At 31.5% G+C, this 68,837-nt stretch overlaps 5 protein-coding genes across 7 annotated transcripts; 1 reads left to right on the top strand and 4 right to left on the bottom strand.

The window, feature by feature from the left end:
* Nucleotides 1-1,148: 1,148 nt before the first annotated feature.
* On the bottom strand, nucleotides 1,149-5,109 carry LOC106767083. Its single transcript, XM_014651905.2, has 5 exons — nucleotides 5,028-5,109; nucleotides 3,658-3,798; nucleotides 3,023-3,107; nucleotides 2,788-2,868; nucleotides 1,149-1,720 (listed from the first exon to the last, which is right to left on the bottom strand). Exons 2-5 carry the CDS (start codon nucleotides 3,787-3,789, stop codon nucleotides 1,365-1,367), a joined length of 654 nt encoding a protein of 217 aa, XP_014507391.1. The 5' UTR covers nucleotides 3,790-3,798; nucleotides 5,028-5,109; the 3' UTR covers nucleotides 1,149-1,364.
* Nucleotides 5,110-12,240: 7,131 nt separating this feature from the next.
* LOC106768555 (polyubiquitin) lies at nucleotides 12,241-14,349 on the bottom strand. Its single transcript, XM_014653774.2, has 2 exons — nucleotides 14,224-14,349; nucleotides 12,241-13,620 (listed from the first exon to the last, which is right to left on the bottom strand). The coding sequence occupies exon 2, from the start codon at nucleotides 13,618-13,620 to the stop codon at nucleotides 12,475-12,477; it is 1,146 nt and encodes a 381-aa protein (XP_014509260.1). The 5' UTR covers nucleotides 14,224-14,349; the 3' UTR covers nucleotides 12,241-12,474.
* A 7,032-nt stretch (nucleotides 14,350-21,381) lies between these two features.
* On the bottom strand, nucleotides 21,382-27,069 carry LOC106769584 (MACPF domain-containing protein NSL1). Its single transcript, XM_014655258.2, has 7 exons — nucleotides 26,527-27,069; nucleotides 25,502-25,740; nucleotides 24,805-25,009; nucleotides 24,059-24,133; nucleotides 23,761-23,944; nucleotides 22,997-23,169; nucleotides 21,382-22,582 (listed from the first exon to the last, which is right to left on the bottom strand). Exons 1-7 carry the CDS (start codon nucleotides 26,791-26,793, stop codon nucleotides 21,896-21,898), a joined length of 1,830 nt encoding a protein of 609 aa, XP_014510744.1. The 5' UTR covers nucleotides 26,794-27,069; the 3' UTR covers nucleotides 21,382-21,895.
* Nucleotides 27,070-53,301: 26,232 nt separating this feature from the next.
* Nucleotides 53,302-57,460, top strand: LOC106766941 (protein yippee-like At5g53940). Its single transcript, XM_014651735.2, has 5 exons — nucleotides 53,302-53,397; nucleotides 55,887-55,930; nucleotides 56,240-56,348; nucleotides 56,960-57,015; nucleotides 57,098-57,460. The coding sequence occupies exons 1-5, from the start codon at nucleotides 53,302-53,304 to the stop codon at nucleotides 57,225-57,227; spliced, it is 435 nt and encodes a 144-aa protein (XP_014507221.1). The 3' UTR covers nucleotides 57,228-57,460.
* Nucleotides 57,461-58,819: 1,359 nt separating this feature from the next.
* Nucleotides 58,820-65,179, bottom strand: LOC106769419 (putative leucine-rich repeat receptor-like serine/threonine-protein kinase At2g14440). 3 transcript variants are annotated; one of them, XM_014655031.2, is made up of 9 exons: nucleotides 64,886-65,171; nucleotides 63,018-64,082; nucleotides 62,320-62,467; nucleotides 61,359-61,430; nucleotides 60,659-60,730; nucleotides 60,447-60,518; nucleotides 60,291-60,368; nucleotides 59,983-60,164; nucleotides 58,820-59,309 (listed from the first exon to the last, which is right to left on the bottom strand). In XM_014655031.2, exons 1-9 carry the CDS (start codon nucleotides 65,025-65,027, stop codon nucleotides 59,185-59,187), a joined length of 1,956 nt encoding a protein of 651 aa, XP_014510517.1. In that variant the 5' UTR covers nucleotides 65,028-65,171; the 3' UTR covers nucleotides 58,820-59,184. The 3 variants fall into 3 exon arrangements, 1 of the variants encoding a protein (XP_014510517.1); XR_002668688.1 differs by lacking the exon at nucleotides 58,820-59,309 and having other exon boundaries at nucleotides 60,125-60,164; nucleotides 60,654-60,730; nucleotides 64,886-65,178; XR_002668687.1 differs by lacking the exon at nucleotides 58,820-59,309 and having other exon boundaries at nucleotides 60,119-60,164; nucleotides 60,291-60,518; nucleotides 60,654-60,730; nucleotides 64,886-65,179.
* Between the last annotated feature and the right edge of the window lie 3,658 nt (nucleotides 65,180-68,837).

Raw genomic sequence — 68,837 nt, 5'->3', positions numbered from 1 at the left:
ACTTTGGTTCATAAGATTGCATAAGCATTCATAAGTTTCAGATATTCAAAAGCAATTCCGTGTTCGTTGGGAGACGACTTAGGGTTACTTTAGCCCTATCTACTTTCTTAAATACTACTAGGCAATACTGAAGTTGCCTTGAAAAGTAGTATTAATTTGATAGCTTCAACGACAGCTTATCAGGGGCTAATAGAATATAATTCTGATTTGAATACCACGTAATCAATATAACAGAATGGTAGCATAGAGGAATCTTTTTCTGTTTTAGTGGACATTCTAGAACAACAATGAATTGTCAATAGGGTAATCCAAAATATGTTTTTAGGTCACATCCATTCCTTTTGCACAGAGTATATATATATATGATGTATTCATTTTGTGAATGAAATTGACAGAGTGAATTTTATGCAGATTATCTTTTTTCTATTTACTGTATGGTTTTGTTATTTATCAGTACTCATTCTCCACCCACAAGCATCTCATGCCATGTATCTTTCGTCTTCTCAATCTTCCTCTCATGTTTTTCTTTAATAAACCTTGTCATATTTTAACATGTGTGATTTATACTATTGAATAAATATAAATATACTACTTATTCAAATTATCTTACATTTTCCGTTTTATATTCTTTAAAAATAATTAATTAATATTTTATTAAAAATTGAAAATAGTAACTAATTTTTTATAAGCTTAATATACACTTATTTTTGTAAAGAAAGCCCAGCAGAATTCTGCAATGCCTAAGTTTAACTTCAGCTTCATGAATTCAACCAATTCGACTACCCCAGTTATTATTATCACTTTTGTTCCCTGTTGATATTCTTTCCTTTATTCTTATTTTAATTTATGAAATTAGTTCCTGAAGCGTAATTTCTAATATATATTATATATCTACCTTCATTATGCCTTAACCTTATGAAACTAAGTTTAAATACGCTATCTTGGTTATTCTTAAATCCTAATTTGGCAATTTTACCTTCATTATTCCTTAGCCCCTTCACATCTATTTTCTCTCCTATTTTTTCTTTTGTAAAAAAACAATTATTTCATCAAAAATTCATTCTCAGTCCAGTTTTGAGAACAAAGGCCCTAACGATGTGGTGGCAGCAGGGTTTCAAAGACATTATTAGGATTAAAACAATCCAACATTAGGAAGAACACAACTGAATTAATATAGCGCTTTCAGTACACAAAAAGAGGCCAAAAGAAAGGGTCTTTAAATCAGTGAACATTATGCAACCGAAGCAAATGACAATTTGAAAAATACAAAAATTTATCATCCTTTTGCAACATAAAAGTGTTGCCCGGGAGAATGTTAATTTTAAAAATTACACTATTAAAGGCCATGGCGGGTATAGGAAACATTATTCCGTAAGTTTTCTTCTCTTTGGTTTTCCTTCATGAGAATTGTCTACGGACATAGAGGAAATGCCAGTGCTGTGACCATGTGAGGACTCGGACAAGTTGAATTTAGATTTAGACTCGTGTCCTTTTTTTGAAATACTTGATGGCTCAGTAACTCCAGACAAGGAGCTTCTCTGTCTGCTACCTTTTGATGAAGCTGCACGTCCACCACTCTGCATAGGAAAGTACCGAGATGAAGTTGTCCCCGTGATTCCAGAAGAATTTCGATGTGCATGTCTTGTGTTGATTGAATTGAGGTTCTCAAGTTCTTTAGGATCAGGGTAATGGACGGTTGAAACTCGCATTGAAATCTTTGCTGCAGTAAAGCAAAAGAAATAACTTAATGCTTGATTTCAAAGGCTACAAATTAGAAATCTATAAAAAATTAAAAGTGCTATTAGACACTCGCAAGAACCAGATTCTAGCAAGACAAAGTGACAAGTAGTCAAATACAGCAAGGTAAAATCCAATCCAATATAAAGAGGGCGGGGGAAAGGGAAATAGGAACAGAATCGGGAGTGAGATCCACGTGAATTCACAGTTTCTGAAAAACATAGCTAATGAGAAAGCTGCTGGTCAAGTTCAAAATCAAAAGTGAATCATTTGGTACTGTACTCACAATATAACTTCCTGTTACATGAACATTGGACTTATATTCACATGCTTTTTTTTTTTAAAGAAAAACATCAATTGAACAAAACAATCAAACCTCATATTAGAGGTTTCATGGTTCACCAAATAGATAGAAACCAGACTTGAAACTCATGAAAATTACTAGCAAATGTTGAGATAAAGAAACGGGCTGGCTGGCCAGTTTGGCAAAACTGATAAGGGTTGAATCTAGAAGTTTTTCAAAAGAAAGTTACTCAAAGCAGCTTGTAAAAAATAATGAGAATTTTCATGTTTTATTATTTTAGAAGGTTAAACAGATACACCAAAATTGTTTAGAAGTAATTTTTAAAAGAAAAAGTGTGAAGCAAATGAACTCTTACTATCATAACTCATTAGATATACATTGAGGTACTAACTCATGGATGTTGCACCAAGTACATTCAACACCTTTGTAAAAGTTATTTACTCAAACAACACTTGATGCAAAACCAGGCACTACTCTTCTTATGGCTTGAGATTTTACCTCAAATTATAGTAACTAACAATAAAGCTCTGTCGGAAAGCTGGGATAGTTCTCAAATAATTCACATTAAAATGACCAAAGAACAGCCAAAGTCCCATCTTACATGTTCTAATAACTTGAGAGTCAAAACCTCAAATAATAAATAACAAAAAAGCTCTTACTCTCTGTGAGCTAGAACAATTCTCAAAATTATTGTTGATATCCTTCATATGACATTAAACAAAAAAACAAAATATATGGATGCTTACCAATTTTTGGTTCTGTAGAGGAAACAAAAACTGTTTCATCTGGCTTCTGAGCAAAAAAGTTTACAAAATCATATGCCTTACCTGCCAGCATAATATGAAAATTAAGGCCCTTGCAGAAAGCAATCATATTCATTTCCCCACACACAAAAAGAAAACACGATTTAGAGATCAATTATGCAAAACTTGAAGTTGAGAACACAGATTGATGGTGTCACAGATGATTAATTTTATATACCTGATGAACCCTCAAAGCTGGCTAGCTTACCACCATTATTAAGTGTGAGAAACAATTTCTGTCCATTTATGTCAGATAAAAAATCCTGGACAAAAGCATCATACACACATCAAGCAAGACAACAATGGAAATAATTAACACATCATCTAACTGCTAGATGAAAGAAAACACCATCAATACAAACACCAGTTCATTTGAATAAAATGCAACCTTAAAAATTTATAAAAATTGATCAGTCTCCTATAATAAAGTAAGGGGTAAATGTCAGCAAATGAATAGAGGTAATACACAGAAATTTATTTTTTCACACTCTTTAATGAGATCTAGCACAACAAAAATTAACATGAAACATGTACTGCAATTTTTAATCCCCAAACAGAATATAACACAATAAAAACTAGGCTTAGTAGAGAGGCTTGATAAAAAAAAGAAACCTAATTGTTTGGAAACTAAAGCCAATACACTAATTTTTACTTTTAATTTTACTTGATACTACACTTGATCATTCACTTTTGCAATAACAATGATATCAATCCTTAAGGATTTTTCTTTTTCATTTAGTTGGCATCAACATTTAAGATTCAGTTAAAAAAAAAAAAAAAAAAACAAACCAAAGGCATAAAGGACAAACTTACATTGGAAGAAGGCAGCTTAAGAAACAAAAGTTCAGTTGAGTCAGTCAAGTCAACGAGAGCTTCATTACTGTCTTCCACATATTCTGCAGAAGGCCTGTAACCTTCTACGCCCTCCAAATCAGCCATTGACATTAGCAGAGCCTAAAATAAACCCCACCCGTATTTAAAGGAAACATAGAAGAAAGGAAGATAGAAAATCAAACACCGAAAACAGAAAATAATTCTTCAGTTCAAATGCAGATAAAAATAGTCTGATGCCAAACTGCATGGGATTATGGACACATGTTGAGTCCATCAATGGTGAAAATTTAATTCTACTACTTCCCTAACACATCCACTCAAATGGTTAGCCAGGTCAATTCAGACCGTCCCGAAAACGATAAAGTTGAATGGCTAGTAGTCAGAAAATTTATCTACGGATAAAATATTTTATGCTATACAAGCATAAATGCTCAAAACTAAATTAATGACATAATAATTAACAAAAGGTGGCCAAAAAAACACTGATCATGACCATAAACAAAAATGCAGTGTGGTATATGAGATGACAGAAGCTAAGATCCCAGTGCCCAGGAAGGTTGCAATGACTGTGAAACTGCCAGAGAAAAGAAGGTATTCAGAGATGGATGGTCGGTGGGCGTACTTCAAAGTACAGAGAGGGTGGTTGTGCTTCAAAACAGAGATTGCTCAATGCTGGAAAACTGAATATAGCAGTAGAAGGGTAGCAAAAGAGAGTTTTTCGCCAAACCATTATAATGTTTTATTTGACATTAAAAGAAACACGGTAATCATTACTAATAACACATCCACAATCTTATGAAGTTCGTTTCACAAAACTTAACACCGTGTTTATCAGTATCGCCTAGCATTCAAATATAGCTGTCAAGAGCAACAACACTTTATCAATTGTCACCAGATCACACAATCGCGAATTCAGTGCTATATACTCACTCTACAATTAAAACTGTTTGATAAATAACTGATTTTGAGAAATAAACGTTTTTATATCTCAAAAACTCTATCAGCAAAACAAGCCATTATATCTCTAAACTAAGCTGAATCAAAGACACAACAACGTTCACAAGACAAAATAAATAAAACAAGCACTCTGAACCCTAGAGAGACAGCATCACTCAATGCAAAAACAATAAAAACCACATAAACACAGTTCAATTTGATTTAATTTGGCGAATCTGATGCAAAATTTTGTAATGAGTAACGTAGTATACAAATACTTGGCGAAGCGGGTAATTGTATTTAGTTTTCAACAACATTGTGTTAACAAATTAAACTCAATATGCAGCGGAAGGCAAAGGGAGAAAAACACGTTGCTGGACGAAATATGAAGAATAGAGAGTAGAGCGAGTTACCGGAACGGCGCAGTTGCAGGATTCGTCGTCAAACAAAGATGGATAAAGCACCAAACAATGAAAGAGGCTGCTTCAACATATATTCACAAATTAAATAATTATTTTTAAGTTAATGAGATATACCTTTATTATCAGATCAAGATTCAGCATTTAAGTATTTTATTATATAATACAATTATTTTAATTTAATAAAAAATATTTTTATTAAAAAATAATACCAAAAAACTGTATGAAAAAAGAAATTGTTTAATAATGATAAAATAAACTTACCAAAGAAATACATGGACTTATGACAAATCTTATCTTCGTTTAAAATTATCAAATTAACAAGTCATGACAAAGTTAGAAAATAACACTTTAAAATTCATATTAGTTTAAAAATAAAATAACGAGATATTATAATATTAAAAAGTTTTAATATAATTAGTTTTATTATTTTAAAACATATTATCTTTTTATAAAATTTATTTTTTTAAGAATTTTTCATTTTTATTTATAATTAGACTAGAATTGTTTTTTTGGCGAGTTTTTTAATTTGGATTGATAAGTTTCTTTATTCATGTAAGTTGAGTTTTAATTCTTTCTCTTGATTTTTTTGTTATTTGATGCATGTGAGTTTTTTTTTACTTGCATTCGTTTTTTTAGTCATTTATATGTCTCTACTGATCATGATCATAACCGTATCTCTTGATCATTGTTGTGATGTTTCTATATGTAAATAAAGCATATGCAACTTGGGAAGAGTTTCGATGGTTAAGGTCTTATGAGTTGTTAGCCAAATAAGGAAAGCTGATTGCATTATTTTTAAGATATAAATAACTTGAAAAGTCTAATTTTATGATTGTATGGTGAATTGAGTGAATGATTGATCTTTGTGATGAGTGAGATATCTTGAATTATGGTTAAATTCTTAAATTGTATGAATTGATTATATGATGAAATTCGGGAATGTTGTATGATTAGTATTGTAGATAAGATTTGGTATGTTTTGACATTTATGTTTGTTGTTGGACTAAATTTGCAAGGCTAGAAGGACAAAAATTTGTAGAATTATGTTATGCAGAATTATACAAACTCCTTGGGCGAAGCCAAGTGGTCGTTGAATGAGAATATACTCGTCGGATGAAGCTAAAGTCATGAAACTCATTGACTTAACAATAGTTAGGCAAGACAAGTCACATTTTTAATTGTTATTGAACTAAATTTGCAAGGCTAGAAGGACAAAAATTTGTAGAATTATGTTATGTAGAATTATACAGACTCCTTGGGTGAAGCCAAGTGGTTGTTGAATGAGAATATATTCGTCGGATGAAGCTAAAGTATGAAACTCATTGACTTAACAATAGCTAGGCGAGACAAGTCACATTTTTAATTGATGTTGGGCTTTGTATCAACATTAGATCCATACAATCCCCCATTAAGTGTATGAGTCCCTCTATTTATAAACTAGTCATTTTACTCATTTTTAGATGATGTGGCACTTTAAACTCACATTTAATAAAACTAATATCTTCCTAAAATAGGTATATGGGTCTTTTTACTTATACATAAACCTTAACCCTAAACCCTAACCCCTAATCCTAGATGTTATCCCTAGATTATATCCCTAGTCCTTAACCCTAAATCTTAACTTAGTTTCTTACTTTTAATTGATGTGGAGCTTTGTACCAACTTTAGATCCTATAATCCCCCAATTAAGTGTATGAGTCTCTCTATTTATATATTAGTCATTTTACTCCTTTTTAACCAATGTGGGGTTTTGTACCAACGTTAGATTCCTACAATCCCCCAATTAATTATATGAGTCCCTCTACTTATATACTAGTCATTTTACTCATTTTTAACTGATGTAGGACTTCAAACTTACATTTAATTAAACCAATCTCTTCCAAAATAAGTTTATGGGTCCTTATAGTCATTAGTAAACCCTAAACACCTAGACCCTACTTCCTAAACCTTAAAGCTTAAACCATATTCCATAAACCTTAAACCATAAACTCTAACCAATAAACCTTAAACCATATGCCCTAAACCTAACCTTATCTCTAAACCCTAAACATAAACCTTAAACATAAACCTTAAACATAACCCCAACCTTAATCCTACGCTTACCCCTACCCCTAACCCTAATCCTAATCGTAACTCTACCCCTAGCCTTAGCCTTAAACACAAACCATAAACCCTAACCCTAATTGTAAACCCTAACCATAAACACTAACCCTAAGACTAGCTCTTAACCTTGACCATAAACCCAAACCATAACACTAGCCCTAAACTCACATTTAACCAAGCTAATCTCTTCCTAAATAGTTCTATGAGTCTTTCTAGATACTCATTAGTAAACCCTAAACCTTAAACATAACATTAAACCTAAACCCTACCCCTACCCTTAACCTAACCTCTAACCCTAACCCTAACCCTACCACTAATTGTAACCCTACCCTTACACCTAACCCTAAACCCTAACCCTAACACTAAACTTGAATTTTGAACTCACATTTAATCAAACCATTCTTTTCCTAAGTAGGTCTATTGGTCTTTCTACTTACTCATTAGTAAACCATATACCATAACCTTATCCCTAACCTTACCCCTACCCCTAACAGTAACCTTACCCATAAACCCTAACTATAACTCTAAACCCTAACTCCAAGCCTAACCCCGATCTCTAATTTTTAATTGATGTGGGCTTCGTACTAATGTTAGATCCCTACAATCTAACTCGAGTTTCTAATTTTAAGTTGATATCGGGCTTTGTACTAATGTTAAATCCCTACCATTCTCCCACTAAATGTATAAGTCCATATATTTATATATTAATCCTTTTACTCATTTTTAGACGATGTGGGACTTCAAACTCACATTTAATAAAACTAATCCCTTCCTAAAATAGGTCTATGGGTCATTTTACTTACACATTAGTAAACCCTAACTTTATACCTTCACCATAAACTCTACTCCTAAACCCTAACCCAGTTTCTCATTTTTAATTAATATAAGGCTTCGTACTAACGTTAGATCCTACAATCCCCCAAATAGGTGTACGAGTCCCTCTATGTATATACTAGTTATTTTTATCATTTTTATTCGATGTGGTGATTCATACCAACTTTAGATCCTTACAATCCCCTTATTAATTGTATGAGTCCATATACTTATATACTAGTCATTTAACTCATTTTTAGTCATGTGAAACTTCAAACTCACATTTAATCAAACCAATCTCTTCCTAAATAGATTTATGAGTCTTTCTACACACTCATTAGTAAACCTTAAACCCTAAACCATAAATCATACCCCTAAACCTAATCTTAACCTTACCATTAACTCTAACATTTTCCTTTATCGTGACCTTATCCCTAATCATAATCCTACCCTCTAACCTTAACCCTAAACTCACAATTAATCAAACTAATCTTTTCTTAAATAGGTTTATATATCTTTCTACATACTCATTAATAAATCATAAACCATAAACTTTAAATCCTAAATCATAAACCATAATCTTAAACTCTAAACCTCCTACTACTACCCCTAACCTTAAATCATAAACCATAACCATAATCCTGCCATAACCATATCTCTAACTTTAACTTTAACTTTAACTTTAAAACATAAAATCAAAATCAATTTAACTATTAATTTTTATTTTACTTTTAATCTTCTTCAAATTATATTATTAGCTACATTTGTTACGAAATAACCAATTTCCATTCTCATTTTTGTATAAATACTTCATGTAGACACATGGTTGGATTTGAGTCAAATATATTAGATTGGAACGAAATTGAAAACTTTATCTTTAGACTGTATGTGATTATGAAGTTTCTTCAATTTAATTGGTTTCAGGCTTGCTGAATAGCATTTGAGTTACGTGGTTTAAGACATGGAAAATGCACAAATAACAATTTTCTTCTACAAGAGATTTATCGCTAACACAAGTTGAAAGAGTTAAACATGAAAACATGATGATATTATCATTAAATGCTATTTAAAAAATAAAAAGTGAAATATTTTTTTAAAAAAATAAGTGAGGTTATCGTTATTAATGTATAAAAGTTTAATTATTGATGTAATGCTTTTATCAATATTTAATTTTTTATTTTTTAAAGTATAGCTGGTCAAAATAGCATTCGGGAAGTAGTTGTAAAGTTAAAATTTATATAGAGAAAGCTTTTCACACCTTTTAATTGTAAGGATAAGACTGGTTTCATTTCTTAATTCTCTTGTTCCATAAAATATAATAATTTAAACTGAAGTTTGTATTGCATCAAAATATAAAATCAAATAAAATTCAATCTTCTATTAAATTCCAGAATTAATATAATAAAATAGTAGTTACATAATTATTATTTAATCTATTCTATTACTTTATTAATATTCTATTACTTTATTAATTATATATGTAAAGACTGAAATTTGGTCCGCTAATGGGAAGGGGACACTTATCTTCATAATAAAATTAATTAGAAAACTCAAAACAAGATTACAAAGGTTTTCATAAAAGTCTGGATTTTTTTTTTTACTTACCACTTTCTAAAACAGCCAACCTTCTTCTCACGTTTCTTCCTCCTTTCTTTGCAAACTTTTCCAAATTCCTCCACTGACCCACTTACTTTTCCATTATGTAGTAGCCTAGGTTGTTTAGGAGCAAGGATTCCAGAGTTGTGTCAATTCACACTGATTCTGGAAAGAGGTAAGTCATTCTCCTCTTTTCTTCAATAGCTCAAGTTTAGGAGCATGCAAATTACCGATTGCATGTATCCTTTACAGTTTTCTCTTCAATTTCTAACTAAATTCCAACTTTCAAAACTGTTTTGATTACCAATTTGTGATCTTTAGGGTTGGGGGCAAAATTCTGCAAAGTTGAGAAACCTGAGTAGCAAGCTTGAAACTGTTCTGTACAAAATCCAAGTAAGGGAAGCTAGGTCCTAAATTCTTGTTTGAACAATATTTGCATCCTTGTTTGATCTTTAGGTAGAATTATTACAATTTGATGCATGTATAAATTGGGTGAAGAATTGCTTTACTTTTAAACTCAATGTAAAAGAACATGTGCTGAAATTGATGTTTTATGGCTTGTGTTTGATATGAACTGATAAATGAGCAATTGTGAATTGTATGACTATGTATATGATGTGAATTTTATTGTTTAAGAGTGAGGATTCAGTTTTCTGCAGATTGTGAGTAAATGGCTAAGTCAATTTCAACGTTTGAGTCAAATTAGGGAACTTAAGTAGTGAATTTAAGAATTATAGGTTAGACTTAGGTTTAGGCTTTTGCAGTCACTTAGGTAAGTCATATGTGACTTGTAGGAAGTGATAAAATGGTTCAAAACAACTTCTAATTGGTAAATTCAGATTTAGCACCCTAAGTTCATCAAATGAAAGTCTTAGAAGGGAAATTGATGCATAAACACTAAATTATAGGATTAAGAATGCTTAGAACCAGTTAGGCAAGTCTAATTAATCACATAGATCAAGTTGGGAGTGTTAGAAACTCATTAAAGTGTCTTAGATGCACCTAAAACCAGAAAAATCAGGTTGTTGTCAAATACTGATAAGAATAATTGATTATCTCACTTGATAATCGATTATTCTAGTCAGAACATCATATTTTCTTCAAAGTTCACTTACATAATCGATTATCATATGTAATAATTGATTATTGTTGTCAGGAAATAATCCAGGACAGTTTTGAGTGGTTTTAGGGGTTACGAGTATCATTTCTAGACGTTTTTTAGGTCGTTCTGGGAATTTTTGACCCTTCCGGAACTGTTGGTGATGGTTTCAAAGTCATTTTCCTTGTCTAAGTATGAGTTCATTAGGCTTTGGGTTGTTCGTGGTCTTTTGAAGTGTAAATAGTGTTATATATATAATTGTATGCAAAGTAAAGTTGAAGAGTTACATGTACATGGTTTTATATGGATTCAATGTGATAATATCATGGTAATTGGTGGTTCATGTCTTGAGATAAGTTTCAAAGTGAAAAGTATGGTTATTGGACGTAATTCCATGATCCTCAAGGGAGGTTACATGGTGGTGCCCTATAGTTTGTCGTGATTGATCGTATGAATGGCCGGAGTTCAGGATGGGGTTTACCTGGACATTCTAACGACCGTCCATGCTCAAGTAGAGAGTGATGAGTCATGTGGTGAGAATAGCAGAAGGTCCTAGGATAGGCGCTTTCACTGTAGGCCTATACCGCGGTAACGGACTTACACTTGTGTGTGGTCGGGTGAAACCCCTTGGCAATGGCTTTGCAAAGCAGTAGGACCACCACAAGTGCACAAACCCCTGGAGCTCGACATTTTATACTAGTCCGGATGGTCAAATCACGTGGTCGGTCATTAGTATCAACAAAATGCATTCGGTCTTAGTCTGTTTTGTGTTATAGCCCTTGCATTGTGTGTGATTGTATAACATGATAGTTAGTTCCATTTAATGTATAATCTGATAGAATGTTTACTTGATTGCTTGTGTGCATGCTGTTATATATATGTTAGTTTAAATTTAGACTCAACCTAACTTACCCTTGCTGCTTTGTTGTTTGTTATGTGTTTGTTTTTCTTTTGCAATGATCATCCAAATTAGATGTGAGTAGAGGTAGGAGAGGTGCCACTAGAGCAGGTTTTGGATGAAGCCGATATTCCAGATACTGCAGAGTAATATAGGCCAGATATGATCATACATGTATATAACTTAGTTCTTTTGTATTTCGCTTGCTTATATTTTGAGTTAAAATTATTGCAAGCAAGGTTTTAATTCCTCCTCTCTTTTGGATGACTGTATTATAATATACTTCATCTGACTCTACTCTTGAGTGCTTTACTTTACTCTTGAGTGCTTTACTTTATTAAATATGATGCATCCCACTCAATATGATTTATACATATATTTTTGAGATGTTACAATATATCTCCAAAATTTAAATAGATTCGAAAAACAATATTATTACTAATAGTAGTAATATAAATATCATTTAATCTAATAATTAAACAATTTTAAAATATTAAATTACTCGGTCCTTTAAATCCTGTTTACTTCGAAAAAAAGTTCTTCAATCCATCGAATAAAGAATTAAATTGAGCTAAATCAATCAGAAAAGTGAAAACCATGATAAACCTCAGATATTATTATTATTAGATTAAAGGATGAATTTATCTAAACATAACTAAAAGTGAATTTTGCTTAGAAAGAAAATAAAACATGGATTTTAGTAGCACGGTAATGATAACGTATGCAGAACTAAAACAACCAATTAGAACAAGGTACTGAAAATATAACAGGATAGCAAATTGTACAGATTCAAAGGCAGCTATGACCCGAGTCGGCACAATTTCGGATAGTTCAGGAACATAAAAAACCGAAAGAGAAAAAAAAAAAGAGCAGCTACACTTGCACATAATTCACCAAATCAACAAGGGACCTTGAGAAGATAATCAGACTTAAAACCCACCACGAAGACGCAATACCAGGTGAAGGGTGGACTCTTTCTGAATGTTGTAATCAGCAAGAGTCCTGCCATCCTCCAATTGCTTCCCTGCGAAGATCAACCTCTGCTGATCTGGTGGGATTCCTTCCTTGTCCTGGATTTTTGCCTTGACGTTATCAATTGTATCTGAGCTTTCAACTTCCAAAGTGATAGTCTTCCCTGTTAAAGTTTTCACGAAGATCTGCATGCCTCCCCTCAGACGAAGTACAAGATGAAGAGTGGACTCCTTCTGAATGTTGTAATCAGCCAGAGTACGTCCATCCTCAAGCTGCTTTCCAGCAAAAATCAACCTTTGCTGGTCTGGAGGAATGCCCTCCTTGTCCTGTATCTTGGCCTTGACATTGTCAATCGTGTCTGAACTCTCCACCTCCAAAGTAATTGTTTTTCCAGTAAGGGTCTTGACGAAAATCTGCATACCACCACGGAGTCGCAAGACAAGATGGAGAGTTGACTCTTTCTGAATGTTATAATCTGCCAAGGTTCGGCCATCTTCTAGTTGCTTTCCGGCAAATATGAGCCTCTGCTGGTCTGGTGGGATACCCTCCTTGTCTTGAATCTTGGCCTTGACATTGTCTATAGTGTCAGAGCTTTCCACCTCAAGGGTGATGGTCTTTCCGGTGAGGGTCTTGACAAAGATTTGCATACCACCGCGAAGACGCAGCACCAAGTGTAGGGTAGACTCCTTTTGGATATTGTAATCAGCCAAGGTTCGGCCGTCTTCAAGTTGCTTTCCAGCAAAGATGAGCCTCTGTTGGTCTGGTGGAATACCCTCTTTGTCTTGAATCTTGGCCTTGACGTTGTCAATGGTGTCGGAGCTTTCTACCTCAAGGGTGATTGTCTTTCCCGTCAACGTCTTCACAAAGATTTGCATTCCACCACGGAGACGGAGCACCAGGTGGAGAGTGGATTCCTTTTGGATGTTGTAATCAGCAAGGGTACGACCATCCTCAAGCTGTTTGCCAGCAAAAATGAGACGTTGCTGGTCCGGTGGGATTCCTTCCTTGTCTTGAATCTTGGCTTTCACATTATCAATGGTATCTGAGCTCTCTACTTCGAGAGTGATGGTCTTACCGGTGAGAGTCTTAACGAAGATTTGCATCTAGACGAGGCAATACGATCGAGATAATAAAATAATCAGCCAGCAATTTCTTAACAACAAGAATTACAATGTGTAAAAACAAAACAATAAAAGGACAGCATAAAGCAAAAGACCAAACGTGAAATTATACACTTTTAACATATAAGAAAACTGAAAAAATAGTTCAAGAAACCCTCTTAAGCAATCAATAAACCCTAGTAACAAAAAACACATGTATCTGTCTACAACAACATACACAGAATTAAAGCGAGCACAAAAAAGGTAAAGAATGAAAACACGAGACCCAGATAACTCTATTTCAATCATAAATTACCGAAACGGACGAAAAAACACCTTTGAACAAATAAAAATAACAAGAAACTTCTCAGGATTATACAGTACAGAATACTTGTGGCAGATCTGACAAATTAAATATGTAATTTCATGAAATCACCTCCCGATCGCTTCAACGAACCAATAATTTTAAACAAATCGAAGTAATAGTAAAGAAATTATTCAAAGAACAAAAACCCAGATCAAAATCAAAGGGCAATCCTTTATAAGAAAGAATAAAAACCCTACAACCCGAAATTTATTCGAAAATAAAAGAGGTGGAAAAGGTACCTTGAAACGGTGAGCTAGGGTTTTCTTTCTTCTTCTGCTACAATTCTATTATGTTGGGAATAGGATAACACAAGCGTGGTGTGGGCTTGGCTTATATAGCAAAACGACCCGATGTTTCGTCACCGCAACGGTACCTTGTTCAATCGCGTTGTGACACGTGGACGAGTTGTGACCGCGAATCGAAGCAAAAAATGTTGACACGTCAACGTTTGGCATGGGTCTTCTTCGGCAACTAATGAGATTCCCAACAACTTCCAAAAATCTGTTGGCTATCACCGCCTCCGATTTTAAAAAAAGTATATTGAATTTATTCTAAAAATAAAATAAAAACCACATAATATTTTTCATCAAATATCTCACGATTTGTTTTTATATTGATATTTAAATTGTAATTTTATATATCACATTAGATGTATATATGAACTTTTTATTTTAAAGAATGAGAGGCGATAGATTAAACACCATAAATATTGACTATATAATTAATTTATTTTCTCTCTTGGTTCGCCATTTTGCAAGTGCATGTTTAAAGATAAAATAAATTATATTTTAAGAAAAGAAGTTAAAATATTTTTAATATTAGTTTAAATGTCCAGTAATATAATCCTTTTACATTATTATCAAATAACATGTCACACTTCTTAACACTATCCATATGACCAAATTTAGCAGTCAAATATATATTTTGTTCAAACCTAGATAATTGCTAGGTAAACGCTGAATTGAATTAGAAAGGAAATATATTTTTATTTACTCTTTTTTTTAATTCATAATAGACGTAGTTAACAACTTTGAAATTTTAGATAAATGTCGAAGTACATCTATTATTTGTTATTAGTATGAACATTTTTTTGTATGACCCCCCTTTCACTAGGTTTCTTTTTCTCTCGTTTGAAGAAAAGGGCTTGTAACTATTATTATTACAACTAGAGGACTTTGACATCAAGAATAAAATAAAGTAAACAATATCCATTCTAATAAAAAAAGACCTTCACACGGAAATTGCTTCTAAAACAATAATACACTTTCACTTTTTTTTTTCCTACTGGAACATCATACTTTGCAAAATAATTATTCAAATAATACAGTTTATTATAGGTATTCAGGATTTAGTTTCTCAATAATTAAATTTTAAACATGATTAACGTAATTTTGAAAAAAAAAAAACTAGAAAAACTGAATTTTGAAATTGATTTTAATTTTTTATTTAAAAATGAAAGATAAAGAGTTTTAAAATATATATATATATATATATATATATATATATATATATATATATATATATATATATATACACACACATATATTATTTGAAAAAATAAAATTGTAACAAAATACATATTTTAAAGAAATATAAATTTTAGAAATATAAATGTACTGAGAAATAATATTTTAGAAATATAAATATATTAAAAAATAATGATTGATAAAACTAATTATTTAAGAAATAGTTATCTAAAATATATTATAATTTAAAAAATAACTATTTAGATAACTAATTATTCGAAGAAGTAATTAATTGAAAAATTAAAAATGTGATTATTTAATTTTATGTTGAATTAAAAAATATAATATTAATACCTATTTATTCATAAATAAAATATAGTTATAACATTCCATTTTAGTGCATCAAACTAATAAAATAAAATATTTATTAATAATACCCGGAAAAAAAATCTACATTATAAAAAACTATTATCATAGTTATCCTAATAAGGTATAACCATATATATATATATATATATATATATATATATATATATATATATATATATATATATATATATATATATATATAAAAAGAAACTATAATACAACAAAAGAAAAAACAACATAATAAAAAACATAATAATGAAATGACATTAACACATATTCCATGTAAGATAAATTAACTCTTATTTCCTTATATGTTCACACCAATAAAGGTGATCATTGTAAGAGAAAGAAAACAATAAAAATAAACCAACATAGAAGAAATGATAAACTAATATGCAAAAGAGTTTTCATAAATAAAAATAAAAATAATCTTCGTAGATCACTCATTCATAAAACAAACCTATCACATATAATGATTTATTCTAGACCAAATTATCCGAATAAAGTATTGATGTTAAATTTTGAGGAGTCGTGCACTTGTGGTGGCCCCTATTACTTTGTAGAGCCATTGTCGATGAGTTTCACCCTATCACACACAAGATTAATTTGTTAATATCTTCAACCAAGGTAAGGTCTCTAAGATTAGAGGACCTCATACACCTCCCACCACATATCTCATTCTACTCTACCTAAACTTGAACGATTATTAAAGCGACATGATAACCTCAAATGTTTGCACTCCTACATCAGTGTGTACACTAATGAAATGTCATCATAGAATCTTTCCAAGAGAACCATGGAATTACACCAACACATATACCATACTCATCATCATCACAATATCATACATAAATACACATCATAAACTCTTACACATGCATAAAATACATTGCAAAATATATATCAAACAACCATGGAATAAAAGATTTCGCACATGCACAGTGGTGCTCAGAAGTGTCGCCTAACGCTAGGCTTCACGTAAAAGGCGGCGCTTAGTACCAAACCTTTCACAAAAGGTGGCGCTCAACGGTAAACGCCAAAACATTCACATTTTTACGGCACTTAATGGTACAAAATTGACGCTCAGCACCAACCTGCCACCATCAGTGTTGCATAAAAGAAATAGATAAAAACTCTATGATTTAGGAAATTGGAACCTGCTTAAATGATCAAATTGGTATTCCCTTCTTAGTACTTTGATAAAAAAAACAACTTTTAATGTTAGCGCACATGCCAACTAGCTCAATTAACCAGATCCTAAGTTTCTTAATCAGCACAACTCAACCAAGACAATTCAATAATACAAACATCCAATATACCAAATTCAATAGATCAATTTCATCATACCATTCAATCATGAAATTAAAGATTTCAAGATATTTATAACATAAAAACAATGCAATTAACTTCCCTTACCTCAAAGACAAAAAAACGTGCTCAAAAGAAACTCAAACCCCTTTCAAGCTCACAAGATGTCTTATTTACACCTAGCATTACAAGAAAAATCGCAATTATCTACAGCCGAAATCCGTATATAAGGCCAAAAATCCGTATATAAAATTTGGTTATATACGGATTACATACGGACAAAAATCCGTATATAATACCCTCGTAGCTAAATTTATATACGGAAATATCCGTTTACATACGGAAAAATCCATAGGAATAACACAAACACGATCAAGACACACCATTAGAACCACTAATTAGCATAAACTCATATTGATGACTAAAAAGATACATGCAAGCAAAAAAAGGCTCACTTGTAACAAATACCAGAAAAAGGCTAAGAAAAGAGCTAAAACTCAACTTATGCAAACTAAGGATAATATGTTCAAGTCTCTCAATTAGTAATACATCCTTGATCTTGACAACAAAGGAGGTTCTTACTTTGCTAGTTCTCATGATTTTACCTTTGTTATTGTCACCATATGTGACATGTCCACCGTTCTATAAGATATCTTGCTGAAGTTTCTTACATCTAGTTATGTGTCTTGAGCACCACTTTCTAGATACTACATTAATTGTTTGCCTCAAGACTTAATTGCAAAAACATATTAAAGAGAGGAAGTTAATACCTAGTTAAATTTGAGCCCTTTTATGTTGGAGGATTGTAATGCTCCTTTAGGTACTTATTTAAACTTTCCCTTGGAAACCCATATTTTTTAATATAGTAAGAATTTGATACATGACCAAGTTCACAACAGTAGAAGCAAGTAATAATGAATGTTTGCTTATGTCAAGAAACTTACTAGATTTTAATCGATTAATCCCACCAGTATAGCCTATGTCTTCTATATTAAGTACACTTCTTTGAGAGGTAAGGATGACATTAAGATTAGAGCTGCACAAAGTAAAATTAGAAAGAGTCTTCATCAAATAATTTCTTTCTATATGTTTTGGGGAATTCTCACAACTAGGTATACTTTTCTTGCAATCACATACAGGTTTTTATGAGCATTTTCAATAGTTTTTAAGTTAGTTTTCAAATTTTCATTTTTATCCTTTAGCTGTTTTAATCTATCTTCCAACCACATGTTTTTCCCTCTATACCTATTGTTTGAATATTGCAATTTTTTAGCTTTCTCATGCAACTCATGAAATGCATTAAGCAATTGATAGCATTTATTTTCATCATCATTAGAGTCAAAGCTAGTTACACTATTTTTGTAGGATCCTAAACCAGCCATTAAGCATAAATATGTTTTCTTCCTCAAGGCTCTAGCTGGATTTGCTAAATGTACGGGAGGCATTGTCTTCCCATGCAATGTATGCCTCATTTTTCTTTTTATACTTATTGCTTTCATTCTTCTCTTTCAGTTTTTGCTTTAGCTTGAATACAGGACAATCAAGCTTGATGTGGCCAGTTTTACCACATTTAAAGCATGTTGGAGCAGTGGATTGTTCTTGCTTTTTGAAGGATCTCTTATTTCTTGTAGAATTATTATTTAGATTTATTTTTGTATTTCATAAAATTTGAAAAGCTTTTTACCGTAAGATTCAATGCTTCATTGTCTGAGTTCCCATTGTTTGGATCATCTATAGATTCAACCTTTCTTACTGCAGATTTTACAGTAGCTTTGACATTAGTTTTCAAGGTTATAGTATGCCTTTTCTCTCCTTCCTCTTTCTCTTTTAGTCTTCCCGGTTCTAATTCATGTTCTCTTAATTTCACAAAAAGGGTGACCATATTCAGAGTTGTAAGTCTTTTTATTCAAATATTGTTGTAACTTTGGGTTGCCATGTTCTATTTGGACTTTTTAAGATCTTGATGTTGAGTTTTTCCTTATCAAAAGTTTTGCCAAGTGCCAAGAGGTGATTTACTATGTGAGTAAACATTTTCTAAACATCATAGACGTTTTATCTAGCCTTCATTCTAAACATTTTGTTTTTTGGAAAGGGTATTCTTTCTTGAGCTCTTGACTTGACATGTACCTTCATGTGTCATCTCCAAGACATCACACATTTCTTTGATTGATTCACAAATAAAGATCTTGTAAAATTCATCCAAAGTTAGTGTAAAGGATATGATATTCTTGGCTTTAACATCATAATGTTCTTTTTTGTTTTCATCAGGTGTCCATTGAGAAAATTCTTTAGGTTTATTTTTGCCATTTTCAATCTTCATAGGTTGACAAAGTCCATTTACCACAACTTTCCATACACCTTTGTCAACTAATTCTAGGAAGATTTTCATTTTGATTTTCCAAAATGGGTAGTTTTCTCCAATAAACAGAGATGGTATATTAATATATGCCCCTTCAACAAATGTTTGAGAGATATTAGCCATAAGATGATCTTTTAATCGATTAATATTTTATTAACCAACTCTAATACCAATTGTTAAAAACACTTGTAGCTAATATTTCTCAGCCAAGAAGGGGAAAGGGGTGAAGTGGTTTCACAACATTTTGAACCTTTTTAAAACAAATGTTGAGATGACGAGTCTTTAACCTTTTTCCAAACTATCAAAGAAATGCAATATTGATGAAAGATAAGAGAAAGAACACACATATTTTATACTAGTTCGATTCAACTTGAATCTATGTCCAATTTTCTTCCAAGAAAACTGAGCTTGAAAGATTTTTCATTATAATAAAAGATTTACAAAATTGCAAGTACACCTTAATAATCCTAGACTTCAAGATATCAAGAATTAATCTCTAAATGTAATGTTTCACACAATTACATCAAGATATTTACTTGCATAGTAAAAAGACTATAAATAATGAAAAAATATAGAAAATAAAAGAAAAGTGTACACATGCAAATATGTCATGCAAGAATCTGTAGAATTAAACTCATCTTGATGGCTTCTTGACGAGTTTCCTAAATGTCCAGCTCTTATTCTCTTTAAGAATTCAAAAATGCTTCTTTATCAAATAATCAACCTTTTGGAAATAAATTGAGTTTTTAAAATGAGAGGAAGACTTGTATTTAAAAAAAAAACATCGTGCTAATGTTATTAATTGATATTCTAATCAATTAATATCATTCATATTTAAATTGTAAAAACTTGGCCTTATTTTAATCAATTAAATATGTTAATCGATTAAAACAATTTTTCACAACAAATTCTTTTTTTTTTTTCAAAGATATTTTAATTGATTATACTTTGATTATAAGATTTCAGGCTTAACCTACCATCTTACCTTAGTAATCTAGGTCTTCTAATTATTGGGTTGAGCTTGAGTAGTCAACATTTTGAGCTGGTGACCTTCCAGGTTGCCAAAATTGTGGGATCGTAGATTTGTCGAGTTATAGACTTGCCAGGTTTTGGACTTGTTAGGTTTTAGGCTGTACTTGTCAAAAGAATTAGTAAAACTAAACGTTTAACATAATCGTATATATATCCTTGCAATTCGGCATTAACAATGTTAATGCACAAAAACAAACACTATCGTAGAAATGAATTGAAAAAACAATATAGTCGCTCCTAAAATTATTTCTTTTAATTTTTTTTTATATATTTAAATTTTCACTTTCTTTAAATATTTTTTTTTTTTATAAATAAACCTAAATGCTTTACATATTCATATTCCCAATTTTTAACTTTACATTAAGTTTCTTTCCAATTAATTTCACCTACAATCATATCATTATTTAAATTAATTTTTCTAGCTCACTACATCAGAAATTTTATTACAAATTATTTTAATAAAATAAATATACATCTCTCAAATATAATTTTACAAAAGAACAACCATAATTACAATATATTATTATCATAATTTTCCTATTATCATAATTACCACATATATTTAAATTATCTTTTTTTTTTATTCTTCAAATTTTCACTCCTAACTTATTTATAAATATTAATAATTAAATATATATTTTTAATTTCAAATTCAAAATTTTAAATTTATATTAAATTATTTTTAATAAATCATTATACAATTCAACAAATTTAATAAAGAAATATTTTTAAAAATTATGTAATTTCTTTAAACTAAAAAAATATAAAAAAAAAGCTGCTTAGAATTCGTTTCTCAGGAGCCAAATTCTAGTAGCAATACGTCCATCAATAGTTAAAATCTCCATAAAAAATAGTTTGTCCGAAAATCTCCATAAGATTTAAACTCTTCCCTTTTCCTTTGTCATGAATTGATAGGTATAACATTCAGACCCATAATGACAAACTTATGATGTCTCAAAACATTCTTATTCATCATGCTCCCTTCCTTTGCCTTTATCATGATCATTATTGTCTTTGTAATTCCTTTTAGAATCCTTATTTCCTTGACCTCCTCTGTCTCGTTCTTTCCTTCTGTCATTCTCTCTAAAGTTGTTGAAATGGAAATCGTCCAGTAACAGTGCTCCCTTACTCATGTTAACATGCTACCAAAAGCAAGAATTCCCATCACAAAATAAAACGCTTTGATTCCTCATTCCAAATACTAGTATTTATTATTGAAGGCATTTGCACCAAAACAAAGTGAGAAAACCATAATCCACCAACAATCAATTGACACTGCCATACTCAGGCCACTTAGCACGAGATGACACTCCTCTATATCTATTTTTTTCTTCAAATAAATGGTATAAGATATTTACAACAAAACAATAACTTATGCTAGAGAAGAGATTCTTCCGACAATATAGTCAACAACGAATACTTTGCCTTGATCGAGATTCTACCACCCTCTACACACAACTTTGCCCCAGTGACCACCCAGTACCCTGGTTGATCCTCAGGACCCCTAACCATTTCCTTTGTGTCCACTAAGCTCAGCATTTTTGGAGCTCTTGCTGGCACAGGTGGTCGACCTTGATAAATTGCTGAGTTTACATCAACTTTAGTAGGCTTCTCTGCTGACTGCAATTCTTTGCTAAGCCCAGTACTCATCAATGCGGAGAAGAATCCTGACTTTCTAGACGTTGTTGAAGGTCCATCCCATTCTGATCTGCGAATTGTGGCAGATGCTACTGTGGAGAATCCAAGTCTCAAGAAAAGAACTTTCTTCATTCCCATAAGCTTAACTTCAAACCAGGCTTTTGTCACAATGGCTGTGGACTCGTCCATCCGGGAGCTACTGTACTGCACAGGTGCTGTGTGGACATGGGAAAACATGCTCCATTTCACAGGCTCATAGTACCCTCGTTCATCTGGTTCATCAACAGGATCATAACCATGATCATCTGAAATTTCAAGGGCTCCAGGAACCTCCGAAAGATGCTGCAGATGGATTGCCAGATGGTCATTTTTCTTGCCTTCCAAGTATAAACGAATACCTGTCACAGGCCGGTTTCCAGAGTCAACCTGCTTAATGAAAATGCATTAGTTAGTTTTTCTTTTTCGGCCATTTACAAGACACATAGCACAAATCTTTAGATTAATTTATAGAAACAACTAACAACTTATATGAACATAGTTTAATCATGTTTTTCCTTTGATTACAGAAATAACTTTTACATGCTTACTTATATCAGGATAAACACTTATTCAATACACCATTTACCCCAAACACAATGATTGGTTATACAGAAGTACTGTCACTGAGTCTTTGCAAGAAAGAAGTTCGTAAATTTAGGTAGCTTATTCTCCTTATGTGCTCTTCCATCCCCATCTAATAAAGTTTCCAATTTTTAAATTGTTGCAAGCAATTAGAGCACAGGTAATGTCTGGGCAGATTTTATGACTTTTAAAGACAGTTGTAAGAACCATTGTAATTACCTTCATGATGTTAACATAAAGCTTTGGTCCCATGAGAGTGAACTGAAGTGATGGAGACGTGCTCTTTTTATACTTATGGCCGAATCCAAGAGGCAGATCACCATACATTGGGGCCCATTGCCGAGGCAACTGAAATTCTAGAAATTGATGAAGCTCTTCTATTTCAGGTTTATCTGTTTGAAACAGGAAACTGTTAAAACACATGTACCAGATGAGACATCTTATAAAGAAGCATAAATAATATATATTGATTTAGAATTAGTTACTTGCGCTTTATGGAACATAGACACAAGCATAGGTTAGTATTTAGTGAAAATGTGAGAAGTGAGAGGGATTGATTTTGAAATGGTCTAGATTAGTTCTTCTCATGAGAGAAAACTTTCACTTGATACACTCCATGCATACTTGTGAGTATATGAATGCATCACAAAACTAATCCCAGGATAAACATGAAGATTGATCTGGTTTCATGTCTATTTATGTTATGAATCCTACAGTCATTTAAATAACCCTGAAATCACTGTTTTATGTTTTCTTATTCTCATGCCATAGGCCACATCTTCTTCGGTTTTGCAGAATTTACATGAAAATGATAGAGTTTTGCTTCCATGAGATATCTTGATCAAGAAATTTAGAAATCAAGTGAAATGTTTATTTAAACAAAACTTTCCTCAAAAGTGGCAACTAACAACCGAAATTTCTAAAGAAAAAAGTCCAAGACAATAACAGGATGGAAAGAAACCAAAGTTGCAGGTGGCACTCACATCTAAGATACAAATTCACTGCGTGACTTAAAAATCCATTGCCTGGAACAGAATTGAGAAGGGAAGTGATAGGCACGAAAGACAATGATATGACATTAGGAGACTTTGATATGGTTGAAAGCCACTTGTTGTAAGATTGACCATTATCAATACCCCCTCTTCGAACAGAAATGCTCACAACATCCTGCAAAGCAATTTATATGACAAGTCCAACTGTGTCAGATGCACGATGGCTACATGGTGCTACAGCTGAAATGGTGAAAATATCAACGTTCTTGTAACACAGAAATATACTAACATCATTCTTGGAGTGACTTCTCACGACTGGCCTGCCAGCAGTAGGGTAAGGTTTGTTCCTGTGCCCTTGATTACCCTGTAGACATGATTACAGATATATTTAGGAAACTTCTAGATTTCCACTTCCATTCACATTTTCCAAGGACATGTACATTTTATTGTTGAATTCTAAGCCAGCCGTTTTCTTCAGAATCATCTTTTTCAGATTCCTAGTGAGCAGCATTGTGTTTTCAATCTGAAATATAAATCCATTCTTGGCCTCTATATATTGGGAGAGTTAGCATTGTGACAGTTCATTATGAAAGGCTTTGTTAAAAGCAAAGAAGCTAAAATTTTAGGAGTTTACTATGAGCAACCTTTTGTTGCATCTGGTTTCAGCAGAATGCTAGCATCCCATCTTAAAGGTTGTTCATTCTTTCTGCAAATTTGTTATGGGTGTGGATTTATCTTTTTCCCTCTGGTGTTCTTTCTGTGCATGCTTCTATGGGACATGGTAGTTGAGATATGATGAGAAAGTAGGCAGACTGGTCGCAATCTTCAGTTTATCTATGTATTTAATATTTTTTATGCTGTCATATGGATCTACTTATTACTCAGCTTTGAGAATATAACTTCCTTGTAGTTTCCTACTTCTTTCAAACAAATTAAAAGCTCTCTAAAATCATATTCTGCACTTCACTGTGTTTTTCATTTTTAAAAGCAAAGAAGGCAAGCTGTCTTTTATAAGAAAGTACACTGCTGCATTACCTTTGATTTTCTTGATTTGTCAGCAGGATTGACATTAGAACTTTTATTTGAAACCTCAGAAAACCTCTCATCAGCTAATTGCTTTAGCAACTTCTGCACTTCAGTTGACGTTAAATCTGAGTTTTTTGTCTGCTTGATATGTACCACATCCTTGCCTCCCATCTGCACCCCAACTATTACATGGGTACCGTATTTTTCAATGAACCTGAAGAATCACAATTCATTCAGAGAACTATATAGGATCAACCAACGTAAAGAAGGATTTTTTTTATCAAAGAAAGAATTAAACGATTGTTGAAGCAGGTAAAAATACAGTAAGAGCTTTAAGAGTATATTAAATTGAACACCATGTTAGTTTTATCCTATATAAGTTTAAGTTTAGAACATTATCAGGATAAAGTTTCTCAACTCTCTTTAATGACAAACTTTTTTTTAACGTTAGGAGACTCTTCGAGACCAAAGTTGAATTCTACACATGGACCCAAAACACGCAAATATCTAACACACAAGACTTCTTTCCTTAGTCCTTATCATTATGGTTTTAGTAATCAAGCAGCCTAGGCAATTAAAGTGATATTATTTAGAGTCAAGAAAACAAATTATATGTTCATGCCCATCAAAAAATCAAAGCTCTTTCATATTGTAATACTAATAACGAGAACTAAATATAAAGGACAACAATAATGACAACACTTACTCGGCAAGTGCTGCGGGGTTCCATGAACAAGGCACTTCTTTTTTGACATTTTCAGAAAGGGTTATGTTGGTTCTATCTAATTCGACATTATATAATGTTATGAACCATCCATCATAGGCAAGGTTTTTAGTAGAAGCTGCGTCTGTAGCCCAGCATTTTTTCATGTTGAACATGGCATTGAATTGGCCACTTGGAATCTTACCGGACAAGGATAACTGTTTGTTGAAATGCTCAGACATCTGCATCGAACCAAATTCATGGAAATTCAGACTTTCTCATTTTACAACATCTAGTCATAGGAATGAACCCACGATTCCACAAACACTAACATATTTGATTGTGACAAACCAAAGTCAACTTTTCTCTTAGAAGTACAGCTGAATTGAATAGAAGTGAAAAAATAGCTTTTCCATTAGGTAAAGAAGTCCATACAAACTTGCTTCTGAGATAATTTATAAATGTTAAATCAGCTCTCTTGAACTCCGATTTTAACCAAAATCATATTTTTAAATCAAAAGACTGATCAAAATCATGTTTGTAAATAGTCCAACACGGCACAAACAAATGTTTAGTTCTCAAAAGTCAGAAGAATGTACCGATGACTCGAGTATCAGATTAAAAAACAAATTTCAGTAACCTAATTTCAAAATGCACACATCATGAAGCAAGAATCCCAAACAATTATCAGTAGCAGCTACTAATGAAAATCAAGATTTCGAGTTATTTCATGGTCATTATGACAGGAAATGTGGAAGATACAATCACAGTGCGATATTGCGATACAGTCAAAGTAGTGGCTGTGGACTGTCTTTCAAAACCTTGATCAAAATTCAGTTCTGGCAACAAACATTCAAAAAATAAAGAAACATAGAAGAGAGCTTCTTCATGAAAAACAAAAACTCAACCAGAGAGAAAGAATAAAGACCCAATTGAAACTGGTCAAACATTAAATACAGTATCGTAGTTACTCCTGACACTGCAGAATATGTCGATGGATGTTGTCGGTGATGTGGTCATGTACATACCTGATTGAAAGGGAGCACATCAGAGTGAAACCTGGTGCGTTCACCCTTGTCACACTTGATGGAGTTGGGAACATCCTCCACGACAACCCCACCGGGAAAAACAAGGTCTCTAGTGTGTGTTGAATCAATCTCGATCAATTTAGACTTACAAAAGGAGAACCTTATATCTCTGCAAAGATCATACCCTTGACCAATCACCTTCACAGCTTTCTCTGCGGCCATCTGGGGATCCAAGCCCGCAATGCTCACGTTGATCATTCCCATCATTCCTCACAAGGTGTAGAGTGATGATCCAACTGTGGCTGTTTGTCTTGTCTCACTCTTTGGTCATGGATCACAATAAGAAGAGTTAAGGAGCAGAAGAACGAGTCTTTTAAGTGATTGTTGACTTGACTACGCTGTTCTTGTTCCTGCAATACGCAACGTTTCAAAGGGTGTTGTTGTTCTACGCGGGGCATTTTTTTTTTTTTTCTCTTTGGGTGGTTCTGGGAGGGTAAAAGGGACAGGTTGGTTCGTGTTCAAAGATTGGACCATCGAGGAAGGTGACAAGCGAGTGGGAACGAGGAATGAGAGAAAGCATAAAATGGCGGCTCCGTGTCTCTCTTTCCTCCACGTGGCAACCTTTTTCATGGTAAATAACGATGCAAACCACGTTGGGTTTTGTTAAGTGGAACTGGTCATGGCATATCGGTTTGTTGACTTGACTTGACAACTAAACATGTTTTAACTAATGAAAAGAATTAACTACACTCTTTTGGCAATTCCTAGAAATTCAATCATTTTGTCATAACGTGATACAAAGGGTGTCTTCGTTTTTCACTTATTTCACAAAGGAATTTTTTTTTTTAACCACACTTTTTTAACAACTTTTTGACAACTGACAGCTTGTGATTGGTCCATTTTTAATATCTTTTAAACATAAATTCAAATGGACCAACAAAATGATGATACGTGTTCCGTTGTCAAAATGGTTATAAAAAAGTATCGCCAAAATATCATTGTCCTTTTAAAAACAATGTGTATGCAGCAGTGGTGTTTATTTCTGGATGTGAATAAAAGTAGTGTTTGTACTGTTGAATTTTGTTATTTGATGTTGTCTCCAATATGAACAATGAGGTCGTGTTTTCCGCTTCTGTTTAAATTGACTTGATAAGGAATGAAGTGAAAGTCGCCTGCATAAATGTTTACAGACGGAGGACAAAGTTTCTGGGAAGCTTAGTATGATATTTTACCAACATTTTTAACAATTTTTTTTATAACATCATTTTTCTGGTATATTTAAATTTATTTTTAAAAAATATTTAAAACTAACTAATCATATAATACATTCTCAAAAAAATTGTTAAAAAAAATTATTAAAAAGAAATATTTTCGAGCAAAATCGTCTTAATGATGTGTGAAGACTTGGGACTGACTTACGCGTCTCAACAATCTTCTCAAATTCCTCCTTTATGACTGTTTTCTTCACTCTTTTTCTTTGTGTTGTGCCTCTCTGCATTTAATGAGGTTCACAAAATTCATTTGCTTTTATACTGAGGTTGACACTGTTTTGGAGAGATTTCGGTCATAATGTTATTTTTAACCAAATTATATGTTTTTATTCATATCACAATATAGACACATATACCATTAAAAAATAGTGAATCAAAAAGGTAATTTCATCTCTATTCATATATTAATATAACTTATTATTATTATTACTATATAGGGTAACATGCATGCAAGTATAGTAGTTTCCAACACAATGTACCCTCTCTTTTTTTATAGTCATATAGGTTTTTAGGTAGAGTCAGTGGGTCATATTACTTCAGTTCTTCTTTATTCTTGTCTTTGGTATTATCCTACCCTCATTCCTTTTTTATCATATTAACAATTCTTTTAATATTTTTTTAATAATAGACTATATATTATTAATAAATAAACAACAAGTACATAACTAAAAATAAATTAAATGAAATAAATATACAGGAGTACATAACTAAAGATAAATTAAATAAAACAAGTAAATAACATTAGTGCATAACTGAAAATAAATAAAATTATAGAAATAAACAAAATCGATGCATAACTAAAAATAAATAAAATAAATAAATAAATTAGTTCTTAATTATAAATAAATTAAAGTTAATTTATATATGAATAAATAAATAAGACATAACAATTGAAAAAAAAAATATAATCCAAAATAAATAAAAATTTAATAAACCACATATAAGTTTATTTAATCTTTTCTTCCCCAATACTTGTTGACATTAGGTTTGATTATTAAAATTTCTTATAACTCCTTGCTTCAAATTTCTTTCTTTCTCTTTCTCTATCTTTCTATTTCTCTTGTACTCTCTTTTTTCAAACATTCTCTCTCAAATCTTACTGTTTTTTTTTTACCTTATTCTCTTGTTAAACAATTTTTATAATAAACAATAATATAAGATAAAATTATAAATGAAAGAAAAGATTAAAAAAAATCTGAGTTGAAACATATAAAGTGTTGTTTTTAGAAAAAATAAAAATAAAAATACTCCAATAGCAATATAGAATAATAATATTCACTTCTCTCTTAATGTATAACAAATCCTTAAATCAATCTAATAAAATAAATAATCTCTAAATGAAAATGAATACTTTTAAAAGATAATATATAAGATGAGACTGAAAACACTTGAACTATTGAGTTTGTTATGTATTTTCTTCATGTTATATATTTATATATCAGTAGAAGGAAGTAAATAGTAGTAAATAATAATAAATATGATTTAAATAAAGTGATAAATAAGAATAATTTTTTAACAACTGTCGCATTACTCATGACATCATGATTAATATAACATAATAAAGAATGGACACACACACATATTTTATCTTTATTTCTTTATGATATATTTCCTTTTCAGAGTTCATATATAATTGTAGAAACCGCCTATCATACAATGACCAAAAAGAAAAAAACAAGTTTTTTAAGAGAAAAACTAAATATAAAGTAAACGAAAAACGAAAAACAAATGAACAAGACTTATAACAATACATTAATGGAGGTCATCGTCTTCATCTTACTGTTAAATATTCCTCCGTTATAATGATGGAGTGAAAGCAAAAGCAACTAAAGGCCAAACACTTGAAGAGTTTATCATACAACTATGCCTTCGTTTTATCTTTCATGTTAATGTTTTTTTATCAATAAAGATCTACCAAATTCATATGCATACAACAAAAATAATTATTCTTTCTAATGCTGTTTTCATGTTAATGCTATTTTATTTTAAGCGTGAACTATACCATAATATTATTTATGATTACAGTTATATAACTTATTACATGTTAACCAATCTCACAAAGATACAAATAAACTTTTCCCAAGGTTGAAGACAAAAATCCTAAAAATAAATAAAAAGCAATGATTTTATAAATTTGAGTGAATTTTATTGAAAGGACTGATAATATTTTATTTAAACTAATTAATACACTTGGTAAAAATTCTTTTAATATTTATTTAATTTTTATGTTTTTAATATTTTATTTTAAAGAACAAATCCCTTGAGATCACCCCAGGGCTTCATTTTTTATAAACTTTGCTCCGCTAAGAAAAAAAAAACAGAGAAAAGAGATCCCACAAGCAATAAACGTGTTATAAAATGAAGATATTCTGCATACTAAAATAGTTGTTGTAAGTAAAGTACAATTACTTATACCTCAATTATTCCTCCTAAACAGAAATAAACATAAAAAGAAATCTTCTAGCACGCAAATAGATGGAGAATAACAACCAAGCCTTTTTGTTTAAAACTATAAAAAAGCGGTAATTTATTATTTCCAAAGAATTGAATAAAAAGTACTGAAATCAGTAAAACAATTTTTATGTGATAAGACATTGATGTACATTGAGACGTTAATATAATTGAGATGTGAAAATTTATAATAATATTTCGCATGAGTTTATTTAGAAATTAAATAATGATAGAAAACGAAAAACAATACTTTAATTTTTTTTTCGCATATTGGAAACAATTTGAATGAAACGTTACATAATAGACTATGTACTACTATATTTACAATTATGATTTTCCAATAAATTATTAGACTAATATATAATGGATTATGTACACATAACAATCAATAATTGGAATGTGTTGCAATTGTTTTCATATTGGCTGTTTTGAGTGATTTTATAATGTGAAATTGATATGTTTGTAAATTAAACCGTCGGGCGGTCCAGGACGAGAAGAAGGCATGGCGATTGACGCTGGGCGGACTGGAGGGAAATCGTCGGGTGGTGGCGATTGCCGCCGGGCAGTTTGGAGGACTTTGGCAAACCGCCGGGCGGCACACTTAAACCGTCCGGCGGTGGCTCGCTGGACTTGGGCCCATTTTCTGACGCGCTCCTCACCTATATATACCCCCACTGCGAAGTTCAGAATCATTCTTTTGACAGGGGAAGACGACCAGACCTAATTTTGCTCTCTAGAGAGGATCTCTTGGATGCTTAGGCTCCTTTTCATCTTTTCTAGGGTTTGCTTTTCCATTCTTCTTCCATTTTTCATCTAGTTTCACCATGTCTATGGTGAATTAAACCTTATTATTGTTGGGGAAAACAATGTAAACTTTTGATACTCTCTCTTATTGAATCTCTTGATTATTTCTATGGTCTCCATATGTTTTGATTGATTATTGTTGGGTTATCATTTGTGCTTAAAGCCTTTATCGTTTAACTCATTCGGTATATTGATGTTTGTCTTTATTGATATGGGGACGTACAATAATGACATGAACTGGTGAGTAATCTCTTGATTCTGCAATACCACCTAGGGATAGGGGTAGGACGATCAATTGCGCTAACTTCTGTTTATAATGCGGTATTAATTACTAGGGAAGGCTAGGAATAGCAAGCTAGTAGTTAATATTAGGCCATTTTCGCCGAGGGATCGGGTTAAGGGGAGGCTAAGAAAGTCGCATAACAATTGAATCAATCAACTAATATTCAAGGGTAGTATGTAAGAGAGAGTGGAATAAATGAAATTGTTAGTACCCAACAACATCCATTCATCCATTGTTTTCGTCTGTCAATTGAATCAACTTTATTTTTGCATGTTAATATTTTTGTTCTCAAATCCAATTTATTAATTTTTATTTCTCAAGTCTTATTATTTTAATTCACGCGAACGAGGAAGCCACACGAGTCTCTTTGGAAAACGATATTTGGTCAATATTATGCTCTTGATTGAGGGATTCAATGCCCATGCATCAAGTGCTAATGTACAAGGATTTTGAAAGATGAAGTGGTCAAAGTTTAGGTATACCAAAATGGGTTCATGCCAAATTACACAGTTTAGATATTTCATGGTGAAGAAATTCCTCCTAATTCCATTGCTCGCGAAAAGCGAAAAGCTTCAGGTTCGAACACTTTTGTACGTACATCTAAGATAAATCAATTTACGTATATACAAGAGATGGTCGACGATTCTCTTCGTCGACATGCTGAACAAGAAGCAGATGATAGTCCTAATGAAGAGTGTCCAAATGAAACCACTCCCAGGTTTTATAATTTATTGATAGAGGCAAACCAACCTGTATTTGAAGGATCACCAGAATCAAAATTCACATATTTTTTAGAGTAAAATTATTTTACTTAATTTCCTCTTACATTTAATATAAGGAATGCATTTTATACATTGACGGTAATTATAATATATAAAATTAATTTTGTGTTGCTGTCAATTTAATTAACCAAAATAAAAGTCAAAAAAATATATTAAAATCAATGTAAAAAAGTGAATTACAATAAAAATTAATCAATATAATATAAGATGTTAATCAAAATAAATATTAAAAATAAATAATTTAATTAACTTTAATAAATACTAAAAATAAATAGTTAGTGTTAGTTTAAACATTAATTAAAATAAATATTGAAAATAAATATAATTAGTTAATAGAGATTACAAAGTCTATATTAAGATAAGGTTATAAATATCAAATATAGAGACTAGTTTGGTTTTCTTCCCTTTTTCTTTCTCTTATAAAAACAAATAAAATGACTATTTCATAATTAATTGTTCATAAGTTTGATCACAATATAACATAAAACAATTATATTTTATAACAATATTTATTAAAATAAGACAATTATTCTTAACATAAAATTATATTCTACAACAACATTTATTAAAATAAGACAATTATTTTTAAAACATGTGTTAACAAAAACATATATTCATCCAAAAGATAATGTTAGTTTGATTCCTTTTTTGTTTTATCCTTTTATAATAATTTATCATATCTATTTTTTTCTTTTAACGTGTTTATCTTAAAAAATTGAAGAAGAATAAAAAAAAATCTAAGTGCTTGATAAGTTTTGAATTTTATCTTTACAAAATTTGACTTCGATATATATATATATATATATATATATATATATATATATATATATATATATATATATATATATATATATATATTACATCATTTAAATTAATAAATAATATTGTAGATAATATTAAATTATATATTATATACTTTTTGTAATAATATTAATAAGTATGATATAAAATATTAAAAATTATAATATATTAAAATATATAATTTTGTATGTGTATATAAATGATATTGTTTGTAAAAATTAATTAAAATCTTGGAATATGATCAAATTCACTTCAATCTCTCGACCTTGACCTTAACTGAGAGGGAACTTTGTAGGTTGGAATTTTATTTTGGTTCTCACTTAAAGAGTATCCTAAAAGAGAGTTTTACCAAATATGTATTAGGAATATTGGTGACTTAATTTGATATCTCTAATTGTCACTCCAACAAATGTAGTATCTACATACTAGAATACAACTTGCTTAATTTTATGTTTTATTGAATCATGTTTAAAATAAAAGTAAAATAACTATTATTAAATATTAATTGCTTCTTACCAATTAACTTATAATTTGTTTATCATTCTAAAAATTAATTATTTGTGACATGCTTGAATAAATTTAAATTTAATGTGGTGCTAAACATACTAGTTCATTTTCTCAAAATGCATGGAATGATTCTTACTTCAAATAAAAATACAACTAATTGAAATAAAAATATATACTGTAACGGCCTGAATAAGAAAGAGCTATTGGGCCTAGTTGGAGGTAGCCAGACCCATCAGATTAAGGGCACATGATCTTATAGGGGTCCTTTTTCAAAAATTAGATTTCTCATTTGCCAACTTTTCCTTCTCTCTCTAGAAATCTTTTCACATAGTTGCTCTGCCTTCTCTCTAGAATCACATCTCACTGAATTTTTGGTTTGAAGGTGCCTAAGCGTACACGGCGTCAAGAGCCTCACTTTGAACCAATTATTTTCTCCATATCATTCCGGTAAGTGGTCTTTCTGTATTCCTTCGCTATTTTGATACCTAGGGTTTGGGGTTTTAATGATTTCATGCAGTTAGAACCTTCCCTTTCTGATTTCTATTATATTCTAGCTCTAAGTGTTGTTTTCCATCGCCTCTTTGGTGAGTTGTAGGGTGTTGTTGTGCTCCGCAGTGAGGGTACTATCTCAGGGCACTCTTAGCAAGTGGTACTGTCAAGCTTTCCAGGTAAGGGGAGCTGATTATATAACTTAATTTATTTGTGTAATATAATGGTATGTTAAGTTCTGAAATATATATGTTGTTAGGTTTGTATATCTGCTGTTGTGCTTAAATAATTTGTGCGTTGGTGTTGAACTGGTGCGTGTGGAAATTTGTGTTTGTAAGTGTCTCTGTTGAAACTGATATGCTGAACTGATCCTTGATTGAGGTGGTTGTAAAAGGGAATTCTGTTGAAGTCAGTTTGAGGTTGAGAATTTGGTGTTGGGTAGTAATAGGGTCCTGTCTATAGTAAGTTGGGTAATGAAATTGGGCATTTGAAGTTTAGAGAATAATAGGACAGTGTGGATAACTCAGATAAGAGCACTTTGTTGGTAGGATAGAGGACTCTTAAAAACCTGAGTTGGCACATCCCTGATCATAGAGCAGCCCTGGTTTGATCCAGTCAGTTATGACTAGTCATATGTGCTGGCGTCGAAGGTGAGCCTGATGCGTTCAGACATCTGAGTCATCTCCGGTGACCAATTGGGTAGTAAGAGAGTCTTGTGGGAAAGTGTCTCACTATGATGGTAAGTAGCTAGGAAGTTTAGCAAACAGGAAGCCATTTTGAGTGTGTGAAGGGAAGAGAAATAGTAACTTTTAGAGTTTGGGGTAATAGGAGCACTTGGTTTGTTTGGGCAATTTAGACAAGTCAATTGTGACTGGTTAGGCATATAAAACTGAACAGAACTCGTTAGAAGTGATGGATTTGAATTAGGGTCCCTAAGTCATAGGATTTGATGTTTTAGAGTTAAGTGCAAACCTGAATTATTTTAGAACCCTTATGAGAATGGTATAAATTGGTTAGATAAGTTTGAATAGGTATTTATCACGAATTAGAGGGGTTAGAAGTTATGTTAGAGGGTTGGAATTGGTGTGAGGGGTACGAGTTGCATGATTCTACAGAACTGGCATTCTATGGATCGTGCAGACTCGCTATGCGGATTGTCCCGCATAGCGAGTCGCTCCAGAGGAGTGCTCTCTATTTGAGGTCTCTCGCTATGCGAACTGGTGCGCTATGCGAGAGACATAGGTCTAGGGTCTCTACCAAATTAATTCGCAAGGTGAAAGGGGTGTGTGCACTATGCGAATCAACTTGGATTCGCTATGCGAGTTGGGTGCGCTTAGCGAAAGGCATTGTGTTTATTTGTTTCTTGTCTGGTTACTTGCAATGATTTGTGTTGATATGGTTTGGTCTGATAAGCATGTTGGGAGTATACTTTACAATATTATGAATGGTTATTGTTGCAACAGAAGTGTGTGGTTTGTGGTGAAGTGTACAAGAGCATGAAGTGGTACAAGCATGATTCAAGTTTTAAACCAAGTATCAAATGTGTAGAGTCTTTCGGTGAGATTCTTAGTGTTTTAGAATGAAAGTTAGAGCTCAGTCTTGGGGGTCTTCCTGACACTCCAATGGTCTTTCTTCTCACTTAGAGAGGGTTGAACCATGTGGTGAGGAGTGTTGGGTACAAACAAAGTCCCACATCAGAAAAATAAGAGATGGACATGGGTTTATATACACATAAGATACCTCCATTGATAAAAGGCCTTTTGGAGTGGTACCAAAAGCAAATCTGTGAGGGCTTGACCCAAAGCGGACAATATCTTATCAGTGTGGAGACTTATGTGTATGTGTGAGTGTTGAACCCCTCCCTACAAATGGTATCAGAGCCCATGGTTCAGGTCTGGTGACCGGGCTCAGGGCATGGGTTTATATACACATAAAATACATCCATTGATAAGAGGCCTTTTGGAATAGTACCAAAAGCAAATCCGTGAGGGCTTGGCCCAAAGCGGACAATATCTTATCAAATGTGGAGACTTATGTGTATGTGTGAGTGTTGAACCCCTCCCTACAAGGAGTAGCAGGAGGTCTTAGTCTTGGAGGCTTTCAGTATCTTCCAAGGCGCAGAACAAGCTAACCTTGTGAGTGTGACAGGGTGGGAAACCCAAGTTTCATAAGCCACCACGGGTGCATGACCGGCATAGCTTGACTCTCATTCTAAAGTCCAGACAAGTTAAGGCTAGTATTTAACATGTTAGGATACCTGTCTTAATCTGTTTTGATTTGAGATTAACTTTTTTATACTATATGCTTTACATGATGCATGCTTTTTATATAATTAGCTCACTCCTGCTTGTTTGTTTGTGTTGTGCCATGTCTGCGTTTGTTTTCTTTTGTGATGATCATCTACTTAGATGGGAGCAGATGACGAGGAGGATACTTTGGAAACAACTCTTGATGGGGATGACAATGTTGCTGCCTAGTTCACTAGGCTTTATTTTCCTTGTTTTAGGATATTTTGAAGAACTTTGTCCCGTTCTAAGTTTTTAAGTTCTCTGTATTTTAAGGGAGAAATTCTAGTACTTCATTTTAAATTTTCAGCTATTTTAAGAATTACTGTAATCCTTTATACCTTAAGTACATCTCTAATTACTTTCCTTTATTACAATGGATGACGTCTAAATTATATATGCATGTGATATATTATTGGGATGTTACATGTACCACACGCATAAATGTAAAAGGAATACAAGTATTCATTTTACCATACTCGTCATTAAACATTATCAAATAACTATAATTCATACATTTATTAATTCCTTAAAATATATTTTTAGTATTTATATGCATTTCGAAACATATGTTAACCAATATTTATCCTTAGTTTATTTTGGTAAATGAAAAACTTATTTTTTCACTAAGTTAAAAATATAATTAAAAGAATAATTCTAAATAATTACTTTTAGAATAACTTGAATCCTATTGTTTACACTTTATTTTTTTAATAGTCACATAACCATCATCTCACTTGTTAACTATCTATACAATCAAAATATATAACTTTTATTTTTCATAGTAACCAAGAATTTTCACAAAAGTTGACGCATATAAAGTCGTGCAATAGACACTAAAGTAGGAGATCACATTTAATAGTTGTTTTTTTTATTTTTATACTTTTATAGTAATTTAATTACCAGTAATATATAAAAGAATTCTAATTAATAATGTAGTTTTTTTTTATCTCTATACTAGTGTGTTTCCTTTTTTTTTCCCCCTATGGTAATAATGAAACAAAAACTAATTTCTATTATGAATTTTATAAAAAATATATTTCTAAAAGTTTATTATAAAATAAATAATTTTTATAATTTTATCATAGATAGTAGTCTTTCTAAGGGTGATACAATTAACCTAAAACATAAGCAAACTTAACAAATAAAATAATAAAATAATTAGATTAATAAAAATAAAAATAAAAATAAAAACATGTATGTATAAAAAACCAATTACAATTATAAAAAATATTTTTCTTTATTAATAGTTATATATATATATATATATATATATATATATATATATATATATATTCGGATAAAAATACTCCATCATTATTAATTGTTCAAAGCTATTTTAACATTTTCTTAAAATTATTTGAATTATGATACATAGTGAAAAAGAAAATCAGTTTTTGATTATACTCAATATAATGTAATTTATAATTATGATATGTTTAAAAACTGCTGAAAAACTATTTGAAATTTTTTATTAATTAAAAATATTGATTTTTTAAGTTCATAAACTTTGATTTCCATTTAATACCTTTATGTTTTTTTTTTTATTATTTAACAAGTAAGCTATACAAGACTAGTTATTCTGAAATTCTGTATTGTTTGGAATAATGTTCTGAAACAAGACTGAATATATAATTCCAAATTCTCTTAATGACATTTCTAATTATGTTTATCAATAAATTGTAATCAAATATTTTTATTTAATGTACATTGAATTTATTTTGTCATTTAATACTTTTTATGAAATAGAATATAAAATACATTAGCATTTATTACAGACAGACTACTTAAAAAATGCAATAAATACTTGAAAGTTTTAAAATTATTATACTATAATATTTATTTACTATATTAAAACCCTTTACGTTATAACTAATTAGGTAATAGAAACAATATTTTTATTTCCCTAACGACTCCAAAGTCAAATTTCACAGAGAAAATAAACTCATTTATTATTCTAACTATTCATTAAGATGCATGTTAGTGAATAAAAATATATTAATTACAACATCTTAAATCAATGGTAAACCAGCTACTGTGTTGATTTGTTATAGAACCTTTTTGCATGTATAAATCTCACTGATAGGGTGAGGGTTTCTGAGGTTGAAAAGGAGAAAATATACAAATTCTTGATTTCTTAATTGCTACATCTTAAATTCTTGATTTCTTTGCATTCAAGAATATTTGTTGTTCTTTGATGAAAAGAAAGATTGAGGCAATGCAGGCAACAGGTTCACATGGAAGCGATCACGTTGAGAAAGAGAAAGTATACACAAAAACGAAAAAACCTGCAATCAGTAGCAGAACTAAGATCGTTCATCAACCTGAACCAGCATGTGCTTTGAAGGAAAAAGGAAAAGCTGCGTATGAAGATGCTGAAATGGACCCAGAAATTCAACATTTGATAAAAACATTGTTCTGGGAGATTGATAATTTTCCTCGAAGCCTAACAGAAGAAATTCCTATCAAGGTAAGCAAAAAGAAAGAACAAGCATGATCAAATCATAGGATACATGTTCTAATAGGGCATTCACAAAACTCACTGGTGTATGCATGTTTTATCTTCTGTTTCTGTAAATAAAACTTCAATTTCCTTTCTTTGTCTGTAATTTGGATTGAATACCCTTGTAATCCCTTTTTTCAATTAATGTTACATTTTTGCTTATAAATTTAAACACTGAGTTAGTTCACTAATAGTGCATTCTATAGTGATTAATAGAGAAAAAAAGGACATTTCAATTTGAAGGATTCAATACAATATTTTTCTTCTTTTTAAGTTGTCCTTAATTGACTTGAAGTTCAGTGGCAGTTTGTTGTTTATCATCTTCAAAGTTTATGGATTATAATGATAAAGACTGTAACTTTTTTTTGGTATGTTAGAGGTTTCTTGTTAGATGATTTTCGGTTATTGTATCATTCTTGTGGAAACACCGATGTTAGTTTATGATAAATAGTGTAATTGAACTTATCATCGATACTTGTTATGTTTAATTTGTAAACATTTTAAAATGATTTCCTTCTTTCTGTGGAATTTCTATAAGGTGTAATTCACACTTAGGTTTTATAAAAACCAGAAAGCTTACCCTTCTTAGGTCTCGGAATTTATAGTTGAATTTCATTATTTTGAAATAAAAAAAAAGTAAAAATAATTGACAGAAAAAAAGAAATGGGCTTTTTCTTAAAACAAAAATTTGTATTCATTCGAGTTCTGAACCCTAGCTAATGAAGTTTCAAAATTAGGTAGTTTAAACTTTTTTATATTGATTTTACTAGCTGTCAAATGGGATATTTATTATATTTGGTCTGCTTGTAATCTATGTAAAAAAAAAACGTATTTTGAATATATATATATATATATATATATATTCAAATATAGAAAACTAATTCTCTTTATTTATTTTTTCATCCTACATGTGTTTATTCCCATTTAAAGCATTACAAATTAAGTATTAAATATAAATACTCACACAAACAGTTTTGTTTAAAATTTAAAATTTATTGTTTTAAACACAATAAAAGTTAATATTACTTCTTATAACCCATAAGCATTCTTCTAGTCCATCTGCATATATTATTTTATGTTCATGTGTAATATATAATTATAATAAATAAAGAAACTACAAAACAACGTATAATAATATAATAAGATAAGAAACTACAAAAAAATAACGTATAATAGGATAAACTACTGTAATTAATATATATATATATATATATATATATATATATAATTTCATAACATAAACAATCTTCAAAATCATAACAACTCAATCACATTTAATAAAAAATGTCTACATACATATGTTCTTACTGGATCCAAATCAACATCTCAACCTAAATAGCTTAATCCACAAGATTATCAAGATTTAGACATTTGACTCTATTTACGAAAGATACATAAGACTAAGATTTTACACATATCATGTAATAAATTAGGACCAATGTGCCTCTCAAGTATGATATGATAAATTTTTATACCTACATGGTTCATTGATGTTTTATACTGAAACATCATACTGTAAGAACCTCCTTAGACTCTCATAACTAGATATCTTATCTTCTATGTAAGTTTGATACTGATAAAGTCAAGATGATCTCATCAAATTTCAACACATTATAAATCCAACTTAGTATCACATTCCCTCTCTAGAAGTTATTATACCCATCATCATCCACATAATTCATATATCATACATCTCATCTCCAAAAATCCATTACACACATATATCTAGTTTGAAACATTTTAACTTTACTCATTCCTATATTTCATACATCCAATATCTCATATCAAACAATTATACAAACAAGCAATTAAAAGCATTAAAATTAAAGGTTTTAGATTGATTATTTCTCTTAAACCTCATATTGTTGCTAAACGATACTCTCTTATAAGGGAGCTTGCTCAGTGAATAATATGACTTGCCTAGCAAGATCACACCAATGAAGCTCTCTATTTTTAAAACATTTTTCTTAATGATGCAATAACTTCTCTAGCAAACGAGTACAAGGAGTAAATTTGTGAAAAAATTTCCAGCGAGTCTCAAGCTCGCCTAATGACAATGGTTATTCCAAACTCGTTGGATTTTTAATTAAAACTTCTCATCCAATGATGTCTCGTTCACTCAGCTACTAAGATCACTATAAGCTTATTTCACAAACTCGTCCAATGAACTTTAACTCGGCTAATGGGTGAGGGCACCCTTGCTCTTTGACTTTCATAAAATGCATTTTCTTCCAACGATCATATATATCACTCTCCCAAAGAGTTTGCATAATTTGCATATATGAAATATGATCTATCAAACTACTTGATACTATCTAAACCATTTAAAATACATTTCAGATTAAAACTTTTAATTTTTAGCTCAAAAACAACTCAAATAGTACCACTTGGTTTCCATGAGGGATAATACTCATAACTACTAAATTATAAACCAGATCAAGAGACACAAAAATGTGTTTTGAAACAAATAATCTATAAATAGTTTTATACCATCTCAATATGCCAATTCAATCATTTAAATCTACTTTAAATCAAACAATGCTTCATAGTTTCATCACACTGATTTAAACACTATTATAATGTATCTCACTTAACTTTCTTAAAAACATAAGTCACATACTACCATAACTTAACTTTCACATGTAATTCTAACTACACAAGGGAAACTCATATCAATTATCTAACCACACTAACATAACCAAAAAGAGCATATTCATATCGAGTTACCTAAGCTTATATGTGTCTTCTTAAAAGCCACATGCAACCAAAATCAGTACTAACTCAAGAAATAGAAGAAAAAAAAGAATTTACTTTAATCATAAATTTAATCTATTAGTTTTGATGCCTCTAAGCCAGGGTCCTAAGGTGGTTCAGTTGTTCAAAGAAACTAATGATAGAATTAAAATCTTAAAGGTTTAGAGAGAAAGTTATAGAGACTATAGTTTTTATAAAATAAAATTGATTAATAAAAACTTCAATTTATAGTTTTACTCTTTAATAATAAAATAATCGAATATCATTTATAAAACTATTTCTATCCTTAAATCATTTGAATTGATTACCCCGTCATTTTTCTTATAAAAAATATTTTTTTATATATAATAAATTTATTTTTAGGTATATAGCTAGCCATATACAAAGTGTTTATACTAATTATATGAATTGTGGAAAAGTAAGACAGAATAACAAACAATAATTAAATATTATTGACTTTTAAATAAATACTTTGCACCTAAATTTTTTTATTGATTGGCAGCGTAAATTTTAGGGACGAGAACTTGTATTTGTTTGTCTCATTTTGGTCCATCCGTATTTGATCTGTAAAATACAGACTGGATCACCATGTCTAGCATAAGAATTTTTATAAATTTAAAATTTTATTCATTTAAACAATTTAATTACTTATTTATTGTTTTAAGTATCTGTATAAGTTTATAAAATTGAAGAAATACAGTTTAATCGTATATAAATAACCCCCAACGGTGAGATCAGTGCTATAGGAGTTGACTAATCTATGAAAGGTCATAAGTTTAAATATTTTAAATCTTGTTGACACTATTTTATAGAATAAAATAGAGATATAGTATTAATGAATTGATAAATAGGTAGACATATTAATGAGACAACAAATACTTTAAACTAATAATAACATTTATTAAATAAGAGCTTTTAATACAGTTTTTTGTCTGTGAATTAAATATCCACAATAAAAATATTAAATGATGAGGTAGTAAGCTTGACTATAGCAGTAAAAAAGTGTTTGAATATAATTTAGAACACCATGTTTATAAAATTATTCAAATACCATAATTCTTTCCCTACTTTTATATATCTTAATAATAAAAAAAACGTTAGACAGAAAGTCTCTATTTATGATATCGTCTTGTTTGAAAAACATTATCATGTGTACTTTAACAAGAAGGTTATTGTGAGTGTTAAAAAAAGGATATTTCATAATATTCAGAGCCTAGTTAGAGTAATTTAATCCAAATTATAATATTCAATTTTGTTCCCAAATAACTGTTCTGAAGTCAAAGTTTATAAAAAGAAATTACTTTTTTCTTAAGATTTTTTTTATTTTTATTTAATTAGTAGGATAAATGTTAATAAATGAAAAATATAGTTTGTTAAACGAAACCTATATTTATAACCTTAAGCATTTTAAATCATGTAATTTTTTAATGATATATAAAAATAATATCATGTTAATGAAAAAAAATTAGGGTGCACCTATATTTGTTTCTCTCTATTATCCATCATATCTGTTTTTCCTTCTTAACTCTATTATTTTCACAACCTTGTTGACTAAATGAACTAAGGTATTCATTGAAGAATTTTCTATTGAAAACCATATGGGAACAATAAATAAATTTTCTATTATTTTTTTCAAAACCTATGTGTTTTTCCTTCTTAACTCTATTATTTTCAAAACCTTGTTGACTAAATTAACTAACGTATTCATTGAAGAACTACAAGAAGAATTTTTTATTGAAAACCATGGGAACACTAAATAATAAATTATAGAAAAGAGTGATTTCTTTTGCTATACACATACGGTACAATAAGGTTTATTTTTTTTTTCAATAGTGTGTGTTTTTAGATATAACTATCTACGTCCTTTTCCAAATATTTTAACTCGTGCTATGAATTTTTACATCAAACTAAATAGAATGAGTAATCATTTGTTGCTTATTAGCAATCGAAAATGTTAAAATATTTAATTTCAACAATTCAATTAATAAATACGATTTTTTTTCTTAATTAGTTATTGAAATGTATGCACTAACACAAAGAAAACTTTTTTGATATGTTATTTTAATTTTTTTATGTTTGTTAAAAATTCCAACATAAATTTTCGTCTATTAGTTGAATAAAAGATGCAAAGGTTAAGTGCAATTGTTGAACCAATAAAAAAAAAAAGTAAATGAATATCACTAGTAAACTTAAAACTAATAATTTTGATCTTGCATAATTACTTGTCAAAATGGAATTTTGAAATACTTAAAAGTCTATGATCCATAAAAGATGAAAAAATGAAAGTTTTTTTTATCGCATAGGGATAAGAGGTCTCCTATCTTAGATATCTTGTCCCTTCATATGATTGTGTTAATGACATCATTACAACCATGATTCAAGTACTTTATCTAAAATAACAAAATCATAATAAGTTAAAGTAAAAAGGAATTTTACCAACATAGTAAAAGATTTAAGAATATACACTCCACGAGCATACACTCCGCGAGCATTTGAAAAACTAAAATAGAAACCTTCGAATTGGTTTTGGAGTACATGATTTCTTTGGCCATAAGAACAATTGCAAGGAGCTTCTTTTGACATTTCTTATTTTTCATGGTTGTGAGACTATGAGCTTCAACGATGACCCCAATCAAACACATGACGTGCAAAAGAGTCAGAAGAATGCACAACGGCGAGAAAATGAGCGAGGAGAAAAGGAAAAAAAAGGAGAAAAAGGAAAAAAAAAGAAGCTAAAACCTAAACATCTTTTGGTCACTAGTGGAAGAAGTCTTAACTCGCAAAAAAGCTTCGTCAACATTGACATAAAGCTTCATGTAAAGAGAAAAATGAGGAAGAAATGGGTGCTTGTAAGTTTTTTTTTAAACAAATTTACATTTGATATGTAAAGGTTAGGCATAAAAATGTATCTTTTACATATGGTCTTTATTGGTCAAATATAAATATTGACCACTGATTCACAAAAATGTCATTTTACATTTTTTTATGTATGTTGCTTGTATGTCATGTGTACATCTAGTGACATGGATGATAACTTTTGTGTTAGTGGTGATGATGTTAACATTACACAATTTTATATTTAGATGTGTAAATCTAGTGATATGGATGATCAATCACATAGAAATATTCGACATATATTATGTAAGTGGAAAAACTAAATAGATAAGTCAAGCAGAGTGAGGAGTACAAGAAATGTGGGGGATGGGTCATTTGTGACAAATGAAAGTATTGTAGTGCATGAAATAAGTGCATAATACATCAATGATTATTTGTCTTCTTATGTGGACAGTGATCAAGGTGGTATTATTTTAGGCCATAAATTTACAAATTATAGACCTCAAGATATGAACAAGAACTTTAAGTTTAGATTGGGGATGTAGTTTTGTTCTTTAAAGGATTTCAAGTATGCACTTATGAAACATTCTATTTTACATAGTAAAGAAATACATTTTGTGAAGAATGACCACATAAGAATGAGATTTGTTTTCAAAAAACATGTAGTTTTTTTATTTTGGTAAACAAAGTTCAAGTTAGTCATACATTTTAGGTTAAGGCACTGGTTGGCAATCATAAATGTGGAAGGGTGTTTGCTAACAAGAATACTAATAAAGATTTGGTTGCATAAGCTTGAATGGATAGATTTGTATGTGTGGAAGATGACAACAAACCAAATCATTGATGAGGTGAAGAAAACGTACAATGTTAGGATTACACCTTAAAGGACTAGCAAAACAAATCAAGTTGCAAGGACTGTATTGTGGGAGATAAACAATGGTAATATGGTCTTCTATATGATTATGTTGTTGAGTTAACAAAAGTTAGGATTGGAACATTTAAGATTAAGGTGAACCAACCATAACCCACTTTGCAACCAATGTTTGGGTGTTTCTGCATGTGCTTCTATGGTTGTAAGCAAGGGTGTTTGGCTGGTTGTAGACCCTTCATTAGTGTTGATGGTTGTCATCTAAAGACCACATATGGTGGCTAGTTTGTTGGTTATCGTGGTTAGAAACCCTAATGACCAATACTTTCCACTAGCTTTCGCAATTGTGGAAAATAAATGCTTTTTGTTATTAATACAACCTTCAATCTGATTATAGTACCCTATTCACAGGGTAATACAGAGATGCGGAAGAATACAAGTGCAAGTGAGAGTGGAGATACCATATTCGCATAACCATTAAGGAAGAGGAAGCTCATAAGTTATAGATCCACACCTATGAGTGTTATAACCAACACACCTAACCAACAACTAACAAGGAGATTAACAAGAGGCACACCAAGCACAACTATAGCCGTTTTAGAGTCTCAAGCTAGTAGTAACACATCCTCTAGAGAACCCTTGTGATATTTGGTTTCCTACTATCCCTTCTTTTTTTTTTTTTGCTACATTTAATTTTGGAACAACTTTTGCAACTTGTGTTTACTTTTATCAGTCAATAATGGAACACGTACCATGGACTAGTTATGGTGGACCACTTTTGTTGTATGTTGCAAAATATTTTATGACTTATATAGAAGTTAAATATTGTCTACGTCGTTCTAATTCAATTGAGAGCTGGAATGATGATGATAGTTGAAATAACATATAAATTTTCGCTTTCCTCATGTTGACTTTGAGTTGAACTAGACCAACTTCTGTAGGACTTATAGCAAGATTTTACATTTATTTTTCCTTCTCTTATTCATGCAAGAGGGTACCCTTGGTCTTCTTGGAACCACAACTCTTATTTGTCTTTGTTGCAAGAAGTGGAGGTGTAACACCTTTCAATGGTAATTACTTGACAATTACATCATTTTCTACTATGGTAGGTGTTGTCCCACCAAGTTGTTTCTAATCTTGTTATGTAACAAACGTGACAGGAAGGGTCTTGATCGATAGTCAAGGTTAAGGTAGGATGGTTTGGTCCAAATGGATAGGGGTTCATAGATTATGATGTTTTGTGAAAGGCTATGTGGCATGACTCAGATTCTTGGATATTTCACTATCATAGGTGAAATCAAAACAATACTAAAGTTCTCTAAGTTTTGTAATACAAAGCACAACATAGGTCGATTATCAAACGATACATACTAAATTATATTTAATCTTTAGTATTTTTACTTTACAAATTAAAATTTATAGATTAGAGACAAAAACATATAAACATAAAATGAAAATCAGAATTATATATTAAAATTGAAATAAATAATAATAAAAATAGATTAATCCAATGTATTAAAACATCCAAACAATTTGAAAATGATAGTCTTTAAAATTCACTTAATGTTGGAAAATTTAACCGGTTCAATCAATAGACTAAACTAACTATAAAAATTAAATCTCAATATCTTTTAATCTCATTTGTATCCGTATGTAGTCATCAAACCAAGTTTCAGTAGATTCTAAATTTAAATTGTAAAATAAAAAAATGTAAATTGATTTCACAAATAGCAAAACTAAAATTAGAAAAGAAAAGAACAAATTCAAAATGAAAAAGATTGATAAAAAACTCAATATTGAATCTGTAAATTGATCATTAGGAATTTAGTTTCCAATTAAATAATAGTGAAAATGAAAATTTAGAGAAAAAGAGGAAAGTTAAAATCCTAAAACCTAAAAATTGTGTAATTGAATTTTGTCCTCATTTTAAGCATAACTTAAACCTTAATCCTAATGTTACAAACTATAAAAAATAATGGGTCTAATTAGGTTTATAAGTCCAATTAAAAATGTGTAAACCTTACACTGTCTTTATAGCAAATTTATTTCAACTACTAAAAATCATAAAAAAAAAATAGTAGAAGATTCCAAATTTAGAGATCTATATGTTCATTTTGTAGTCCTAGAAGGATAAATTCAATACAACTAAAATCATTCAAAAACAATATTTACAAAAATAAAAATATAACATAAAAAATGAACAAAGGTAAGATAAGCTAAAAATACAAAATTAAAACCATTACGACAAACAAACCTAATTATCACAAACCTAATTTATTATTGATAAAGAAAATAAACTACAAAAATTGAAATAAAAAAAATATAGAAAATGCAATCAATGTAAAGTAAAGCCATGTATCTAATTTAAGGATTTCACACTTAGATTTTCGTGCAATTTTAAGGCAACTTTTGATGTAGCAAGTGGATGTTCATTTAATTTAAAATCACGAAATAAAGCCATCGAAAATCTTGAATTGATGGCGAACAAGTCAATAAATATGGATAGTGATGCCAAAATATAAAAGCTGGAGTGTTGAAGTTTAGTACTTGGATCATATCCTAGCTAAAAGCAAGCTTTTGGCCCAATAAATTACTAATGGATATTGTTTCCTGAACTCCATTATTTTCTTCCTGCACCCTACCATTTAATTTAATTCCACTCCTAGCCTTGTCATTTTATTTGAACACTGTCAAGTTGGGGTGGTACATAGTGTTTCCGGAATTGTATTTATACTTCAGAAAACCTAATACGGCAAAAATTGTTTTAAATGTCTTACGGAAAAGAAATTCCGGAATGATTCTTCAATGCACCAGAAAATATTATTTCATTTCATTTTGTATCAGGTTACATAGAGTACATGGCATTACCAGCAGCAGCCTCAAGGTGAAGAAGAAGAGGAAAACTAGGGTTAAATGAAATATTTACCAAGGTTATTATTGATTTTTTACATTACCAATAGGGTGCAGAAAGAAATTTAAGGAGGTGTACGAAGCAATTCCCGTTACTAATCTGACTCAAACCTTAATCTGGGTGTAGGAACACATCACGTGACTTTTATCAAGAAATATGGCAGCTGGAATTGTGACATGTCGCTGAAAAAGAGATTTAAATCCTACAACATCTATACTTTATAATTAATTACATATATATATTTTTAAAACATTTATGTTAGCCTACAAATAATTAAAACATTGACTTAAATAAAGATGAATCCATGTTTATTATTTTAAAAATTAAATTAATTATTATTATTACTATTATGTAAAAAAAAAGTTATATTTTTTTATATATTTAAAAGAACTGACGAATCTGAATCACACAATTTTTTGTGTAAAATATTTGTGCATTAATTATAATTTCATTATTAAGTTAAATATCAAGAGTTGTAAACTTTTAGAATTAATATATCTTGAGCCAAATTAATAAGAGTGTATATCTAAATCAAACTATTGTGATATTTTTCTTTTTTTATTGTCATTATTAATAAAACATAATTAGTTCAGAGAAAGACTTCATAACTACATAATAATAATAAAATTATTATTATTATTATTAGTATTAAAATATGTATTTTTAAGTCTCAAAATTAGAAAGAAAGTCAACTTTAATTAATTCATTCTTTATGTTTAGATATTATTAAATTAAATACGTGGTTATCATTATTTAAATATTTAATTTAGAAAAATAGTTAATATGACAAATTGTCATACCTCGTAACTAAACAAAATCAAATTATATATTGTCTCTTAAATAATTAACTCTATTAATACAGTTAGTTCATAGCCATTTAATATATAAAATTAATTTATTTAATTCTATAACTTGTGTTTTACTGTTATTTATAAAAGATAGCATTATACAAACAAATTAGCATTTTATATAGAACTTTATCAATTAACTTATTTGTTATTAAAGTTTGAAAATATTAGTTGTAACACTCAATCACATAGTATAAATACTATGGAGTTATCATATACTTAATTAAATAGAACAACTAATAAGTAGGAAATATAAAGTTTTATTACAGTCATATAATATAACTATAAATTTTATATACAAGTTTTTAAAACAAAACTATATATAAAACATCATGTCTAAAAGAAACTAAACATAAGTTGTATCTCTCTCCAATGTTTGCTTTATCAGACATCATTACCTTCTATTCACACTCATCATCGCTAAGAAAACAACGTACAAGAACATCCAAATAAGACACAAACAAACAAGGTAAGCTAGTAATACAAAACCAATCATAGTATATCAAGATTTCATATATATTTCCCACAAAATATTTCAAACATCTTAATCATGCCTTTGTCCTAGACTTAAACTATCCGGATTTATATGAATGACGAACTATGGCGGATCATGCACTTGTGGTGGCATCTAATGCTCTACAGAACCATTGTAATGGGTTTCATGCTACCACACTCACAAGGTTAGTCTATACCGCATCTTAGGTCATACTGGAAGCAATTAGACTAAGACCTCTTGCTACTCTCACCACATGTATCACTCCTCTCTAATTGAGAATGAATGATCATTAGAGTGTTAGGATAACCCCCAAGCCTGAGCTCCCTACATTCATACCAACAACACTTTGATACATCCATTAAGATTTCTTTTTAGAACTCTTACATACCTCATTCCATTCAATCATATGTTACAAACCATACCACAGATCATACCATAAACCATTATACCATTTAAAACTATGTACACGGGAGAAAATAAGTTAAAACACATAACATGACTCGGACCCACTCACCTAATGCTAGGAACAAAGTTCCCAACTAACATACGCTCGTCCAACGAACAACCTCTACTCTCCCAACGAGAAACAAAACAACAAGCCTCACAAGCCCAAAGAGCTGGCTTACTTAGCCTCTGAAACTCATTGGCAAAAACCTCATATATACTCACCCAACGAGCAATCTTCACTTGCCTAGAGACACAACAACAAGCCCAACAAACTGGCTCGTCTAGCCATTGGAACTCACTATCAAAACTCTCATAAACTTGCCCAACGAGCTCCTTTTGCTCCCCTAACCTCTCTACATAATTTTGCAGCACTTAAACTGCATAACTTGCACCCCTAAACCCCCAAGACCTATCTTAAACACTTTTATCATCTTCTAACACTTCTGAAATGGATTCTAAACTACCATGGACCTAACCAAATGTGTACAACCCAACTTAAACTAGTTTTAACCTCATGTTACAATAAGGTTCCACTCAATCTAACCAAAACCTCACTTTAGAGACCATAATTGAATTCCATAAGTTCTAGCTCATATTTGAGAAACTTAGGTACTTTAACAAGTCAAAAATCACATCCAAACAAACTCTAAAACTTAATTTCCTCTTTTTAACCCTTAACCCAAAAACTCACATATCGAAACCCCTTATTTTTGACGAAAAACACTTACAACTCAACCCAGTTCAATTATACTCCACATTTAACCAAATTCAACACCACCAAACATCTCAACAACACTATTCATCATATAATTTGAGTTTAACACATAATCATTAAGCATCAACAATCATCATGTGATCAAATTCACCTACTCAACAACAATTCACATTAACTAACATTTCAAGCATGAACATTCAATATCTACAAACTACACACCTTAAATACTATCAGTTCATACTTTATAATTTAACATAAAATAATAACTAGCTTCCTTTACCTAAAAGAGAACTACAAAAACTCTAGACAACTCACCAACCTTGCTTTTAGACCAAGAAATCCTAAGAATGCTTATAGAGCACATAAAAGTGATTAGAGAACCCTTATAACCTTTAATCAAAACAAAACTAGGAAAGAGAGTGATAACGGTTGATTTAACATGTTTGTGTGTGTATATTTTGTGAACAAATCAATTCCTTCATAGCTTTTACCTTGTTTTATCCTCAAATTTAGTGTGTTTCCTAGTTTTCTTGTGTTTTATTTAGTATATGCTTGTTTTTACCTCTAATCTATTTGTTTGAGTGTTTGAAATAAATGAATAGGAAGCAATTCTAGTGGAGGAAAACAAGCAAGAACTCAAGAGAACATGTTTTGGGACAATAAAAGATCAATTGGAAGCAAATATCCATGTTGGACGCCTTTGGAAGCGCACAAGAGCCTGAATTTTAGAATGTTGTCAAAACTGTCATGCCTGGGCGCCCCCTGGGCACCCCTTGGGCGCCCTTCTGTGTGCTGCAGCCAAAATTTCTGCGCCCGGGCGCCCCTGGGGGGCGCTGAGTGCCCTTTTTCTACAGATTTCACGCTTGGGCATCCCAGAAGGGGCGCTGGGCGCGACTTTCCGTTGATGTGTCAAAATGGATTATTTAAACATGGGTCTCGCGATATTTGGGGCATTCTTCTCCTCCTACACTTCATTCTTCACCTAGAGAGATTAGGAGAGGCCCTTGGAGGCTATTTCGGGTGTTGAGAAGCTCTCCCACTCCTCCTTGGGTCTTCAAGCTTCATCAATGGTGATTTTACCCCTTTTAGGTTGAGGAAGAAGACGAGTCACAAATTGGAGATGGAGATGCGAAGGGGAGACACAAATGGAGCATGAAGCAGCTGCTAAGAACCTTGGGAAAGACTTTGCATCTCCTCTTTGGTTCTAATTTCTTCCCTATCTCTTCAATTTGTAGAACCCTAAGTTCTCCACCATGGAGGGCTTTTCCTATTTGTTGACATTAGTTGTAAAACATGGAATTCTTATGTATTTTGTGATGTTAATGATATATGCTTTTCCAATTCATGTTAGTATTTGATTTCTATGCTTAATGCTTGTTGTGGCTTGATCACCCATGGCATGAATTTTGGTTCTTGATGTATTGAGGAATATTATTGAACCTAGAATTGAAATTGAAGACTTATTGGATGGAATTGAGATGTTTGTGAATGCATGAGAATGAAATGGATGAATTCTAGTCTTGACAAATTGTAAATACACTATGTTAAATTCCTTGCACACCAACTGTTTGATAAAATACCAAAAAAAGTTTCTTATGTTATTTTTGTGCACTTTGATGTCTAATTGAGTTATAAAAGGAAGAATTGTCATGTGTTGCACAAGTCCCTTGGAAGAGAATGATATTCATCACTTGCTACGCTGCGACCGGTGCATTTGTCGTTGGTTTTGCAGCCAACAAGTTTTTGGCGCCGTTGCCGGGGACTTGTGTTCCAACACAAGGCAATTTGGGCATTTATGCCTCTTTTAGACTTTGTTGTTTGTTGTGTCTTTGAATGTTGTTTTGTTTGCAGTTGGTTTTAGTTTATAAGACTTTCCATTGATTTAGTTTGTACTTAATGTCTCGGGGTACGTCTTAGAGCTTGATGCAGTTATTGAAATACTTAGGGATAAGGTTTCAGTAGCGGAACTAACTAAATCAAACCAGATGTGCAAATCACCAGGGATGGGGTTGTGTTTGGATTCACTATTTTGAAACTTAAGACAAGTTTTGATGGACTTTTTACGCCAAGGAATTGGGTGAAAGTTTGTCATACTTAGGTACACACAATAAGAAAAATACAACTCGTTTGCATATCCTTATCCTTCTTAATTAAACTTATTAATAACTTAATCTTTTTTTCCTAAATTGTTATTCTAGAACTATATAATGCAATAATTTAGTCAAATGTCAAATTTAATGAAATTTAATACATTTTAAAAATATTATTAAGTAAAAAAGTAGTTACAATTTATTTAAGAGAAGGAATGACTATTTCAATAGATTATTGGCCTTATTATTTTTAAGTAGTTTCTTTAAATATATATATATATATATATATATATATATTTTTTTTTTTTTTGTTTTAACTTAATTATTATTTAAAGTTTATAAGAATATTAATACATCATTTATATTTTTCTTTCTCCATTTAATTTGCATGTATACATATATTGTAAAAGTAATAAGAGAGAAAATTTTATGAATATTCACGTTAAGAAAAGTCGTACCTTTAAGAATTATTGTAAGAAAAAGAGACTGAGGAAGGAGAGATTATATGTCTATATATATATTAGAGCTAACGACAGTTACAGTGTGATTGCGCGTTTCGGGTGTTCTGCAGAGGCTATTTTGTTGTTGTCGTTGGTGGTTTGCGTTGTGTGGGTTTATGAGAGAGTGGGGTTGACATGGGAAGGGTTTTTCTTGTTGATTTGGATGGCAGATCCTACGGATGCAGATACTGCAATACCCCTCTTGCCCTCGCTCATAACATTCTTTCTCGGGTATGTATTCTCCATCTTCTCTTGGAATTCAATTTCTATTCTATCCTTTTTTTTTTCTTTTTTTTTATTTCTCAATTTTAATACTTATAAAAGAAACTTGCTTTATTTTTTCTTCTTTTTGGAGTTTGTTTCGGGCATGAACTTTGTGTGGGTGATATTGATGAAAGATTGGATTTTGGCCATTTCTTTTTAAAAATCAATCGGAATTACGAGGGACCCATTAATTGATCGTGCAGAAAGTCTGTGTTTTTTGGTTGGTTATTGATTGGAAATTATTGGGTTGCAATCGTTCTATGGATACATGGAATCAATTGTACCGTGTCTGCCGGCAATGTCTTATGGCGCTTTCAGTAATTAGCTTAGTCTTTCGGTTTTCATTAATGACAAATTACGTGTTCGATTTGGTATTTGGAGTCTGATGGTTTGGTCTGTCAATTGTGGCAAGCGTGTAATGGTGCTGCTGTTTGCTGTTTGGAAATGCTTAATTGAGTTAATGAAGATGGTGTTTCTTTTGAAAAAGGGAATTACTTCTGGGAAAATTTTAGAAATGGAGGTAGGTCATGTTTCATTTCGCAGCTACACGGTGAAGTTTTCTACTGAGGTCGAATCCATGTGGAAAATGATTGAATGAAAAAGTGTATCCTGTCACTTTTCCATATGATAAGTCCCTTTGCGTAGAGCCTGTCTGTGCCCTGTTGAAGGATGTATATTGAGACAGAGTTTTTTTCCCCAACTATCTCAATGCATGACACCAAAGAGGTGACTTGGAATACAAGTTATTTTCCTTTTTTTCAACACTCAATCCACTATAAAAAAAGTTGCTGATTTGATATGTAAGACTACTTTTGATCAATTGCCTTTCTGTTTTGCTCTCTTTTAATAAGGTGGGCATGGATTGAATTTTTAAAAATCCATTCATATCTGAACAATATCCGATTAAATGGATTAGATTTGAAATCCATATCTCTTTAATTGGATAAAATTTGTTTGGATTTTTTTAATTTGGTTTAAATTTGGTTTTAGAATCACTTTTTTTATCAAATCCGCTTTGTCTTTAGATTTGGTTTTATATCGCAAACCAATTTTGAAATTGGTTTGAAACTGAAAGCTGATTTGATGAAATCAAGCTGAAGATGGCTTAGACGAGGTTGAACTGGAGACGGATTGGTCGAGATAAAAGTAAATATGCTCTAGCCGAAGCCAAAGTAGTGAAACTTTAACTGAAGTTAAAGATGTCCTAGCTGAAGTTTACTGAAAGATGATTTCATCGAGATTATCTGAAAGCTATCTTTGATTTATACTACTAACTGAGACATGATTGACGGAAAGATGCTTGGGTTGGGACTAAAACTTCTTCAGTTGAGCCAACAATATTGTGATTGAGGTTGTGCAGACATTGCCCTGGCCTTGGTGTCGAGCCAGCGATGCCCAGGTCATGATCATGGTCAAGCAGACCATGAGTATACCATACAGCTGAGGTTGAGCCGGAGATGAGCAATTGAAATTAGTTGGTTTGTTCTGGTCGAGGATGAAGCAGTGATATCTCGGGCGAGGCTGAGTTGATGATGAACCAAACAAGGATAAGTTGGTAATGGTTTGACCAAGACCAACAAAAACATATGCCGATCAAAATCAAGTAAAAAGTTGAGACCAACCAAAGCTTCCCGTACAAAGATCAAGTAAAATTTCCCAGTCGAAACCAACCGAAAGATACCTACACCAAACAATGTGTTAGGATGGTCATTGATTTTTGGTTTTTCTAAAATCCCAAATGACTATCTAATTAATTGGATTGGATTTGATATCCAAAAGAATGGATTCGGAAATGAAACCAATACAGGAAAATGAACTTAAAGTGATTTGGATATGTGTAAATATGGATAGATTTTAATTGTTTGAATTTTTTGGACACCCTTTACCACTCCACTTCCATTGTGGATGAGATAGGGAGCTCTCCTAATATCAGCTTGACGTTTACAAGTGAGATAATATTGGGTAGAATTAGTTTATTTTGCGAAGTTTCCTTTTTTATCTGCGGCTCTAAAGCATGCATGATTAGAATTTTGCTATGGCTTTTCAACTATTGATGCACATCATTGTAAACTTGCCTCGTACCCTTAGCTTATAGGTAAAGAGTCGACAATGAGCCAATATCTTTGATTGCTGTTCTTCTTGAAAGGAAATTGAATTATTTCATCTCTAGATACTTTAATATATTTAGTCATCTTCCACATAGATTCCTGTAGTATAATTTCTCTGCTTAACGAAGATGTCAGCTAACTTTATCTTGGTACATTTTGCTTCATTTTTGTGGTAGTAGTATAGACTGTAATAAATGTCCAAAATCATAAGTTCTACTGTCAAATTTAGCCTTGTCCTAGATAACTATCATTAATTGCTGCTACTTATTCTACTGTGCAAATGTACCTATTTCCTTGTACCATCTACCCTAGCAATCTGACTGTAGTTTGTTTCTCTGTGATAATCAGAACTTCAACTGCACCCAAGGGAGAGCATACCTTTTCAGCAAAGTGTAAGTTGTTTGAAATCATTTGTATCTGTTCCCTGCCCCCTCTTCTGTCCCTTTTCAATCTTCAGTATTTTTTCAGTAATTTGTTACGGATTATTTTAGTGGTCCCATACTGCCAGGTGTCCCCACCATCAAGGTCCTTTCCCCACCAAAAAGCATCTGATGATTTTATCAATGATATTAAAAGAATTATGATTTTCTTCTGACTCATAATTAGCACTTTTGCTTTTTTTACATATCAACGCCTTATCTCAAACCTTTGTTACTAACTTTTTACAACATCCTTATTTGTTAACTTTTGGCCTCAACTAGAGTGAACATAACTCTTGGGCCTCCGGTGGAGAGAATGATGATATCTGGACTGCACACAGTTGAAGACATATTTTGTTGCAGCTGTGGACAACTTCTTGGATGGAAATATGTAAGTTTTAACTTTGCACCTGGTTTACTTGAGGATTTTACATCATTAATATGTGGTTGGGTGAGTCCTGAAATCAATGAAGTTCATTAGATGTGTGAGCACCATCAGAAATTGATGTTCCAAAGACTTTTGTATGTCTGAGTATGATAAATATTATCCATAAAACCATTTTAAACTCTTAAATGTACCGTTGTTCAAATTTCCAACAATTTTATTGCTAATAAAAGAACAATCAGATGATAAATTTCTATTTCCCCAATCTAGTGTGCATCTAATCTGGAAGACGGGGCTCATTATCTTTTAACTGGAAATCAACAACATTTGTTTTCTATCCCTCGAGGAGGTGATAATTGATGATTTCCCTTTAGGCCATGTATCTGTTTCATATAGTCCTGTTTGGAACCAAATTAAATGAGAAATCATGGAAAGAGAATCCCAAAGTACTTAAACATTAGATTCCGTCAATGAAAATATGCGACTTCTGGATTTATTTAGAAGGATTGATTAAGCACTCATGGTATCATCATATGCACATGCAAGTCAAGTCTTTCCATGTGTTTCTGTATCAATCTAATTTGAAGAGGTCATAATGAGTTTTTGAATTGGGTTAGGTTCTGGCATATGAAAAGAATGAAACATACAAAGAAGGGAAGTTTGTGCTTGAGAGGTATGGTGTTAAAATATGGTTTTGAATTTGATCATTTCAAGCTAAAGTAAGTCTTAATTACGGTCAATGCATCTAATAACAGGTGGACGATTGTTGACAATGTTGAAGAGGAGTTAGAATTAAATTTGGATGCACAAGCTGGTTCACAGGGATCTCAAGCTGGTTCTCAGGCTGATTCTCAAGCTGGCTCAAGTGACACAGAAAACGCCTAGCTAGTTGTTTCTTTTTCATGAATTTGAAGTATTTTAGCTAGCAAAATTATATATACTTTTAGTGTTGTAGGTAGAAAAACATATTATACTTTTAGTTTTCATCAAGATAAAATTTCACATAGAAACTCCTTAGAGAAACTCAACCTTAGGCTTATTTCACCTAGAAATCTTGTAATAGCATACTGAATCTTGCTAAATTTTATGGAGGGCATGTGATGGCAATTATTCAGATATATGTGGAGAGTTAGAATATTGTTGTGGCAGCAAGTTTCGAATTGCAGCTTTACTATAGTCCCAAACAAGTAGTTTCAACTGTTATGTTTTAAGAAATCAGAAAAAGTTGTCAGCTTTTAAATTCAATAATAATTATACTTGTTCCTTGTATAGAATTGAATTGTCTTGAAGATCTAGTATATCTTTGCTTCACTGCTTGATATGTCTCCTCGTAATCCTTGGATGAATTGGGCGATAAGTTTTCGCTTGGGCGACAAATGAACAGAGGCCAAAAATAAGTGTGGTTTCATTCTTGCCTGGGCGAGAAGCCATCCGCTTGGACTAGAATTTGTCACCTAGGTGAGAACTCAACAATGAGCAAAATGAAATTTTGGGCTATTATTGATTGGATGAGATTTTTTCTTGCTCAAGCGAAAATAGTAGTATTCCACCTTATTCTCAGCGCACAGAGCTCAATATTGCACATCACAATAAATTAAAACATTCATGGACAAAGTACATTCATACATCATATAATCATATACCGAATCACAGATTCAACATACAAGCAACAATTTGATGAAAACGGTTTGAAATTTAGCTTCCCTCTCCTTACTGGATTCCATAGATTCTATACCTTTGAAGATGCTTTAAGATTCAAAGACCCTAAAATATCTGTACAAACACGAAGGGAGTTTGGTTTAATGACCCAAATGTTGTGTTGAATTCATACTCGAGAAAAAAAGCTTTTGGCAATTTTAAAACTCAACTGTAGAGGAAGACAGTTTGCAAATGCGAGTGGATCGACTCATTGAAGGAAAGATGAGTACTTACCTTGAGCTAGTTCAAGACGGTGAAATGGAAGTGTTCTCCTCATCTGGTTGTGCAACTACCCTAGCCAAAGTGAAGAGAAAGGATGAAAACAAGGGAAGAAAAAGAAATGGTGAAAATGTTTAGAAGCAAGGCAGAACATGAATGATTTTTATGGTAGTTTTGACTTTGCATATTAAAAGAAAAGGTGGTTTTACATTTTTACATTTTAGATAAACAAAACTTTTGAAATTACTTTAACTTCAGTTAATATTGATTTCATATAAAAAAAAGTGCACCAAACCAGTAAAGATATTATGTTTTAATAGCAATAATTTACTTTTATAATTTTTATATCAATTTCAAAGTTGTCTCTAATTTATTGTTCAATATAATAAAAATGTATTATTCTCCTTTATTTATTTTATTAAATACTAAATTTTCTTAATATTACCAAAAAATGACAAATTGAATTTAATCATAATAATTCATATATAATTTTTAATAGTCTAGATTTGTTCGTTTGATCTTTATCATATTTAGTAATTTTGACCCTTCCATACTGAAAATTTCAAGAGAAAAATACACAGATATATTGATTGTGTATCTCAGCTACAGGAAATTCCATCCCAGAGGATACAGAGTCAACATTTAATTAGTCCCAAAAGGGGCGAAAACTGAAGTAGACACGATAATGAACAAAATTTTCTGATTTACAGCTTTTCGAGTTCTGCTTGTAAGATGTTCATTGTCTCAATAAACTTCGTATCTGGAGTAATCACAGTATGGAGGACTAGTACCATCGAAAGATCGATCGGATTACACTGCCATTCATCTACATTAGCAGAGCGATTCTGCAATCTAAAATAAACGCTTTCATGGCAGGAAAAGGAGGAATAATACCAATAAAGTGAATAAGAATGACGAGATGCCATCATGAAAGTAAAATAGGTCCATTCTCAGCTGCTGTTGAGGTTTTGCCAAAATTATTATGATGCCTTGTCAGCTGAATATCACGTGAAAAATGGGTCCTTGCTTTTGCATATGGGGCTGCTCTTGCTGCAAGAACAAAGGAGAACAGACTTAAATTCAACACTCTTAATGCTTATTGCTTCTCAAGGTCATCCGTGGAGTTACTAAAGAACATATTGATAAAACGGGCCAACAAGTTAGACTGATTAAATATAGTACTAGGCAGTAAACTTTGAGTAAAAGAACAGAGATACATCCATAGGTAACAACAGTGCATAACATCTTAAATTGGTAATTTGAAAGTATTTACTATAGAAGTTAACCAGTTTACCATACATACATGTTATGTGTGATTGAATGACGGTGCAAAATTTGTACATTGTCAATAACCTATTATCTCTTAAACTTTCCAAGATAATTCAAATGATTATTCTACAAAAATTAAATAGACCCACTTGAGATTAAAACAAAGAAATATATTTCTAAAGGACTTAATGGACCCTTCTCATGTTCTACTATTTATATTGATAAACAGTTGATACAACAGGGAGATGGAAGGTCAAGGAGCTGTCCACTGTTAGGTACAATAATTACAGATAACCCAATACACTATTCCCTATTTTAGTCCTTCTGACTACACTAACATAAGTAGACTTAGTAATTATTCTAACAAACCCAAACTTGGTAAATAGAGGTGAAAGTAGAACATAGAATGCTTTGTTAGTGTAACTGTAGTCTACAATTTAGGACTATCCCTTACCTGCAATTTTCTGAGCTCGGAGGATATTGTGCCGCCTTTTCAACCAACAAACTAAACAGGTAGTAAGAAGGAAAAATGCAAATGAAGCCCCTAATCCAATGCCAATTTTACCACCGGAAGAAAGATGAGAACCACATGTAGGTAAACCAGGTATACCACACAGACCTGCGTTGTCAGTAAAACTGCAGACATCACCAAGTCAAGAAGTTAGAAATATTTGTTATTTAGCAAAAAACAAAGTGAACAAACATGTACGTGAGGAATATCTTATCATTTTCAGCAACTGAGTTTAATCTCTGATAACATACTTGAAGATAACTCTGTACAGCAGTCTTCCTCCTAGAGTTGCCGGGACCCTTTCAGTTAGGAGGTTGCTGTTAAGGTTCCTGCATGAAGACATTTTGATACAGATTTGTCGTCCTCGTATGTGTTTTATGGGTTAGTTAAACATTGAAGAATCTTACAGTCTTTGTAATGACGACAACTGTCCAAGGCTTTCTGGAATTGATCCATTGAAAAAGTTGTAGGATAGGTCACTGCATCATTACATGGAATTCAGAAATGACAATAACATGATAGTCAAAGCCAGGACAATTCATGGAACAAGTTTCCACCTTTTGGAAACATATAACAATAAAAACAATATCATAAGATAAAGAGGAAGAGATTACTTAACAGCACTTGCAGGCTATTTATTGTACCAAGTGAAGATGGAATTGCTCCATGGATGTCGTTCCTACTCAGGTTTCTGCAGTTCATAGATGAGTTAAAAATTGAAAGAATTATTTTTATTAGAAAAATTGAAAGAGTAACTCTATACTCACCATTTATTTTAAAAAACTAAAGTCTAAATGTAAGTTACTCACTAAAACTTAATTTAAAAAAACTGCAGGATAAAATTGGGAAGAACTCTTTCAAAGTTACTCTTAGAGTAACTTATCCCCTACATATATAAAATACTGGACCAAGCCTTCAACTTTTGGGTCCGTCCTGGTCCTTGGCATCCAAAATGTCGGACACATTATTGAACTCAAGAAATATAAACAAAGTAAATTCTAAACAAATAGTGGAAATAATATGGTTCTTAGGCCAGATTTAGGTAACGCTAGAAATAACAATCTTACGTTAATCTGAAAAGCAACCTATATATCCCCACCATCTCATCATGACATATATAAATCTAACCTGGACTGACATAAAAATAATTGGTCCTTAACTTTCTAATACAGAATTATAACTTCCTAATTCAGAACTTATTCCTAAGCTGGTTTTGTAATCAACACATTATTAGCATACACGATTCATGCATGCATCGACATAAATATTTACGCATATATCTTTTTCCAAAACACTTAGAAAACATATGTGGAACTCACAAGATTTGTAGATTAGGTAGTCTGGATATGTCATCTGGTAAGAAACCTTTCAGACCTTGATTGCCAAGACCACTGTTCATCAACAGAGAAAGCAATCAATAACTAGATATATCAAAAACCAATATATTGAGATAGAATATTCAAAGTGATTAATAAATCAACAGTTCTCAACACAAACCACAATGCCTTTGTAGCATAGTGGAACCAATCTCTTAGCTAGCGGTGGCTGTAGTTCTACACTTTTTTAGGGTTAATACTTAAAACATACTTTTACCCCATAAATGCGATACTTATTTTTAATTTGATAACTGGGAAGTACAGTAAGGTACCAAACTAAATAATTCCCATGTACACGATCTAAAATATAGCATTTCTAATTCTTATATGTAACACTTTTTCTAATTCATCCCTACACACGTGTTTTAACTCCAACGGTCATACAAAGAGGGATTAATTTGACAACTATTTTCATATAGGGGTCTAACTTTGAGCAATTCATCTTGACCTTTTAACCTTTTTTTAAGAAAGTGAAATTGACCAAAAGAAATTTAAGAATGGGAAGGTCCAATTCAAGGGTTACTCCCCCAAATGAAAGCATATCAGAAAACAAAGTAAAAATTAAGTTACACTTTCTGAACAAGTTAAAAAGAATGCCTTTAGCAAGCCATATATTAACTAGTTTACATGTAAGCTGTGATCGGGCAAATGTAAATGCATACAGCCAAAACACAAAAATCTTCTCTTTTTCTCCCTCATGGAAGGGCATCCATTTCCTTAATCTAGAGGCTCTGAAGCTGAACACATAAAATACTTCTGGATTTGGTGCCAACTACAGCGAACAAATTGATTAAGTGAAAGAGAATAAAAGAATTTTTAAGAAGAGAACTGCATTATAGGCTACCACGGAATCAAATGAACAAAAAAACAAAAAACGATTTACATAGGGATAACAAGAAATTACAGTCCATCAATGACCCAGTTGCCACGACTTTTGTTTAATTGGCAACCCACTCCGCTCCATGGATGTTGTTGAGGAGCACAAGGATCACCATTCCACCCAAACCTGGGTGGAAGCCTCAACGCCTTCTTCAATGCTTGTAAAGCACTAACTAGAGTAAAGATAATAATAAACTTGCAAAAGTTAATATTCATTCTAATTACAAAAAGCAGCATTTGCTATTAAAGTACTACTAGGAGTTCATGAAATAGAAAATAAGTAAATGGAAGAAGTATTATAAAACATATGATCAATAAATATTGTCTCTGATATGGGTTAGGAGGAAGAATTCCAAAAGCAGTCAGTAAAGGAAAAGTATACTGAGACAAAGAGATCTAACATGTTTGATTAGCATAAATTCCATGGTCTACTTTTGACAAGCTCTCCCAAAAATTGGAGTTTCTTGACATATATTAGTTGATTCAAAATAAAAAGAAACTGCATAACTCTACATGACCAATACAGCTTCCAAGCACATGCACATAATGCTATCTGTCGCCTTCAATGACCAAACACCAACCTTGATAGTGGATATTTCAAAGTCATTGGAGTTGTCTACCAAATTCAATGTGTTATCTTTAATAATACAATAAATACCATACAACACTAGTATGAACTGTTGTTGAAAAAACTGTAAAAATAGAAGGGATGAAACACAATACCTTCCTCTGATACAGTCTTTGACTCAGCCATTATAACCTCAAATATCTCAATTGCATTGATTATGGCATGATTACCTTCCTTTGGCTTCAATTTTATTGTCAGAGTCCTCCCATTAACAGAAACAGTAGTATTAAGCACAAGGGCGGTATAAATATCCCCACTCAATTCTACAATGTCAACATGTTTGAATGCAATATCACCATTTATTTCAATATCAAAAATCCTTTGCCCCGCAGTAGTCACTGAATAATCAATCTCTGCAAAATGTAACCAAACAGAATAGTTTCTGTTGGGATCCACCTCTAATGTATATGTTAAATCAGGCTGATTATTAGTACTAACAAGCGCTGACTGGTAAAGAGTTTCTGGATAGAAGTTTGGTGGATGTGAAGCATGTTTGATTCTGGTTTCAACAGATCTAGGTTGACTAGACTCTGAATCCTCACCAAAAGTTTTAATGCGTTGCCAAAACCTGTCCCCTCCCCAGGGATCCCCTGCATAATCTACGTCAAATTTTGACTGCCCAAAACCACAACTCAGTCTTTTAATTGTTCTAAGTATTAACCCTTGACTCCAACGGGGATCAAAATAATAAGCCTTATCATCAATTTGAAGAATCTCGATAGAAAGGATAGCGGGATCCCCGTGACCAGTGCTATGGAAACAGATTGAGACAGAGTCCTCTATAAGAAACACTAGCGCCTCAGCAAATACTTGATCAGCCTGATGGATCCAACCAGATTTCAAAGAATATATCTGCGTGCCTTCAATAGAAATGTCAAACAGAGGCTCAATAATGGTACCTCTAGACTGACCAACAAGTCCAAAGAAGATTCTGATTGAGTAGTGACCCTTTGGCACCTTATCAATGACGTAACAATTTTGTAGACCTTCAGACAAAGGGAAATAGCGTAGAGTGTTGAGTGGTGGGGTGATGTAACTTGGACGAGTTGCATTAGCGACTATGCCACCCGTATAGCCAAAATCTTCACGCCAATGGGTATTAGTTGGTTTTGTTTGAACATTTTGAAGAGCCCCACAGCTTATGCGCATAGCAAATGGATCTGCAGTGATTTGAACCAAATCAAAATTGGAAAAAACAAAATATTCATACACAGCTTTTGAAAGCAATAATCCTCTATGGTAAGTGCAAGTTTAACACTCAGATTCACTAAGAAAAGATAATAGGTACAAACATGTAAAAACTGCTTGTTCAGTGGTAAATGTAAACATAAATTTCGTCCATTACCAATAGACTGCGAAAAAAAAATTCCATCCCTTGGCTTACATGATAACGAATTAAATGCAATGGTTTCCTTAACATGATTGCTCATTTAAAGCGTAACAGACAAACCAAACCCGACAAATTTCAATACGGTAAAAGTTAGTATTCATCAGAAATTCAGAATAATAATGGTGTTTAACAAACTTTCACTAACAGGAAAATTTTCTGAGAAAATTGTTGAAAATTACTACATCTGTTTCATATCTACTGATGCTTAAGTTAATGCACACAGATAAAAGAGACACATAATCAATGTGAAATATTAGTATAATTAAAATAACTTAGTTATTTGTAATAAACTCCCCTTATCATTAAATAAGTAAAAAAAAAAAAAAATAGCATTTGCATAGCCTAGTTTTGAAACAAAAGGAAAAGGCTATAACATCAACATAGAAGTGAGGTCATAACCGGTTTAAAGTTTTAGCGGTTGGACAAGCTTACTGCTCTTAATCTCTGAAGATCAAAGCAATGAAAGCATTGAGAAATTTCCACAATCCAAATTTGATCAAGAAAACAGTAAAGCTCCACTTCATGGCGCATAAAGGAGAGAGAAAAGAGAAGAAGGAGAATGCTGAGGTTCACCTTGCCGTGCAGAACAGGAAACACTAGCTAAGCAGAGCATCATCCATAGCTGAAGAAATTGAAGAAGCATTGCGGTGGATTCGGCTTCCTCGCTTTTTTCCCTATACAACTTCTTCCTCTTCTGTCTTTTTCTCTCTCTCATTCATCTGTGTCCCCATTTTTGTTGAGTGCTTTTTCTAGAGAGAGAAAGATGAGAGAGAGTGTGTGTGTGGGGTGTACGCACTTTTGCACACCACGCTAGGAAAATCTTCTTCGTTCAAGTTTTCTCGCGGGCGCCAAAGAAACGAACACAGTGGTGTCCGTGCTGCTGAGCCTCATCATAATACATGCACTTACAATCGCACGGTGCGATCTGCTGTAAGTGTCAACTCTACACCGTATCTATATTAATCTTATACATTATTTCAACAAACTTTTCCAAATAAAACTTAAAACTTTCAGACAAAAAAATAAAAATTATTTTCTTCCCTTAGAACTAACTTCAGCACAAATTACAAAAGTATAAAAAATATATTATAAGTTTCTATTAAATTTAACTGTAAATAAATTTACTTTCTTTTTTTTTTCTCAAAAAATTCGGATAGAAAGTTTGTTCATGATCTTATTTATTTAAGATTAGGTAAATTACGTGTTAGAGGGGGATTTGACGTTATTTATGGTTGGGATTCAAAGCGTCAATGAAAAATTAAAATGTTTTATGATGGAAGAAAAAACATACGATAATTATTAATGTTGAGAACTGAACAATATGATTGTCGACGGTGATTATGATACTGCTTTTAGATCAGACCGTGCAGAATGGTCATCGATGCTTGATTGAACCTTTTGACTTCTGACCTACATTTGGATGGTAGTGGGAGGGATCAGTGCGCAATCACCGGAATGTGTTTGTGAGATTTTATCTTATATATTTTGGATATTTCAGAAACAGTTATACAGTATAGAACAATTAACTAAGATTATAAAATTTCAAGATATTTAATGTTATAATTTTGTAAATTTTCATTCAATTTTCTTTTTACAGATAGTTAAATTACGTATTTTATCATTAAATTTTTATCATTTAGTAAATTTTATTATCGAAGTTTTAATTTCACAAATTTGTGATTACACTTTTAATTTTACCAATGAGACTTTAAATTAGTCAAATTTTCAAAATCTAAATTTAAAAATTGTACACTTTTTTCCATCCATCAATTGAATAATTTAATTAAAATAGTAATTTGCAGAGTTTGCAATATTTTCTGTGATAATTTTTAGGCTATAAAGTTTTAGTATTGTTTATTTAACTATTTGCAATAGTTTCAGATCTACCTATTATGCCACAAAACATTCTCAATAAATTCTCAATTTATCTAGTCATTATAAATTATTTATATTGTATTTGTTCGGACTGAGCCTGATATATATATATATATATATATATATATATATATATTAGTTTTTATAATAAAAAAACAATGATTTTATAGTTTTTTACACAATAAATAAATGACATAACAATTATTTTATTTTTATTATATTTGTGTTTAATATATGAATTTATTATTGATAAATGAATTATGCTTTAAACATATTGATTATATCATTTTTGGTTGAAATAGTCATTAAACATTGTATATAATATGTTAGATTTCATCATATCACCTTGTATGTTTAAGAGGGATAAACTGCTTTGTAGTAATCAATTATATAAGTTGTCTAATCGATTATATAATCAATTACATGCTCAGGATAATTTGTCAAAACAAAAGCAAACGCTTAACAGATTACATAAAAACCTTAATCGATTATATTGTGTCATGATTCCAAAAATCCTATAAATATGCATGTTGAGCTCTGTTTCAAAATATTCAATTGTTAAGATTTTCAAATACTAACATTTACATTGAGTTTTGATTACAGGAGCATTCAAGAAGGGATCTTGGATAATCAAGGCTACACTGGTTGCTTATACTCAAGATTCTTTTAAGAAAAGTGAGCTATAACTGTTCTGATTTGATCTACACTATAGGAGTGTATCTTAGAGATCAGGTTCTTTGTTGACAACCTTCATATTGTGTTCTTGTGCGGGTGTGCCAAGGATTAAGGGCTGTGAGTGCTCTTGTATTAAGAGGTTGAGGATTGTTCATCTCTTGGGTAGCTATATTGGTTTTGAGAGCGGTATCTCTGTATTTTGTTGAACTCAATCGTATATAGTGGAATCCCTTCAACTCCGGTTGTTGAAGGAGGACTAGATGTAGGCTTGGGAAAATCATTTTAAACTCCAAATATAATCCAAAAGCAAGCACAAAAAGTAAAATTAAGTAGGTTTGTGAACCAACCCAGCTCATCACGGGTTCAACCTGGGTGAGTTAAACCGACTCACCATGAGTTAAATCCAAGTGAGTCGGGTTCTTAGTGGACTGAGCTCAAAATTGGTTCGAATTAAAAGTTCAATTTTTTTTCAACCGAATCTGACCCGAACCTACAGTGGGCCGGGTTGGTTCACGGGTTCTAACCCATTTTGACAACACTAGGTATACTTACTTGTTGTTCTTGATTTTGAGGAAGAGGTCAAACTTAAAGATTTAAAGGTAAAACTTTTTTTTTTGTTTCAATCCATTGATATGGAGATTTTGGAAAGTATTAAACCCTTAAAGGTGATAGGATAATGTTTAGTATTAAACTTATTCAAAGGATAATGTTTAGTATTAAGCCTATAATGTTTCAATCCTCTAATGAGTTGTTCAACTCCATCCCTCATCAGAGGATGACATGGATGACACTCGTCCATGTCTATGTTAAGGATGGTATAGGGAGGACACTAGTGGCTTGGGGAACAATACTTTGAGACAACAACAATTCTTCACCTTATAGAGCTATCAAACAATGAGGTTAAGGTCACGATAAAGGAAGTTCTCGTAACATATGCTTTAGTTCTTGTGCCAACAAGTGAGGTATATACTGTGGCATATACATTTTATCTTTCCTCACCTGACCTAAATATTTGGTTGGTTCTATTTCTGACCCCTAGTATGGACTCTTAAACCAACCTTACAATACTCTATTTTTAACTTTACATGTTATTTATATTCAGACTTAAATTGATTTCCATGTAAAAGCAATCACATTAAGAGGAAAGTTCAAAATCCAAGAAGATTCCTCTAGCTATAAACAATCCTCTTGGTGTATTACACCAATTTGCTGACACCATAAATGATGAACTAATGCCGGTTTCATGGGATCTTAATGTATTTAAGAGAGATAACAACATCCCATGTACTTGTATATGGAAGATGTCTTAGAACTTACATTGGAGAAAAAAAATTGAATACCATTATTGTTTTATGGATAATGTAAGACTTAGGTGCATATTTTATATTTAATTGATTTATTTAGCTATTTATATTAAATAAATGTTTTGTGTTTAGATATACATATACTATCACTAAGAATACACAATTGAGTAATATATATGATTTCATAGACTCCATACTTACTCATGAAAGTAATAAGTTTGATGACATCCAAACATTTGTCAACAAATGCTTTGAACGAGTGAAGCAAATATATTCAGTCCCTTATATTGCTTTGTAAATGTAGTTTGTTGACTTATAATTATAATACATCATTATAAGGTATAATGAAGTTATTTTAAATTTAGATGTCATTGACAACTACTTGCAACATTTGTTTGATTTTTTTTTTCTTGAATTTTTTATAATTTTGTTTATATAATGTACAATACAAAGATTAGTAAAATTATCGTCGAAATTTTACTTACATAAATAAATTTGTTAGTAAATTTGAATTACGAACATATTTTGAAATTTGAATTACCAATAGATTTTATCCACGTATTTAATATCGATAAAAAAATCCATCGATAGTACATATTTAATTTACCTTCAAAAAATCTGTCAATAATATATTACATTTACCAACAAATATATGTCAGTAAATCCATCGA

Source organism: Vigna radiata, chromosome 7 (assembly GCF_000741045.1).
Source record: "Vigna radiata var. radiata cultivar VC1973A chromosome 7, Vradiata_ver6, whole genome shotgun sequence".
Taxonomy (NCBI): Eukaryota; Viridiplantae; Streptophyta; class Magnoliopsida; order Fabales; family Fabaceae; genus Vigna; species Vigna radiata.
Note: the sequence above shows the minus strand (reverse complement) of the source record. Positions and strands in the feature narration are given on the sequence as shown.

Coding starts and splice junctions, on each gene's coding strand:
- LOC106767083 (XM_014651905.2), bottom strand. CDS start 3,789: ATGTCAATGGCTGATTTGGAGGGCGTAGAAGGTTACAGGCCTTCTGCA. Junction 3,108..3,657: donor TTAAGCTGCCTTCTTCCAAT/GTAAGTTTGTCC, acceptor GCTTTTGTCCAG/GATTTTTTATCTGACATAAA. Junction 2,869..3,022: donor CAGCTTTGAGGGTTCATCAG/GTATATAAAATT, acceptor TTATGCTGGCAG/GTAAGGCATATGATTTTGTA.
- LOC106768555 (XM_014653774.2), bottom strand. CDS start 13,620: ATGCAAATCTTCGTTAAGACTCTCACCGGTAAGACCATCACTCTCGAA.
- LOC106769584 (XM_014655258.2), bottom strand. CDS start 26,793: ATGATGGGAATGATCAACGTGAGCATTGCGGGCTTGGATCCCCAGATG. Junction 25,741..26,526: donor ATGTGCTCCCTTTCAATCAG/GTATGTACATGA, acceptor GGTTCGATGCAG/ATGTCTGAGCATTTCAACAA. Junction 23,170..23,760: donor AGTGAATTTGTATCTTAGAT/GTGAGTGCCACC, acceptor TGTTTCAAACAG/ATAAACCTGAAATAGAAGAG.
- LOC106766941 (XM_014651735.2), top strand. CDS start 53,302: ATGGGAAGGGTTTTTCTTGTTGATTTGGATGGCAGATCCTACGGATGC. Junction 55,931..56,239: donor GCATACCTTTTCAGCAAAGT/GTAAGTTGTTTG, acceptor GGCCTCAACTAG/AGTGAACATAACTCTTGGGC. Junction 56,349..56,959: donor AACTTCTTGGATGGAAATAT/GTAAGTTTTAAC, acceptor GAATTGGGTTAG/GTTCTGGCATATGAAAAGAA.
- LOC106769419 (XM_014655031.2), bottom strand. CDS start 65,027: ATGAGAGAGAGAAAAAGACAGAAGAGGAAGAAGTTGTATAGGGAAAAA. Junction 60,165..60,290: donor CTGTACAGAGTTATCTTCAA/GTATGTTATCAG, acceptor TGATGTCTGCAG/TTTTACTGACAACGCAGGTC. Junction 59,310..59,982: donor CCGAGCTCAGAAAATTGCAG/GTAAGGGATAGT, acceptor TTGTTCTTGCAG/CAAGAGCAGCCCCATATGCA.